The sequence below is a fragment of the Pectinophora gossypiella genome, chromosome 17 (genome assembly GCF_024362695.1).
Source record: "Pectinophora gossypiella chromosome 17, ilPecGoss1.1, whole genome shotgun sequence".
Lineage (NCBI taxonomy): Eukaryota > Metazoa > Arthropoda > Insecta > Lepidoptera > Gelechiidae > Pectinophora > Pectinophora gossypiella.
Genome location: NC_065420.1, coordinates 2,863,889 through 2,935,977, shown reverse-complemented (window position 1 = coordinate 2,935,977; position 72,089 = coordinate 2,863,889). Strand labels below are relative to the sequence as shown.

General features: G+C 37.4%; 5 protein-coding genes across 9 annotated transcripts; all 5 read right to left on the bottom strand.

The window, feature by feature from the left end:
- Positions 1-19,696: 19,696 nt before the first annotated feature.
- LOC126374296 (toll-like receptor 3) lies at positions 19,697-24,217 on the bottom strand. Of its 3 annotated transcripts, none has more exons than XM_050020830.1 (2): positions 23,975-24,217; positions 19,697-23,317 (listed from the first exon to the last, which is right to left on the bottom strand). In XM_050020830.1, the coding sequence occupies exons 1-2, from the start codon at positions 23,976-23,978 to the stop codon at positions 19,995-19,997; spliced, it is 3,327 nt and encodes a 1,108-aa protein (XP_049876787.1). In that variant the 5' UTR covers positions 23,979-24,217; the 3' UTR covers positions 19,697-19,994. The 3 variants fall into 3 exon arrangements, with proteins under 3 accessions (XP_049876787.1, XP_049876788.1, XP_049876789.1); XM_050020831.1 differs by having other exon boundaries at positions 23,987-24,217; XM_050020832.1 differs by lacking the exon at positions 23,975-24,217 and adding an exon at positions 23,531-23,941.
- Positions 24,218-27,203: 2,986 nt separating this feature from the next.
- LOC126374299 (toll-like receptor 3) lies at positions 27,204-34,396 on the bottom strand. Its single transcript, XM_050020836.1, has 3 exons — positions 34,249-34,396; positions 32,981-33,025; positions 27,204-31,674 (listed from the first exon to the last, which is right to left on the bottom strand). Exons 2-3 carry the CDS (start codon positions 32,994-32,996, stop codon positions 28,394-28,396), a joined length of 3,297 nt encoding a protein of 1,098 aa, XP_049876793.1. The 5' UTR covers positions 32,997-33,025; positions 34,249-34,396; the 3' UTR covers positions 27,204-28,393.
- Positions 34,397-36,633: 2,237 nt separating this feature from the next.
- Positions 36,634-44,047, bottom strand: LOC126374319 (insulin-like growth factor-binding protein complex acid labile subunit). Of its 3 annotated transcripts, XM_050020879.1 has the most exons (4): positions 43,831-44,047; positions 43,080-43,168; positions 40,579-40,638; positions 36,634-40,337 (listed from the first exon to the last, which is right to left on the bottom strand). In XM_050020879.1, the coding sequence occupies exons 3-4, from the start codon at positions 40,586-40,588 to the stop codon at positions 38,173-38,175; spliced, it is 2,175 nt and encodes a 724-aa protein (XP_049876836.1). In that variant the 5' UTR covers positions 40,589-40,638; positions 43,080-43,168; positions 43,831-44,047; the 3' UTR covers positions 36,634-38,172. The 3 variants fall into 3 exon arrangements, with proteins under 3 accessions (XP_049876836.1, XP_049876838.1, XP_049876837.1); XM_050020881.1 differs by lacking the exon at positions 43,080-43,168; XM_050020880.1 differs by lacking the exons at positions 43,080-43,168; positions 43,831-44,047 and adding an exon at positions 42,360-42,488.
- A 2,002-nt stretch (positions 44,048-46,049) lies between these two features.
- Positions 46,050-59,183, bottom strand: LOC126374608 (uncharacterized). The gene is made up of 12 exons (XM_050021297.1): positions 59,093-59,183; positions 57,983-58,086; positions 57,518-57,589; positions 56,295-56,447; positions 54,452-54,650; positions 52,346-52,510; positions 51,841-52,001; positions 51,135-51,266; positions 48,562-48,702; positions 47,752-47,877; positions 46,708-46,799; positions 46,050-46,242 (listed from the first exon to the last, which is right to left on the bottom strand). The coding sequence occupies exons 1-12, from the start codon at positions 59,181-59,183 to the stop codon at positions 46,050-46,052; spliced, it is 1,629 nt and encodes a 542-aa protein (XP_049877254.1).
- Positions 59,184-59,579: 396 nt separating this feature from the next.
- On the bottom strand, positions 59,580-62,264 carry LOC126374463 (linearmycin resistance ATP-binding protein LnrL-like). The gene is made up of 4 exons (XM_050021118.1): positions 62,090-62,264; positions 61,646-61,809; positions 60,649-60,770; positions 59,580-59,907 (listed from the first exon to the last, which is right to left on the bottom strand). Exons 2-4 carry the CDS (start codon positions 61,806-61,808, stop codon positions 59,641-59,643), a joined length of 552 nt encoding a protein of 183 aa, XP_049877075.1. The 5' UTR covers position 61,809; positions 62,090-62,264; the 3' UTR covers positions 59,580-59,640.
- Positions 62,265-72,089: the final 9,825 nt, after the last annotated feature.

Genomic DNA, 72,089 nt, shown 5'->3' with positions numbered 1-72,089 from the left:
GCTACGTTACGCGTGCGTGATACGATGTTGATATCTAGGTAGGAGTTTTCATTCTCTTGTATTTAGATGCTTAGTGGTTCAACGTTTAAAAATGTTGTTTGTTGAAGTAGAACACCTACTGCCACGATTTTTCACGCACGGTACCTACCTACCAGTTATTAAAACGTTCCTAACTTATTAACAATAAAAACCCTACTCTTGCCTTACCTTATTTGTTATTCCTTCGGATGAAGTACCTAGGTAGGTACCCTAGAACATGTCACGTCACGTAGGTATGCAACATCGCGTTTCCTCCGCGGTAGGTAGGTATCACACGCACTCACAAACACAACACCTTGCTCTTTAATAAACATCAACAATCTTCCATACTTTTGCGCAGTAAATGGTCTATGATCTATCATCATAGTCGACACTACTCATTTGCAGAATGAAACAAACACGAAAAAAATATCCTCGAAAAACATCACGCGATTCGGGTCAAGCTTAGTATTCGACTGAGCGGAAGCGCGCGGCGGCGGCGTTAGCGCAAAGCATCAAAGGCGCCGACTAAGGGCGCCGACGACGCACCGGCCGCGGCCGAGTCGAGCCGACGACTAGAGAGAGAGAGAGAAGTATGTTTATGGTGCAAGTGACAGAGAAAGAAATAGTATCTGTTCGTATGCCTACTTTATTGGCGAGCGTTGCCCTTGACCCGTGCGCCGGCTATTCACCTGCGCATAGCTGAAGTTGGTAGATACGTTATTATTATTATTGATGACATTGATAAAATTTAATAATTAATAATTTTTATTTGTTTATTTTAAATGTGCGTTCTATGCAGCTTAAAACACAATATGGGACTGAAAAAAATCTAATTTTTTTATGAATTTGGCGACAGGAAACTTCACTTGATACCTATCAACTCAAAGAAATACCTAGTATCTGTTCGTAATGCCTACTTTATTGGCGCGCGTTGCCCTTGATCCGTGAGGCTATTCACGTCCGAGTATCCATCAAGACAGATCAAACAAGCCCTAACTCGGAGGTCTTGCGTCCCAGGATCCTTTAATTATTATTATGTCTTAGAACCTTCTTGGCCTATGTGGTCCAGTGGTTGAGCGATGGGATGCGGAGGGTCCGGGTTCGTATTCCGGTGGGGACATATCACAAAAATCTGTTTATAAGGCCTTTGGTTGGGACGTTACAGGGTGATCACCTGATTGTCCGAAAGTAAAATGATCCGTGCTTCGGAAGGTACGTTAAGTCGTTGCTCCCGTCTACTAGGTACTTATGTAAGCACGTAGCCGTTACATGAATATTGTACACAGAACAGGATAGGTTTAATTAGTTCTTTACTGATGATTTAACAATGAGATTTAAAACCACGAATAACTTAGTACTTAGTACCTCGGTACGGTACCAACATGTAACAAGAAAAATAAGATCACTCCTCTCGGACAATTTTTTTCTTTGAACATGCCGACATTGCCTACGCGGCGGAGTTGCCGAACTATCGATAGGTAGATTATCAATTGTTGAACTTGAAAATTGTCTAAACTATCGAAAGTAGTGATAGTACATTTAGATCGATACTAGCGATAGTACCGATAGGTCTTGCTTTGTAACAATAATGGGTATTGATCTAAAAGATCTATCGATAGGTACCTACTATTGGTTTTTTTTTTAACTAGGTATCGATAGAATATCGATAGGCAACACTCTGGCGGAGTGTCCGCCCAATTCTAGACGCGATCTCGCTCGATTTTTGTGTAGCGAGGTTTTGCGTAGGTACTTACATACTAAGTTGGTGGATGGTTGACATAGTAGGTAACTAATTACCTAATCTGTGGTGGTTGTGTTAGTTGGTTGTTAGTTATTTTAATGACAACAAAGAATACAATTATTTACTGTTTCAACTGTTTTAGGTAGATAATGGCCCTGATTCCTAGGAGTAAATGAATGAATAACCCGGTCGAATCAAAAAGGTATCTCGCTGGTAACTTAATTCTGTCGGTTGTTTTAGATTTCTGCTTAAAATTGACGTGTATTCCATAAATTTTATGCCTGTTGATTATCCGTCTATTTAAGAATAAGAATAAAATAAATTTATAATTTACGATAGACAGAGAAAGAAATAGGATCGGTTCGTAGTGCCTACTTTGTAGGCCGCGCCGCCGCCGCGCCGCCGGCGTGCGGCGCGGGGCGCGCGGAGCGGGGCGTGCGGAGCGGGGCGCGCGGCGCGGTGCGTGTGGCCGTTGACCCGTTCGAGCAGCTGTTGTCTCCATTACATCGAAAATTTTCGATAATTTGTCATTATTGTTTTTTTTATTGAAATTTGGGTTCTATGCAGCTAAAAGCACAATATGGAATTGAAAATAATTAAAAACAAAACTCAAAATTTCATGAATTTTGCGACGGAAAATTCCACTAGATATTAACTCAGAATCATGGTCTGAATCATCCCTCTCAGTATTCGTTACGATGTCACTAACACCCAGTATATACGATATATTATTATAACACATTATTATTATAATATACCCGTAAATAACAAGCTAGTTACCCAAGTATCTCGCTTATACAAGTTCTGTTTGTAGAAATAACAAGTATTTCAGAACTTAGTTTAACTTGAACACACGGAACAATTTGCCTGGGGATCCCTAACACTTAACCATGAATTTAATTAAAAGAAAACAGTCAAGAGAATTTCGCTCAAGTTCTCAGTTGCTGGTTAGGAATTTTAATTTTTCGTAATTTGGTACAAGCATACAAGCTTGAAGTTAGGCAATGCTGAAATATCGGAACGGTTCGAACTCCCGATAAATATACTCACTGTGGTCTTGTATGTCACTGGCTTGCTTCTCAAATGAAGAACGCCGGTTCGAAACCCGGCCGCAGATGACTTTGACTTCTTGGGCGGACAAATGGGGAGCGCCGAAGGCTCTCACGCGGTACAAAAATTAAGACAGGCCTGAGGGTACCCATTTTTATATGTTTCATAAGTATACGCAAATGTATTTTTTTAATAACATACATAACATAACATAAACAGCCTATATACGTCCCACTGCTGGGCACAGGCCTCCCCTCAATCAACCGGAGGGGGTATGGAGCATACTCCACCACGCTGCTCCACTGCGGGTTGGTGGAGGTGTTTTTACGGCTAATAGCCGGGACCAACGGCTTAACGTGCCCTCCGAAGCACGGAATCATCTTACTTTTTGGGAAAATCAGGTGATTCAAGCCTGAAAAGTCCTTACCAAACAAAGGACAGTCTCACAAAGTGATTTCGACAATGTCCCCATCGGGAATCGAACCCGGACCTCCAGATCGTGAGCCTAACCGCTCTAACCACTAGACCACGGAGGCTGTTATAAAGGATTTTTTTAATATTGCTTTAAAATTGTTTCATTGAGGCCTTTTTATACGTGCGTATTTCACTAACAGAATTGGCTCTACCATTATACGTAGACGGCGATACGGCTCACCACCTATCAAGTTGGTGTAACAGAAAACTCGATGAGGTTACTCAAATCATCTTGCGATGGATGTACCTTTGACTACCCCAATTGGGATCTCTATGGCGAGTGTGCGCAGGAACTTCACGAGTTAATTCCACCCACTCCATTCCATCTACGGACAACATTGGCAGGCATTTCATCCTTATGTTGTGGATATACCACCAATCCGCACTAAACGTTTTGCCACTTTCTTTTTAATGCGAACAGCAAAGGACTGGAACTGTCTGCCGTCGTCTGTTTTTCCAACTCCTTATAATCTGGAAGTCTCAAGGATAGAATAGGCATTTGGTAGGTAAGCGTGATCCGCTCTAGACCACATCGTCACTAATCTTATTTATTAAAAAAAAATACTCGTGATATTATGTTAAAAGTATGTAAGTAGGTACAAAAAAGCTCTTCAAACTGTACAAAACAAGTTCTTCTTCTAATGTGTGGGTTATGAGATGAATTACCAACCTCATCAACCCTGGTGTCAGGGTTATTATTGAGCCAAAGGCCCCAGACATGGCTCATGTAACGACTACTTACTTACATCAGTAAGTAGTAACCGGGACCAACGGCTTAACGTGCCTTCCGAAGCAGGGATCATCTTACTTTCGGACAATCAGGTGATCAGCCTGTAATGTCCTAACCAAACTATCACAACCAAAGGATCACAAAATGATTTTTTATGATATGTCCCCACCGGGATTCGAACCCGGGACCACAATAAAACAAACAAGTTAATCCCTATAGTTTCTCCCCACAATGTTTTCCCACAATCTCGGAGCTTGGAATCTGGAAATCCCTGACTACCCGTATAGTTTCCCTTCCCCATGGACCGTAAATAGCTGTGGAAGCCTATTACAGGTGGCTCATTCTAGCGTGTATTATTTCGTCCTCTCGGCATACTAGCTTTATGGACACACTGCTATGTCGTTTAGGGAATAACAACTTTATTTATCTATTAGTTGGTTGAAATCACAGCGTTGCTAATGATTTGCCTATAATTATAATAAAAATAACGCAAGCATAATGGGTACGTTCGGGCGTGGCTCGCTTTCCGGAGGGCTTTTTGACGTTTGATATGGGTTTTATTTATATATATTAGTTATTTTTTTATATATAGTGTATTTTGATGTATTTTAGTGTAGGTTTTTAATTTGATTATATTTTATAAAAACATAAGTTTAAAAACTAAAACTCGACTTCGAAAAATCACGCTCTAAAAAGTATGAAACAAGAAAGTACGTATGTTTCTCTGAAATTCCTCCGAATAAGTAGTGATGTTTAGAAGATAGCCGTGGTAAGCAAACTCTTAGGACAAACTGGCATTAATTTTGTTTTTTGTCCTTGGAAAAGGTTTAGTACGATCTACTCTGAACCGGCGTGCGTGTATGAAACGATTGATGAATGTGGAGGAAGCAAATGAAGTGTGTCTGGATCGAAGCAAATGGAATTCTATAGTCTCTGATTACCCCGGTGGGAAATAGGCATAAGTTTATGTATGTTTCTTTTGTTTTCGAATGTTAGGTATCAAATAAAAGGGCTTCTTATTACGCACTTGGTAAAGCATTGTATACTTTAAAAAGTGTAAAAAACTGAACTCACAAATGTCGGACTTATTATTACGTTTTTCATGATTAAAATCATAAATAAATTAAACAGAATAAAGAAAATGTTTTTCGTTAGTTTTAGATCTGTCTTTATTCAATAATCAGAATTTATCTTAAACTAAGTACACGATCTAATTGGGTTTTTATGCGGGGCGCTTCCCCGGTGGAGTTAACCCTTTCTTTCAAGTAGGCTTAAGTCTGGCCATCGTGATCGAAGTAAGTATGTAGAAGAAGTATATCAGAATAGAAGCCAATATAATTCCACATTCTCCACATACCCTGGCGGAAAATGTATGTGAAGTCTATGCAATGTCTATGCCTTCAGGATGTTTACGTTAAAACAAAATGCAGTTCTAAAACGGGCTGGCAAGAAAATTCAAAGCAGAAAAAAAGAAATTAAAATTCTTTCTAAGCCAAATTTCGCGAGTGCCCGACGCGTCTATAGAATGCTTTCAAAATTTATTCTAATTTATATTTTTCTTTAATTAAATAAGACACGGGTGATGTAGCTTGAACGTGACTTAAAGAGGGGGGAGGAAGACCATTAGGATAGGGGGTCGGTTCCTACATTCGGCGATACAATGCGGCTATGGAAAAATAAAAATGTTATTTTTTTTTTTGTTTGAACAGTTTCCGTAGTCTCCGTGGTCTAGTTATAGCGCTGGGCTCACGGTCTGAAGGTCCGGGTTCGATTCCCGACAGGGACGTAATCGCAATCACTTTGTGAGACTGTTCTTTGTTTCGTGAGGATATTGCAGTCTTGAATCGCCTGATTGTCCGTAAAGTAAGACGATTCCGTGCTTCTGAGGACACGTTAAGCCGTCGGGCCAGGCTATTAGCCATAAAACACAATCACCAACAGTGGGGCAGCGTGGTGGAGTATTCTCCATACCGCGAAACAGCGGGCCGAATATATGTATTTTTCCATGATGATGGTTCGAACACGTAGAGCGAATGAATGAAAGTTATCATATACATAGCATTATCCGGTTTTCACAGGGTCCGCTTACCTTATCTGAAGATTTAACAGGTCCGGTTTTTACAGAAGCGACTGCCTGTCTGACTTTCTAACCCAAAGAGAAAACCAGCCCAATACAAAAAATGCATTTCTCGGGAATGTGAGTTTCCTCACGATATTTTCCTTCACCGCTGATAATCATTTATGATCCAAACATGAATCCGAAAACAAATTCGACAATCATTGGTTTAGGCCTGTTCTGGATTCGAACCTGCGACCTCAAAGTGAAAGGCAAGCGTTCTACCAACTGGGCTATCACGGCGGATGTATTTGAATATAATAGTTATTAGATAATTTGTAAATTTTTGTTTTGCCGATTAAATATTTTTATCTTTTTCTTCTTTTGGTATGTATGGTTTCGCTTCGTTTATTTGCCCACAGCAAGTGAAACCACACCCTGATCGTTGCCAACGTGAACGGGAGGAAGTAAAGTGCTTCAAAATAGCGTCTTAGATAAGTGTAAATATTAAGTGTCTAATTTAATTTTTCCTAGCGAGAGCACTTTTTTCTCCGGAGTGAAATCTAAGCTTTTATTTAATTATGTATTATTTTTCGTAAAGGAAAAATGGCGTAAGAGCGTAGGGCTTGAAATCTTTTAAATTTTTTCATTATTATTTTAAGCCTAAAGACCCAAACACTGAGTCGCAATAGTCTTTTTAGATAAATGCAAATCATAAAGTGTAAAGACATTGGCAGCCTGATTGTCTGTTTGGTGGTAACGTGCTTCGGAGGGCACATTAAGCTTTGGTCCCGGCTATTAGCCATAAACCTAACCTGGAAACTGTCAGAGGGCAGCAACTCCCATGTATAATTTCCCATGAGATTTCGCGATGAGTGAGTCAGTCAGTGAGTGAGTGAACTTTCGCTTTTATATATAGAAAGAAAAGAAAGAAAAAATATTTATTCGACATACTTACTGTTTTCACATTATTAAGACAAAATAATACAATTATGAATGTATGCCGAAACGGTTTCAACTCAGCATAATGCCATAGCCTAGACTATGACGCTGATTTTCAGTTGGAACCGGTAAGGTAATCAGGTAACACATTAAACAAAAAATGGACGCGAAGTCTAAGCACATTTTGAATTTTCTAATTAAGTACATATTTTAAATGATATATAGGTACACAGTAGCTCGCGAAAGGAACCTTACACCACACCTACCGCACACTTTGTTCATATTCTCAAAGGATTTGTTCCAAGGACCTTTCCTTTATACAAGCCTCTTTTGTTTACAGTGTCACTAATTTATAAGGGCTTCTTTAGAAAAGGAAGAAGACTTTTATTGGTCGCTATTTGAACAATCGTTTTAACAAGGCATTTTCTTTGACATCGTTTGAATTACTTAAAGTGTACAACTTGTAACATTAATTAACAAAAAAGTCAATGTGGACCTGTGGATGAGGAGTCGAAGTGGTCGCCATGGCCAAAATCGGTCGCAGATCATCATCATCATCTCAAACAAATGTAAATATACTTTATTGCACACAACATACAAAACAACGTAAATTCATAACGTACATTTTCCCATTTGTATTTTTAATTTTTAATTTTAATTCATTTGTTTCCAACAATACTTAATTTTGGTTGTATACCTATGTATATGTTATAGTTTTAACTCTTATATTTTCTAAGAAGATTTATGGCTGTTTTAATTTAGAAGTTAATTTCTGTTTAAGTTTTATACATATTTAATTATATATAAATATATATACACTTAGATATATAAGTTTGTTGTTGTAATTACGAATGTTGTGTGTACCTGTAATTGGAGCACATATACAAAAACTAATTTAAGACTTGTATTTTATAACTTTACAATATGTGTACTGTTGGTATACCTATCTAAATAAATAAATAAAAAAATAAAACAAGTTTTACACACACGGACGAAAGATACAGTACAATCTGACGGCCTTATTGCTAAGCAGCAATTACTTCCAGGCAACGAGTGACAAGAAAACATTTATCACAATTTGGTGCGGGACGGTGCAACATCTTGTATAAAATAAATACTAACAAAAAGCAAACAACTACCTACTAACATAAAATATACAATTAAAATAGATTCGAAATGTATAATCTATTTTAATATATCTATTTTATATATATATATATATATATATATATATATATATATATATATATATATATATATATATATACATTTCGATACCATCATCATCCCCCTAACATTATTCCGTTTTTCACAGGGTCCGCTTACTTAACCTGAAGACAGACTGCCTGTCTGACCATCCAACACGCGAAGGGAAAACCAGTCCAATGCAGATTAGGTCACATAGCTCTGAAAATGCATATCTCGGGAATGTGGGTTTCCTCACGATGCGCCTATATCGATGTGAACGGAGAAAATTAGTAATCGCGATCAGTTAACAATGTTACCTACTTACCTCTCTTGTGCGTACTCAACGTGACAAGAGCCTGCCAAAGGTTCGAAACCAATTTATTTGTAAGTCGTCACTTTTTGTATTTCGCCTGGCAATTGCCTACCCAAGGTTCGAAACCAATTTATTTGTAAGTCGTCACTTTTTGTATTTCGCCTGGCAAGTGCCTACCAAAGGTTCGAAACCAATTTATTTGTAAGTCGTCACTTTTTGTATTTCGCCTGGCAAGTGCCTACCAAAGGTTCGAAACCAATTTATTTGTAAGTCGTCACTTTTTGTATTTCGCCACGAAAGTATACAGGCTGTTAGTGACATCGTAACGAAAATTTTGAGTGATGATTCAGACCATGATCCTGAGTTAATACGAGTATCAAGTGGAAATTTTTCAATACAAAATTCGTGTATTTCTTTTATTGATTTTTTTTAATTATTTTCAATTCTATACTTTTGCGATGGGTAATTCCGATATTTACACGGAATAATGAACTGAATAATCTCTTTCAGTATCCATTACGATGTCACTTACACCCCGTACAAGTATGTACAGGTATGGCTACAGGTACGTACGGGTGTTAGTGATACCGTAGCGTATACTGAGGGGGATGACTCAGTTTCAGATTCTGAGTTGATATCAAGTGGAATTTCCTGTCAGGAAATTCATGAAAATTTTAGTGTTTTTTATTATTTTTTTCAGTTCTATACTTTTGCGACAGAAAATCTACTTGATACCAATTTAGAATCATTGTAAGAATCATCCCTCAAAGTTTTCATTACGATGTCACTAACACCCTGTATAGGGCACTCTCTCAAAATATTACGTCGTCAAAGTCAAAGATGAAAGGAATTTAAAAACGACTTTTTATAAACAACATCGTCAGCAAATACGGTGAAATATTCTCACAGAGGAAACAAGTCCCCATATATATTTTAGGGACCCGTATTGCACGTTTATGAAACACACTATGTGTAGGTATTTTGTTCATTGTTTTAAGTTTACGCGGTTATTATCATAATTAAAACACATAATAACGGGTTCTTACCGCGTTTAAATGGGGATATGAGACTCCCGATATTTCGACACTGTTGCAATAAGTGCCATGATCACGGGAAATGTTGTAAATGTCATAAACAAGCGGCAAAGAAAGAGGGTAGACAGATATGTCTGCCCGTAGAAAATTATGGATCTACCTACTCCACTCCAATCTCATCAGTCATCCCGTGATCATGGCACTTGCAACAGTGTCGAAATATCGGGAGTCTCATATCCCCATTTAAACGCGGTAAGAACCCGTTATTATGTGTTTTTATTAGGTATTTTATTTATTACATCCGTTTTTCCGCGAAGCCGTTGAAACTGAGAGAATTGTGACTGACATCGTTACTGCGGGTTCGAATACCGGGTTGACCAATAAATCCGAATCTATTTACGAATCCACAAATACAGAACAGTATACAAATTCTTAGAAATAGAAAAACTCCTCCAAAGCATCACACCGAGGCAAAGTGCCCAAAAGACTGGCAGCATTTCCCCTTTGAACAGCTAAACTAACCCACAAGTCGATTTTAATTTACGAATCCATTTCGATTATAAATAATTGATAACACGTGCTTTACAGTGAAACATAATGCCCAAAAAACATGTTATTCTGGGACGGATGTAATCCAACCTGCGTTGTGATTTTGATATCTTTCGTATTTAAGTACTTACCTGATTTTGTGTGCAGGCGAATACAGAAATCATTATATTATACAAATGTCTGAATAGATACCACTTTCTGGTGGTCTAAACAGGCAGCATTTTGAATGAATTCATCTAAAAAGCAATATTGCGATTTAACATTTGCGCTAATAAAAGTAAGTGAGCAATGTCAAATAGCAATATTGCTTTTTATATTAATTATTTCAATGTGGGGTTTAAACCGCAATGGTAAAATTTACTAAACAAAAGGCCGGACATATAGCAGAATTTAAAAACAACGTTCACAACTTCCACTCTCGAAAGCCGGTTAAAAATATGTACGGAACCTCAAATAGGCACTTAAATCGCAAAGCTCTCGCCTCCTTTCTTAAAATATGAATTTTACGTGGCACTCGGTTGAATAGGCAAATTTTCTTCTCACTTTAGCCCCTTTTGTTGCAGACTGGGAAAATATATTCCTTAAGTGGCAACACTGGAAGAAACTGGCAGCATTTAAGTCGCTCTCGCCGACATTTGTGTTTTGTGTAACGAAAGTCTTATGTCGATTTACAAAATAAATGAGGGTGAAATATTTGTATTTTTTCCGTGAACGTCGAAATCTGAGGAATTTGATTTATTTGTGTGTTCTGAGTTTTTGTCTTTTAATGTCTCTTCGGCTTGTATTTTTATGATTGTTGTTTTATTTATGACACTTCCTCGTGTTTCATGATCGGTGGCGGAAAAAAGCTGGTATTTGATATTTCTAAATGGTTTTTGTTTTTACAGCGCTTACCCTTGTAAGTAACTCGCAAAGAAAAATAACGGTAATTGAACCCGCAGCTCTCGTCAAATCGGGACGAGTGTGTTAACCATCATATCACCGGGTCCAGCTCCTATCCATGCGAAATTTTTCGATCTATAAATCGTCATTTGGTATTTCTCTCTCGAAACGACTGTTGGTGGACCGGTACGACTCGCCGCTGCTGAACCGCTGGGTGCGATTGCACGCTGTTACATAGCTGCCCGCGGCTTCGATGATTCGGGCCGGCCTCATGTAGTTTATTTTTATGTTGTCGTCTTCCGAATCTGTTACTAATACTAGGTTAAGACTAGGTAAATATGGACTAGTTTCCGAAATAAATATTTTGAATTTGAATTTGTTCTGGAAACACTTATTCTTTTATCAAAGGCATTGTTGTTATGTCCCAGCTGCATTAGCAGTCGTTAATAACCATCAATTCGCACTGGGCCCGCGTGATGGTTTAAGGCCCGATCTCCCTATCCATCCATAGGGAAGGCCCGTGCCCCAGCAGTAGGAACGTTAATGGGCTGATGATGATGATGATGAAATGATTATCACGTACTCAGCGGTGAAGAAAAACATAGTGAGGAAACCCACATTCCCGAGAACTGCTTTTTCGGAGGTATGTGACCTAATCTGTATTGGGCTGGTTTTTCCTTCGCGGGTTGGAAGGTTGGCAGTCGCTTCTATAAAAAACCGGACCTGCGACATCATCAGGTTAGGTAAGCGGACCCTGTGAAAAACGGGACAATGCTAGGGGGATGATGATGATGATTGTTGTTATGTCGTTTGGAATTTAACTAATGGTTAGTGGTTCCCTCTCACTACAATCTTTGAACCTTTAAAACTGGAGTGAATAGGCATGTACTAGGTAAGCATGTACCGCCCAAGACTTAGAAAGGTATCAATTTTATTAAATTTTTTGTGTCTTCTTTTAATTATTTTCTATACTTTTGTGATGGAAAATTCCAGTTGATATTAACTCAGAGTAATGAGCTGAATCATCCCCCTCAGTATTCGTTACGACGTCACTTACACCCGGCATAGTCCTAGTAACGGCTCGAAATAAGGTTTCGCGTTATATCCGTTGGCTTTCAAACCAACTACAGGTTGTGCAAGTTTGTAAGCTGTCTCAAAGCTTTTACGGTAACTTTATGTCGTGTTGTCAAACAATAATGCTTCCCACAAAGACCCCTTTAACACGTTCACCGTTCATGAACCACATATGAGGCATAAATTTTAAACTCATACGTGAATGGCCCATATGTGGGGCACATTTTTTCTTGCGTATAGTGTCTATGTACATACATTCCTATGTGTTTATCGAAAAATAATATTGACCGTGAGGGGTTGAAATCTCATTTTCAGTTACACAGTGAACGTGTTAAATATAAAGATTCTTTATAAGTATAATACAAAACTAGGAAGTTCCTTCTCTAACGGGTAGCGCCGGTTCGAACCTCGGTATCGGACTTGCCCCAATGACTTATTAATTTATCTAAAGCGCATTTTTCACCAACACACTTGGCTCGACTACTAATTATGTTAAGTACTAGTTTGGTTAGGACATTACAGGCTGATCGCCTGATTGTCCAAAAGTAAGATGATCCGTGCTTCGGAAGGCACGTTAAGCCGTTGGTCGTGGGTACTACTTGCTGATGTAGGACTTGAGTCACGTCAGGGGCCTTAGGCGGCTCAATCATTACCCTGACACCAGGGTTGATGAGGCTGGTATTCCACCTCACAACCCACACGATAAGAAGATAATAGTCCTGAGTTATGTGGACAAAAGAGGATAATCATGGAAACTTTATATTATAAATGGAATAAGAATTAAAAGACTAAGCGGAGAGCTTCATACAAGATTTAAAAAAGGAATAAAGGGGCGGCGTGCCCGAGTATTGTAGTTAATTGCTGCAAAAAAAAAATTGCAAAGAATCGGGTTAAGTGCGGGATATTGTTCTCCACCTAGCAAAGTCTACTAAGCATTTATTACTGGACAAAAGTATAGTATAGAAGGGAAACTTAAGCCGCCTTACCACGAAACAACTGGGCATCTACGACGCAAGAGTAAATAGGCACTTTGTAGGTAAGCATATCTCATGACTGGGGTAACCAGATGTACTTCGCATCAGACAAACTAGGTACCCCCCAGGGATGTCGTCGATATGAAATGTCGGATACGGTTTGGATACGGATTTAAGAATAATTGTTATACCGGATACGGTTCATCATCATCATCATCATCATCATCAGCCCATTAACGTCCCCACTGCTGGGGCACGGGCCTTCCCTATGGATGGATAGGGAGATCGGGCCTTAAACTATCACGAAGAGATTGCTACTTAGGAATAAGGCCGCCTATTGTACTAATTCTATTTCTCTTTTGTTTTGTATTTTGTTTTTTCCTGTTTGTGCAATAAAGTATTTGTTACGTTATCACACGGGCCCAGTGCGGATTGATGGTTATTAACGACTGCTAATGCAGCCGGGACCAACAGCTTAACGTGCCTTCCGAAGCACGGAGGAGCTCGAGATGAAAACCTTTCTTTTGTGGTCACCCATCCTATGACCGGCCTTTGCGAAAGTTGCTTTACTTCAACAATCGCAGACCGAGCGCGTTAACCGCTGCGCCACCGAGCTCCTCAACGGATACGGTTACGGCTAATAAATTATTTCGGATTATTTTTCTTTTTTCGGATAATTTCGGCTACGGATATTAATTTGTAAGGAATTTCAAAAGGAAAATACAAATAGTTAATAAAGTAGTATTATTTATAACGACATAAGTTATAACGATAAGTTATAACGACAAGTTATAACGATAAGTTATATACCTATGTTATGACGAAAAAAGAAAAAAACAATACGCGCGGCTTGTGTCTCAGTTAGGCGCCCCTATCCGATATTATCCGAAACTTTTATTTCGGGTTCGGTTACGGTTACGAATATTTTTTTACATCGGATATCCGGTTTCGGTTACGGTTACGGAGCTCCCTAACATTCCTGGAACCCACGCATCACCGAGTTTTCTGTTAGTTACGTGACAGGTACGGAATGCAATCCCGATCTTGCGGGATCCCGATCTCGCGAGGACTCGTCTATTTTTTTATATTTTTATAAAAAATAATAATTGAGTTATATTTTTTGTTATGATTATACTGATTTCCAAATAAAACATGTTAATTATTTAGTAATATTAAAGAATAAAGGTTTTTCAATCAATCACTAATAGTTTATTGCATAACGACATATACAAAGGACATAAACAGGTTACAGGGCAGGTAGGTTTTTGTTCTCTTTCAAAAAATATTTTGCTTTTATTAACCTGACTACCTATCACAAGCAAGTAGTTCATCGTTTTCAGCCATCCTAACTTTTCATTTTTGATGAACTTCAACACAGAATCATGTTCTTAATCATCCGTCAGTTTTCGTTACGATGTCACTAACACCCTGTATACACTCGAAAAACATTAACCTCCTCCTTTGGCAGTCGGGTAAAAACGTTGATCGAGTCGCGTTGATCTTACTATACTAGTCAAGACACGTTCAGCATGCACCGTAAGTTTACCCTCTGGGGTGCACGCCAGTTCATTGTAGCACGAATTTGAACTTTGTTCGGGTGTACTAAGTTGTAATGATGGGTCTGGCTAGCCCGTTAAGTGTATGGAAGTTTTAGGGTAACTTCACTGTAGTGTATGGAAGTTATAGGGTAACTTCACTGTAGTGTAGGGTAATAAGATTGAATAACTGTCTCTGTGGCCTAGTGGATGAGCGTTGGGCTCACGACCTGGAGGTCCTGAATTCACACACACACTGGATTCGTCTTAAAAATACTTTGAGAGACTGTTCCTGGTTTGGTTAGGCCCCGATATCGACCCCGCCGGCGTGGTCGACGATTTCCCTCAATCAGCGCTTATCGCTATCGACCCGCGAGGGTCGATTAATTCTTTCAAATATTTTTCCTCTCAAACTACGCCCTGAGCCGAGGTTCGCGCCCAACTGGGCACCCTCAGGCCTGTGTGTGGAATGTGTGAAATTATAAAACTAAAAAAAATATTTTATATACATTACCATGCAAACTTTCACCGAAAATTGGTTTGAACGCGATTTATTAAGTATTTTTTTTATAATGCGTCATAAATTGAAAACCGCAATTTACATTAAAGCATCGATCAAAGTTACAACGAACTACAAGAACTTTTATAATAATTGTTACTAAACTTGATGCTACGGAATCCTTCATGGGTGAGTCCACTCGCACTTAGCCGCTCTTTTTTATTCTGTGGTGTTGTTACTCGCGCGACTTTATGTAAGGATATATAGAAGCATTAATCTGGGGAATCTTCACAAATCTTAAAACGTCACAAATCATTTTGTTAAATTCTTTAAGATTCATGTCGCGACAAAAACATTATGAAAAATTACCTCAAGTCGGTCATTAATTCAAATTATATTTGAAAAATGATATTCATGATTCTATCCCCGACTTTACATAATGTGTCATGTTACATAAAGATGAGGCAATTCGTTCCATTGCGTTAAGAGAAAGAGGAAGACGGCCTGTTGAAGCGACGCATCGCTAAGTCAACGAAAGTGAGTGCCTCAACAAGTAGAGACAAGTAAAGATGGACTTTCTAGGCCACGTTCCCCACAAATAATACAGATGGCGCTGTACAATGCTGCCTTCGTTTCATAACAGACGTGAGTCATGTCAGGAGCCTTGGGCGGCTCAATAGTAACACTGACACCAGGGTTGACAAGGTTGGTAATCAAATCAAATCAAATCAAATATACTTTATTGCACACAACATACAAAACAAATTCACACAGATGAAGATAGATACAGTACAATCTGGCGGCCTTAATCCACCTCATAACCCACACGATAGGAGAAGAAGACACATGCATCTTTTATCTTAGTTATAGCTATAAATGATGACTCTTGTTATTACATCCAGATACTCCAGACATACTTAAAGTTTTATTTATAGTACCTAGATTAGGTTAAAGATAAATTACTTATTAGCTTGTAGGGTACATTGTAATTAGAGGATTCGATCCCGGGATCCCGAATCCCGGGATTCCGGGATCCCGGTCATATTTTAGTCCCGAAATTTTCGAGATTGAATTTAACGAATCCCGGGATTTTAGGGATTATTTATTTTTCAGATAAGTCCATAAAATGTGCGTGTAACGAATGTGTAAACATGTGTAAAATATCCACTTCTCGTCGTGTACGTATTGGTAGATTTTTTCTTAACAAAAATGAAGATGAAAACCAACGAGTGTTATTTCTGTAGCATAGTCATATTTGTTACATATATGTGCTTAAGAACTATATATATAAAAAATATATATATTTATTTATTTAATTATTTATAATATAAATAATATATAACCAAACCGAAAGATACAGAGAACAGTTTTCAACTCTGTCGCACGATCATATTTGACATTTAATGACACTTACGGTTTAATTTGTCAAAAAAGTTAATGTGACATGGTTTCAAAGTGTATAGTATATTAGTACTCGTGACCGAACATACACAGGAAAGTCCCTCATTGTGATCTATATGTGTAAAGCCGCGGCAGCCCAGTTGTTAGAACGCCTGCTTCTCACTTTGAGGTCGCAGGTTCGAATCCAGCACTGTCGAATTTGTTTTCGAATTCATGTTTGGATCATAAATGATTATCACGTGCTCAGCAGTGAAGTAAAACATCGTAAGGAAACTCACATGTATGTGACCTGAACTGTATTGGGCTGGTGTTCCCTTCGCGGGTTGGAAGGTCAGACAGGCAGTTGCTTCTGTGAAAAACCGGACCTGTCAAATCTTCAGGTTAGGTAAGCAGACCTTGTGAAAAACGGGATAATGGTAGGGAAAAGAAGAAAATGACACACAAACTGGTGGCAGAACAGGACTCTCTGTCACGCGGCGCCCAAGTCCCTCCCCCCCACTACCTTAACAACTGAATGCAGGCTAGAATTTGTTAAACTTTTACATCGAACTACAGAACTAAGCAGCGTGGAAAAGGAAAATTTTCAATAGAAAACTTTACCTTTACCACTTTGTATGAAAAATACTAAGTGTATGTGTGCGAAGCGACCATTTTTATTGGCGTGTAGTGAATTGAGGGGGGAAAGGGGGGTATGGGTCATCGGTCTTACCATTATCATCAACATTATACCTCGATTAACAGTAGTATGATTAGAATGTCAGCAGGACAGAAATACAGGGTGTAAGTGACATTGTAACGAAAACTTTGAAGGATTATTCAGACCATGACACCGTCATACATACGAGCGAACAAGAAATTTCTCACTCTATTGATGCTACGTTGAAAGAGTTTAGTCATTGATGTGTAAGATCGTTAAAAGACAAAATTACGTAAGTGCCAAAAGGCCATTTCTAGAAAAAGCCGTAAAGTTTTTTATCATTAGTTTTAGTAATTTATTACGGTGTGTATTGGACTGCTATGTTAGGACATTTTGTCGCTTTTTAATAAACAACATGTCGTATACCCTTTGTGCATAGAACACCGTTCTAAAATAATATATATTTCTCTAAAAATTAAAAATATATATTTAATAATAAAATATTTAATAATATTATTATTTATTATTATTTATTTATTTATTTTTTTTTTTTTTTATAATATTTTTAAATAATATATATTTAATATATTTCTCTTTTCAATCAATCAATCAAATATACTTTATTGCACACAACATAAAAAACAAATCTCTCAAATCTTTTGTTTCTTACGCTCTAATTTGAAATCTATATTTCTGTCCTTCAGCTACGCTGCAAGCTAAAACGAAAAATTACTTAATTAATTTATTTTTGATTCTGTCCTTTGTTTGGTAAGGACTTTTTAGGCTTGAATCATCTGATTGTCCGAAAAAGTAGATGATTCCGTGCTTCGGAGGGCACGTTAAGCCGTTGGTCCCGGCTATTAGCCGTAAAACACCTCCACCAACCCGCAGTGGAGCAGCGTGGTGGAGTATGCTCCATACCCCCTCCGGTTGATTGAGGGGAGGCCTGTGCCCAGCAGTGGGACGTATATAGGCTGTTTATGTCTATGTATGTTATTTTTTATTAAGTATTTTTTGCCTCTCTAACAGGATTCTAAAATGGTTATAATTTAGCGCCATCTATCTGATGATAGCGAAATTTGTTCCACTTACTTACTAATACAAACATAGTAACTTAAAAAGTTCGTCTTTAAATACATAGAGGGCACTGAAATTGAAAATTAATAACGTATTGGTGCTAATTCCTGTAAATACCATCTAATTTTATTTTAAGTTATATCTGTCATTTTCTTATCCGCCGAAAAAGAAAGGGACGGGTAATCGACAAGCATAAAATTTATGGAACACACGTCAATTTCAAGCACAAATCTAAACCAACCGTCTAAAAATTTTACATCAGTCAATAACCCGACACAGTTAATTAGACAGCACGTAAAACGGATTGCATACCAGCGACGTACCTTTTGATTCGCCCGGGTTATACATTCATTCACTCATTCTTCCTAAAATTAAGAGCTGTGAATCATCCGTCCCTTTCCTTTTCGACGGATATGAAAATGATGGATATAACTTAAAATAAAATTAGGCGGTGTCTGCAGGAATCGGGGCCATTGTGTGGTTTTACCTCGGATGGCGTCGTGGAGTCTTACTGAGGGACTTTTCAGTTACGTTCCTCAAAAACAATATAGATGGCGCTGTACAGATTTTCCTTCGTTTAACCTTCTAATTTCATGGATAACAGACATATCCATCTTTTATCTTTACAAATTACATCTTCCACCCATTATTATTCTGATCAAAATAAGGAGAAGCAATATAATAATAAGCCTTGCTTCCGAAATATTATCAGGTCGGTTACAGTTCACTTTATATTATATCTCTTATTTCGGAGTGCCTCCTGGCAAAGGCCTCCTCCAATCCTTTCCAATGATGGCGATCACGTATTCGTACATACATAAACAACCTATATACGTCCCACTGCTGGGCACAGGCCTCCCCTCAATCAACCGGAGGGGGTATGGAGCATACTCCACCACGCTGCTCCAATGCGGATTGGTGGAGGTGTTTTTACAGCTAATAGCCGGGACCAACGGCTTAACGTGCCCTCCGAAGCACGGATTCATCTTACTTTTTCGGACAATCAGGTGATTTAAGCCTGAAAAGTCCTTACCAAACAAAGGGTAGTCTCACAAAGTGATTTTGACAATGTCCCAGCATTAATATGTATACACTTTGGTACCATGTCACATTAACTTTTTTGACAAATTGAACTGTAAGTCTCATTAAATGTCAAATATTTTATTGCGATAGAGTCCTAAAGTGGGTACATTATATTGCTCATGACTGTACATATATTGCTATCAAATCCGGGATGAGACATCCGCAACTATGTCCTGTTTTAACTTACATTATAATTCTAGGTAATCCCCTCACACAATGTCGCCATTATAATTACTGTTATAATAATAACAGGGCCTATTAAGGGTGTAGCTCTGCACTTCGACATTTTTTAAACTTGAATATGTTTTGAGGACCATCCTTACAACTTTGACTTAATATGCCAACAAGGTTGTTATCTAACTAGTCACTCTGCTCACACTGTAACGACAGTGAGTGAATGCATTTTTTTAACCAGAAAATAGTAATAACCAAACACTTTGTAAAACACTTTTTTAATGTTCTTAATAAATAACAAATAAGTCACAATTGTACAGTATTAAACATGATTAAAAACAAACACATAATGCTTAGATAATATGAAAAGTGTTTTATACATTTACAATTTAAAAAAGATTATTTATTTTAACAGAATGAATCATATCAAATCTATTTAGCAGGTACCTAATACGTAGGTAACTAATTATAACAATAATTATAAAGTTCGCTGTCAGTCAGATTTTGGTCATAATTAAATCTTAAACGCTATTGTTCATATAATTCTATGATCTTAAACGCTATTGTTCATATAATTCTATGCCATTTACTATTGGCTGTGCGCTACTGCAATGCTTTTCAAAATTACTTCTGGATTTCTTATAACTTGAGTAAAAGAAGAGGCCAGACATAACGAGCATTGCACACAGACATACTGCTATGAAATATATTAAAGGTTTTATACCACTAGAGTCATTTGTATCATTTATCAAAGCGTCCTTTCTAGTATTGGATGAGTTTTTAAAATTTTGGAATATTGTTTTCATTTCATTAATCATTTTCTCTTTTTCGTAATTCAGCATTCTTATTTTTTCTTGCAAATTATCATCCAGCACATTTTTGTCATTCATGTTCCCGTCCCTTAAGATAATGTGTTCATTTTCAGATCCTGTTATTTTTTTCAAATATTCCTCAATGAACATAGTGTGATTATTTGTTACAGACAGTTCATTCAAATACTTATACAATGCAGTTTGCGTCTTATTATAATTATTATTCATGGCATACATTTGTTCCAAAATATTAGTCATTGTATTACTTTCTGTTTTTTGTTGCAAAGTTGATGCTAAGTTATTATTATTTATTTTATCCATCGATAAACTGAAATTTTTTACAACTTCTGTAAGCGAAGATCTAAAATTTTCTAGAGCATGTGAAAACGCAAAAAGAGCGACAGTTGAATTCACGTCAGTGACGTTATTAACAGGAAATGTAAAATTTGTGCTAGCACGAGATGATTTACATTTAACCCCATCAACATTTTCATTGTGGTAGTCAATATTTTCTGCTGTAACTACGAAAGTGAGTTTAATTTGTTTCAAATTCACAAATGCATTACAAGAAATAGGATTGTTCCCTAAACTAATTGTCTTTAGACTTGTTCCTATAAAATCTTCAAACTTAAACACTTCTATATCATTTTCATCAAGAGATAATAATGTAACTGCTGGAGTATTATGTAATATATTCTTTTCAAATGTAACAAGGAGATTACTTGACAAATTAAGCCTATCCAATTCATTTAATCCATCTAAAACTCCAAATTGTAATGAGCGTAACCTGTTATCATGCATATTTAAGTATTTTATGTGGTTTGTGTTCAGAAAAGTGCCAGGTTGTATAAAAGAAATCAAATTGAAACTCAAATCGAGGTAAGTAAGGCATGGCATACTTTTAAAAGAAAACTTGTCTATGCTCATTATTTTGTTTGCTTTCAATGTTAAGGATTGCACATTTTTATTTTTATATACATGTATTGAGTTAATACTAACAATACCGCTTGATGACAAGTCTAAAGTTTCTATTAATGATGTAACAATATGTTCAAAAGAAATTTGTGTTTCAACGTTTGTAAGTGATAATTTCGTCAATGACATTAAATTATGAAAATCATCGCCTAGCTCCATGGCCTTGTTATAGGAAAGATCTAACACATTCAAATTATTTAAAAATACTAATGATTCAGCGTTTAGTTTCATAATATTGTTATTATTCAAATACAATGTGTGTAAATTGATCAGCCCAAAAAACGTTTCATTTGTAATATTAAAAATCTTATTATTATCTAAATGTAACACCTGTATCGAAATAATATTAGAAGTGTTTATCAAAAACTGTTGAAGTAAATTATGAGATAAATCTAGCACTTCTATAGAACCGGTATTTTTAAAGACTTCGTAATTTAAATTATCAATTTCGTTGTTTGATACATTCAACGTTTTCAGAGCATTTAAACCAGAAAATGTTTCATTTTCTATTGATGCGATTTGCAAATTATCTATATGCATTTCTTTGATATTCGATAGACCTTGAAAAATATGAGATTTTAAGGTATTAGAAATATTATTGTTACTTATGTATAGAAATTCAAGTTTTTGTAAACTCAAGAAAACTTGATATTTTATTGTTACAATTTTATTTAACGACAGATCCAGTTTTTTTAGAGATATTAAATCTTTGAACATAATTCTTGCAATATGCTCAATGCTATTGTTTCGGAGATTCAATAGTATCAACTCGTTTAAATCGGATGTGTCGAAATCAATGGAGCTCAAACAGTTGTTAGACAAATCCAATTCATGCAGAAATATCACAGATTTAAATGATGTACTTGATATAGTGTTTATAGCATTTGAGCTCAAGTTTAGAACTCGAACATGTAATCCAGTGAAAGCCTCTGGATCTAAGGAAATTATTTTATAACCACTTAAATCCAACACATCTGTATAGATTCCATCAAAAGTATTCCTTTCCATCACACCAATCAGGTTATTATTATTCATAACAAATTGTGTAATATTTTTCCCTTTAAACACTTTTGAGGCAATATGCTCGATTCTGTTATTGGAAATATCTAGATTTTTTAGTGCAGTGTTCTGTAAATTTATGCTCATATCAGACAACAGGTTTAAGTTCAAAGATAAAGATTCAAGACTTACAAGATTTTTAAATGATTCCTTGTTAATGTTGTTCAACTGGTTTGAATCCAAATCTAACTTTTCCAACATTTCCATTGTACTGAAATTGTTTTCTTCTATCGATGTGAGGTTGTTATGATCTAGTAAAAGCTCTTTTAATTTTACAAATCGTACTAAAGTTTGACCTATTTCCAATATGTGATTATTTGAGAGAGTTAAAACCTCCAGCTGTGAAATTCCTTCAAATGTGAGTATTTGGAAGTTTTTTATCAAATTGTTAGCCAAATTCAGACTTTTAAGTTGCGAGTAATATTTAAAGTAGTTGTTTGGAATAGATTCTATGAGATTGTAGCTTAAGTCTATATAATTAACAGAATTTGACTTTGTCGTTATTTCTTTACTTTCTAAAACTTTAATAGAATTGTGTGGAAGGGTTATGTTTGTTAAGTGAGCTAATTCAAGAAAATCGTTAAATTGAACACTTTCGATGATGTTGGAAATCATTGTAATCTTATTTACGTTGCTAAAAATGTATACTCTTCGTGGAATATTCGAAATAACATTGTTTGTTATAACAAGTTCTATTATATGAGTTTCAATGCTTTTCTCACTTTTAGTCCAAGGAACTGTATCTAAATTAATAGCGTGTATGTTTAAAATTAGTTTAAAATCATAAACAAATCTTGTTTGGCATATTGTTTCATACCTCTGGTAATCATAATCAAAGTGATTTTCACAATTATACTGCTCAGTTCTTCCACATCCCCAATTAGTAATGGTTGTTACCAAATCTGAAGTGCTATTTCTGCATATGACTCCAGCTTGGCACTTCTCTATGTTCGCATTGTATAAAGAACAATCTCCTTCACCTCCACTGATTGTAGTTGTGCAAACCAAAAATACCAATAGAAGCCACGTCATTTTATCTGAAAATGAATTATTATTGAAAATATCAACGAATTAACAGTTAATATGGCCGCCTTACTTATAAAAAATCAACAAGAGGCGAATAAAATAAAGTATATTTCATTATTTGACAGCCAAGCCAAATTGAATCAAATGATCAAATAATTCGATTGTTCTTTGCTTGGTTGCGTAATAAGTTTATTTTTTATTGGGCGGTCCTCATATATATTTACCTTTGTATTAGATTTTTATAATTTGTTAGCGCGTTCTTTTACATGATTCCTCTCAACCACTAATTAATTATTACGGCCTCCGTGATCCAGTGGTTGAGCGTTGGGCTCACGATCCGAAGGACCTGGGTTCGAATCCCGGCGGGGACATATCACAAAATTCACTTTGTGATCCCTAGTTTGGTTAGGAAATTACAGATTTATCACCTGATTGTCCGAAAGTAAGACGATCCGTGCCTTGGAAGGCACGTTAAGTCGTGGTTACTACTTACTGATTACTTATGTATGTACGTAGTCGTTACATGAATCATGTCAGGGTCCATTGGCGGCTCAACAGTAACCCTGACACCAGGATTGATGAGGTTGGTATTCCACCTCACAACCCATACGATAGAAGATGAAGAGGCAGACTAATTGCGAACTAGGGTGAGATTAAACTAAACTTACCCATTTCGTAACGTATTTATAATTAATATAATTTACACCACTCTAAAACCACTACTTTTACATTGTTAGGTACTTATTGTAAAAAATTTTAAAGTATTTATCTTCTTAATGTATCTTTTTTTAGGAAACTATGCACTGCATTTTTATGTAACCATAAATAATATTATTATTTTTAATTAAGTGCACGTTTACTGGAGACACATTACTTTCCGACAAGCAGCAAATGGACAATGATAATATAATGCTTTGTAAATAAGTGTTATCGATTTTTATCGAAGCAGCGTCATTTGTCAAAGTTTAATTATCATTAGACGTGATGAGCAGTGGTAGAAAGGGACCCTTGTTTTACTAATAATCGTCATCTTCCTAGCATTATCCCGTTTTTCACAAGGTCACTTATTTTTTTTTTTATTATTGAAATGAAATGAAATGAAATGAAATGAAATGAAATGAAATGAAATGAAATGAAATGAAATGAAATGAAATGAAATGAAATGAAATGAAATGAAATGAAATGAAATGAAATGAAATGAAATGAAATGAAATGAAATGAAATGAAATGAAATGAAATGAAATGAAATGAAATGAAATGAAATGAAATGAAATGAAATGAAATGAAATGAAATGAAATGAAATGAAATGAAATGAAATGAAATGAAATGAAATGAAATGAAATGAAATGAAATGAAATGAAATATTTTAAACTTATACAAACTTATAAAGTAAAAACAATAAATCACCCCGTTAAACCCCAAAGGGGTTTGTCCTGATGATCATTCCGCTTTAAAATTACTACAGGCCCCGATTCCTGCAGACATCTCTTAATTTTACTTTAAGTTATACCTGTCATTTTCTTATCCGCCGAAAAGGAAAGGGACGGATGATTGACAGCTCTTAATTTTAGGAAGAATGAGTAAATAAATGAATAACCCGGGCGAATTTTTAGACGGTTGTTTTAGATTTGTGCTTAAAATTGACGTGTGTTCCATAAATTTTATGCTTGTCGATTACCCGTCCCTTTCCTTTTCGGCGGATAAGAAAACCTAAAATAAAATTAGACGGTATTTACAGGAATTAGCACCACAGTTTACTTAAACTAAAATTATAATAATGTAAGTATTTAAGTACTTAACTAATGGAACATTAACAATATTGATACCCACTAACCTGAAGATTTGACAGGTCCGGTTTTTTAGAGAAGCGACTGCCTGTCTGACCTTCCAACCCGCGAAGGAAAAGCCAGCCCAATACAGTTTAGGTCACATACCTCCGAAAATGCATTTCTCGGGAATGTGGGTTTCCTCACGATGTTTTCATTCACCGTTGAGCACGTGATAATCGTTTATGATCCAAACATAAATTCGAAAACAATTTCGCAATCATTGCTTTAGGCTTGTTTTAATAATAATAATTCTTTATTGAGCACACAAAACACTAGTACAGAAACATTGATGATTTTGTTGTTATGCTACTTATTTGTATTTATTTAAATCTTTTATAAAACAAAACTGTTGGTTTCCCAAATAAACTAACATAAAATAAAAATAAAGATAATTATTTTAAAAATCTTCTTCTTATCGTGTGGGTTGTTAGGTGGAATACCATCCTCATCAACCCTGGTGTCAGGGTTATGATTGAACCGCCAAAGGCCCCTGACATGGCTCACGTAACGATTACTCACTTACATCAGTAAATAGTAACCGGGACCAACGGCTTAACGTGCCTTTCGAAGCAGGGATCACAGAGTATTTTTTGTGATATTTCCCCACCGGGATTCGAACCCGGGACCTCCGGATCGTAAGCATAACGTTCTACCACTGGACCGCGAAGGCCGTTATTGTACCTATAAGTTTATAAAACATCAAGAACCTATATACGTCCCATTGCTGGATACAGGCCTCCCCTCAGTGGGGTTCTCAGTTCGTCTTGCGATAGGTGTACCGGTGACTGGCCAAATTGGGATTATTAATGGTCGTGAGCTTATTTATTTATACACACACACACCATTTAAACACACAGACACAACCACATTGTTTCTGACAGATCATCATTTAAAATCCATCATCATCAGCTGATAACGTCCCCACTGCTGGAGAGTGAAAGAAACGAAAACGACGTATCAGGATCGTAGTCTAAGTGGAATTTCGTGGTTCCTGTCTACTTCAATAGGAATAGGAATGAATCATCATCATCAGCCCATTAACGTCCCCACTGCAGGGGCACAGGCCTTCCCTATGGATGGATAGGGAGATCGGGCCTTAAACCATCACGCGGGCCCAGTGCGGATTGATGGTTATTAACGACTGCTAATGCAGCCGGGACCAACGGCTTAACGTGCCTTCCGAAGCACGGAGAAGCTCGAGATGAAAACTTTTTTTTTGTGGTCACCCATCCTATGACCGGCCTTTGCGAAAGTTGCTTAACTTCAACAATCGCAGACCGAGCGCGTTTACCGCTGCGCCACCGAGCTCCTCGATTTAAAATCCATAAAATACAATTAAAATAAAATAAACAATAAAACACAATTTTATTTTTATTAAAACCAACTTGTAAAACGATTTAACTATTGCAAAATGACCTGATAATAATAATAGGTCGAGCAGGCGCCATAGTCCCCCATAGACCCAGTATGCGGTCCACTAACCCAAAAAGGTCCCAACCCAATAGCCCTGTTCCCTTTGTTACCATAAATTATGCAGTAGTCCTACATGAACTGGTGCACTCTCATAGTGCGTACACGAATAATCGCCGGTTGGTGTCACACTAGATACATTCTCTATATTAAATTGTCTTAAGGGGCTTCCGCGCCACACACGCCTTCTTAACACGTTGACAGTCCAGTGATCCATATACGGGTCATGGCGGACTAGCTCCATACGTCCGTGACCCATACATGGGTCACTAAGAAACGACCAGGGATGCCCTAAGGGCGGATGCTCCATTTGGATCCCGGGTAAATTAGCAAAGGTTTGTATTACAGTATGTTTGATGAATGCTACTGCCCACCTGTTTGAAGGCTGAAGTGACTGAAGGTTTAGTTAAAATATTCAAATATTATTAAAAAATATATGTTCAGCTTTACATTTTAATAAACTAAAATGACATATAAAAATTGAAGTAATACCTATGCGGGACTTACAAGGAAGTCAAAACATTTTGTATGGGGACTGTCAACGTGTTAAAGTACGGGACTCGTTATCCCCGAGATATGGAAATGACAAACATAGGAAATAATTCTTTTTTTTATTTCAGATAACAGTCCATATTACGTTAGTAGTACACAAAAACTTAAGTGTAGTGTTAGTAACATTAACATTATACGATTTTTATTAGGAGCGAGGAGCCCGAACCATTGCGCAATGCACGCATTATATAATCGTCACTAATCGCGCTAACTGATGTATCTGAAATTTTTGGCAAAACCTTTTACAATTGGGTACGACCTCCGTGGTCCAGTGGTTGAATGCTGGGCTCACGATCCGGAGGTCCCGGGTTCGATTCCCGATGGGGACATATCACAAAAATTACTTTGTGGTCCCTAGTTTGGTTAGGACATTACTGGCTGATCATCAGATTGTCTGAAAGTAAAATGATCCATGCTTCGGAAGGCACGTTAAGCCGTTGGTCCCGGTTACTATTTACTGATGTAAGTAAGTAGTCGTTATATGAGCCTATTGTGCTTATGTTTTATTCGTTTGTTTATGTCCTTTGTATATGTTGTTGTGCAATAAAGTATTATTGATTGATTGATTGATTGAGCCATTTTAGGGGCATATGCCGGCTCAATAGTGACCCCGACACCAGGGTTGATGACGTTGGTACTCAACCTCACAACCCACACAATAGAAGAAAGAAGATTGGGTAGTTTCCTAGGTCAAAGATAAGTAATGATATTAGGCAGCTAAATTACTCAATTGTATACCAATATTTTATGTTTATTTTTATTTTTTTAAAGAACGTCTAGGGCCCGACGTTCAACCCCCCCCCCTCCCCCCGTGGCAAGGGGAAGGGGGGGGGTTGAAAATGCCAAAAAAAACATCACATGACTAATGGGCGGCCCCTAATGTAGATGATGTCAAATCATTTAAACTAAGTACCTACTGGTAACATAGAGTACACATAATAAATAAGTAATTATTGCACCTTCTATTACCAATTTTCAATAATAATGATTTTGTAGATCAGTAACTTTACTCATTTATGTCAGTACTAAGATTTCGTTTGGTATTACTATTATTAGTTTTAGCTTTTGCGCTTCCACTTGGAAATGACCTCCTTATATATTTTCATCTCTAGCAGTCTTAAATGCATGTTCTCTCCAATCGCTTCTGTGTGTCCAAAAATCAATATCGTCTTCTAAGACCGATTTTGAACGTTTCATTTTCTACATTAGACTTATACTTATTGTGTTTCTTTCATCTACAATGCTGAATTCTCCATAGCATCCGGTAAGTGCCTTGTGCTGTTTGAGAATCTACTCGGTACAAACATTCCGGAGTTGTAGAATTTATATAAAATAAACAATATTAGAATGACAAGAATCAAACCTACACATATTTCAATAAATATAAATGATTTAGAGTCTGAATGATCTGTGCTGGAAAACGCTTGTTGGGATGGAATGGTCACTGTCTCTTTAGCAGAATTTATAATTGATAATTTACTGTCCACTTCGTTAAGAATATTTTGTTTTTCAACTAAAATTGTATCTTCCAATTCCTGTTTGACTTTATTTATGTAGGGTAATAGATTTTCAACAGTAGCATTTTCTTTAGGCACGGGTATAATTTGAGGTCGAATAACGGCATTACGCGTATTCAAAGTTTTGAATATTTTATCTAACAACACATTTGCATTCTTGGTTTCATTAACAAGCGCTGCAGATATGTTTTGTAGGAACAAATTAGTATTACTACTAGTGAAATTCAAATGAGTATCCAATTTTTCAATTTGGGTATTTATGTTTGAAAGGTATTTAGAATCATTGTTTGACGCAAACACAATCGACTCTTTAGATTTGAAAGATGTGATATTGTATAAGATGTTCCGAATGTCAAGAAGGATTCCCTCGTTACCTATTTTTTCACTCGCTGATTTCTCATAAGGAATAAAGTGATTCATATTACACGTTACGCCGTCTATGTTTTCATCGCTGTGTTCATCCAAGCGAATAGCTGTTATAGCAAAGGGAAGGCTAGTTTTCTTTAAATTGACAAGCATTTCGCAGGGTAAAGGATTATCACCTATGCTAAGTTTTGATAAATTTATTCCGGCAAATTCGTCCAGATTCACAGTTTCTATTCTATTATAGTCTACAATCAACACGCTAAGACTCCGTATTTCATAAAACCTTTCACTTTTTAAGTCACCTATTTGATTATAGGACATATCTAATGTTTCCAAATATAATAAACCTCTAAAAATTCCATATCCTATAGAAGTTAATAAGTTGTGAGATATATTGAGGGTTTGCAATAGTGAATTGTATTTGAACGCACCGGGCTGAATAAATGTAAGCTTATTGAAACTTAAATCGAGTTGTCTCAAATCATTATTTCCATTATATGCCCCAACTTCCACTTTAGTTATATTGTTGTGGCTTAAAACTAAAGTATTTAGGTTTTGTAATTTTCCAAGTTCCAAATAAGTTATGTTAGAAATTCCCGAATAGGACATCTCCAAAATAGATAATCTAATGCCTTTTACTTGTGCAAATGTTATATTTGTTTGGATCGCAGACAGTGATAGAGAACGTAGATTTTGCAGTTTTTCAAACTGTGAGACGTCTAATTTTAAGTTCAAATTATAGGATAAATCTAGAAATCTAATGTCTTTCTGCTCTACTAATGCATCTTTGTCAATATTATTAATATAGTTATGAGACAGAACCATTTTTGTAAGTCGTGGTAAACCTTTAAAAGTATTAGGCGATATATTAGTTAACAGATTATTGTTTAATATTAAACGACCTACGTTAATTAAATCTGTGGTATTGACGAAAAATTCTGCAAGTTTATTGAAAGAAAGATCCAGAATTTCAATTAGTCCGGTTCCAGAAAACGAATTAAATTGTATTTTTGAAATATTACTGTGAGATATGTTAAGTTCTTTTAGTTGCGTCATGCCGTTAAATGAACCATTTTTAATAGCTGTCAATAAAGTATTAGAAATATCTAGTACTGGTAAAGAACTAAGCCCTTCAAATGTACCCTCTTCGATTGTCCCACTGATTGGATTACTAGATATTTGTAAATTTATTAGATCATGTAGAGCTGTAAATGAATTGCTTTCCAATTTCGATACATTATTATTGGACATGTCCAAAAATTGCAGGGCATGTAAACCATTGAAGTATTTATGTTTCACTTCAAAGAGCTGATTATTACTCAGAAGCAAAGATCTAAGACTTATAAGATCCACTGTATCAAATTCTATGCTCATCAACAGGTTTTGTGACAGATCTAACATTTCCAATGATCGTAAAGTATTGAATGATTGCTTAGACAAAGTTTGTAAGCTATTATTGTTCAATGAGAGCGTGTTTAAGTTTTCAAGGCCGTAAAATGCAAAATCTTCTATAGATGTCAATCTTTGATGACTTAAATCTAGTTCTTTTACCTGGCTTAAACCTTCAAACATTCCTTTTGTAATAGATCCTTCTAATTTGTTGTCATTTATAAAAAAATCGCATACTTGTTTATCTTTAAATAAGTCTTTGGGTAGATATTTGAAATTATTCTTGGTTAAGTCTATCTTCGTCAAGGAGGTAAGATTTGTAAATGTTTCCTTTTCAACATATGCCAGAAGATTATCTCTCAAATTCAAATATTTTAAATGGATCATTCTGTTAAAGGCATTTTTTTCAATATTGATTATATTATTTGAACTTAAATCTAAAATTTTTAATTCACTCAATTTTTCGAAATCATTTAATTTTACAGTGTTAATTTTGTTTTCACTGAGGTATAATTCCGTTAACTTTCTGAACCTTAATAACGATGAATCTAATTCAGACAATCTGTTATGTCTCATATTCAGGACCTTCAAATTTTTTAATCCTTCGAACGTTAATATATTTAATGAATCGATGAAGTTGAAAGACAAATCCAAATGTTCTAATTCAGTAAGTGAGTCAAATGCTAGATCTTGAAACGCAACCAAATAGTTGTTAGAGAGATTTAAATTTCTCAAATTGTTATACGGATGCTGGTTATTGTCAACGACGATTGAACTTACAGCATTGTTAGAATAATCTAGAACTTCCAGAGACTCGAGTTCATAACCATTGGATAGCTTTGCTTCTGTGATCGAATTATAAGAAAAATTTAAGATGTGAAGACTGGCCATAGAATATAAAGGAGGTACTGAATAATAATCATTACCACTGAAATCAAGAGAGTATACTATGTTGGCAGAACCCTCCTTGTCTGACATAAGTAAATTGACAGTTCCATCTGGGTGTGTTTCAGTGATGTAATTCTTCATCACGAGGTATATGGGGTCGAAACTGTTGCCTCTATAAGATAAGGTTGTAGAACAAGGATTGTAATGTCTAAACGTTTGATAGAAACTGATGTCAACAAATTTGTTGCAGTAGACTTCATATTTGCACGGTTTCTCTTCATATTGACACCCATCATTAAAATGGATGGGCCAGGAGTATACGCCAACGATAAGAAGACAATTTAATAACAGCTTATCTGAAACACACAAATATTAGTCTCAAGGATGCAGTCTCAGTAACAATATCTCTAGTGATATAAGTATTTGACGGCTATAATTATCTTACTGAGACAGTTATTATATGCGTACGTATGAATACATATACATTCTATGACATAGGAGATGGTGAAGATGAAACAGGGTACGGGCCGTACCTACACCAGGTGGGTTAAAACGGCCACATTAAAGATATTCATTTATAAAAGCAATTTTGCTATTTGCCATTGTTGATATTGCGCATTTACTTTTATTCGGGGTGTTAGTGACATTGTAACGAAAACTTTGAGGGATGATTCAGGTTAGCATTCTGAGTTGATATCAAGTGGAATTATCCATCGCAAAAATATAGAGCAGACAATAATTAAAAAAAAAACACTAACATTTTCATGAACTTTCCAACAGGAAAATCTACTTGATATCAACACAGAATCATGGTCAGAATCATCCCCCTCACTAACACCCTATCTACTTCTATGACTACCTGTATGTACGTACTTGTACGGGGTGTAAGTGACATCGTAACAAATACTGAGGGGTTTTATTCAGCTCAATATTCTAAGTTAATATAAAGTGGAATTTTCCATCGCAAAAGTATAGAAGTAAAGATATTAAAAAAAATACATGAATTTTACGACGGAAAATTCTACTTAATATTAACTCAGAATCATGGTCTGCATCATCCCCCTCAGTATTCGTTACGATATCACTAGCACCCTGTAGATATTTGTACTCATCAATAAGCAAGAAACGTTTTGGAAACCATGCTGTATAGGAATATTCCGTTCCATACTTTTGCGACGGAAAATTCCACTTTATATCAACTCTGAACTATGTGGCCTGAAACATCCCTCAAAGTTTTCGTTACGACGTCACTAGCACCTTGTATAGACGTTATCCCAAATGATTTTTTTTTAGCACTCACCCGTGCAAAGTCACAAAGAGAAAATTAAATCGCAAAATTTCTGACTCGGACGGGAGTTTCTCGCAATTTTCTATTTATCATCATCCCCTGAGCTGAAGATTTGACAAGTCTTAATTGTTTTTTACATAAGCGACTGTCTGTCTGACATTCCAACCCGCAATGGAAAAACCGGCCCAATACAGGTTAGGTCACATACCTCCGAAAATTTATTTCTCGGAAATGTGGGTTTCCTCACGATGTTTTCCTTCACCGCTGAGCACGTGATAATCATTTACGATCCAAAAATGACAATTCTCAATCAATTGCAATTTTCTATTTATGATTATCACATAATTATTTCTTATTATTTACAGTATACTTACAAAATTTAGGTTCCATTTTAGATCATTCTCGCAACTAGATGGAATCTGAAATAAATAAATTAGGATAATGTAATACCTAATCATTTATTGTCATAAATAAATAAGTGTTACAAAAACACATGTCATTGCTTAAAAACTAGATATTAATTACACTTAAAGTTAGTCAAATAGCCCGCCCCGGAGCATACCCGGCCCAAATGTACCCATCAAGTTGGCCGCGTTGCCGCGTTGGATGGCCAGCGAGATGTGCTGAACCAGGTATGATCCGGAGCGGGGGTCGCGACCAAGAAGAAACAGTTAGGATAAGAAGGATAAGAAACCATTAGGATAATTGTTTTATCAACATAACATTGTCATAAGCTCACGACTATCCCAATTGAGGTTGTCAGATTCCATCGCATGATGAACTTAGTACCCACGCCTCACTAAGCTTTCTGTTAGACTGATTGTTTTATGTAAGATAGGTAAATAGGTGAATGATTTTATTCATCACCAAAAACGCCATGTCCAGAGAACTCTGTCTCTTTATAACGCGGCGAGTTTGCTTGAAGATTTGAATGAGAGTGAAAGAAACGAAAACGACGTATCAGGATCGTAGTCTAAGTGGAATTTCGTGGTTCCTATCTACTTCAGCAGGAATAGGAATAAATATGAATGGTTTTTGTTTAATTATTTTTAGTTCCATGCTTTTGCGACGGAAAATTCCACTTGATATTAACTCAGAATCATCCCCCTCAGTATTCGTTACGATGTCATTAACACCCCGTATAAGCATACATGACGTAATCACCGACATACCTCCGAAATTTAGAGATTGCGAGATTTAGAAACCCACATAGACATAATACGAATATTGTACAGTTCCAACAATATTACATACATATGGGTCAAGTAAAACTAAAGTTGTTGAATGTTGTATGAGACCCCCCATCCGGTAACCGGTTCCAACAGGTAATTTATTGTATTACATTATTATCTTTAAAAATATTACCAATTAGTTCTAACTTAAAATTCCACGGGGTTTTGAAATAAAATTAAAAAAAATCTTTGTCAAAAATCGAAATTGATTGAATCACTGTTGTACAAGGCGGTACCCAAATTCGTACTTAAAAACCTGAATTCCGGCTTAACCCCGCGTATTTCGAGAAAGTCTCCATAGAACAAAAATATTAACTCACTAAGACGCTTCGAATGAGGGAGACGTTATGACACGTCGTCCTTTTATTAATAGAAAAGTTATTAAGGTATTTAGTGCTACTTTCTCTTACCCGCTTGAGGTAAAGTTAGTGCAGCTGTTGTTCTGAAGAATTAAGAATTATTTTCAATGTATTATTCTTATTATTGTCCAACACAACACGCTTACAGTACTCGCAACTCGATACGAAGCAAAAAGTTCATACTTGGCATCTTTTAGGGATCAACACCAAACCATGAGTAAATAAATAATATTTTATGTATACGTAGTTGGTTAGTGGGTGGTTGAGGAGCTCGGTGGCGCAACGGTAAAAGCGCTCGGTCTGCGACTGCTAAAGTTAAGCAACATTCGCAAATGCCGGTCATAGGATGGGTGACCACAAAAAAAAGTTTTCATCTCGAGCTCCTCCGTGCTTCGGAAGGCACGTTAAGCCGTTGGTCCCGGCTGCATTAGCAGTGGTTAATAACCATCAATCCGCACTAGGCCCGCGTGATGGTTTAAGGCCCGATCTCCCTATCCATACATAGGGAAGGCCCGTGCCCCAGCAGTGGGGACGTTAATAGGCTGATGATGATGATGATGACGTAGTTGATTTAATTGACGAGTCATAATAATTTGCGACAGTAGCGCCGCAGCAGCGGGACTTTTTTCGTGACACAGACTATATTTTAAAGTTTATAGTTTAGCCTTTCCACTCTCTCTCTTTAAGAGCTGCGCTCTTGTCGGTGGAGTAATCGCCATTCCTCTCTTTTTCCCGCCAAAACCTTCACCTCCCGATACGACACGACCTGCACCTTCGCTTTTATTTGTTTCATAAATGTTATCCTAGGTCTACCCCTTCCTCTCCTTCCTTTCCACTGTTAAAGTGGAATTCAGTTGTTTAGAGTCCGAATCGAGATTCGAACCCGTGATAAAGTAATTTTAAGACACGCACCCTTCGAACACAGCCATCACGAATTTCTCTCTTCTTTCTCTAATGTGCCTTCTTCAGGTTACTCGTGGCTCTGCGCATACCGTTGGGAATCACAATGCGTGAACTTATGTATGTATTTGAATGCAACAACCTAATTGCATGTAATTGATACTCCCTCAATCAGCGATTATCGCTATCGACCCACTAGGGTCGAATAATTCTTCCAAATATTTTTCCTCACAGACGACGCCCTGAGCCAAGGCTCGCGCCCAACTAGGCACCCTCAGACCTGTTGTCTTAAACGTTGTACCGGGTGAGAGCCTTCAGCGCTCTCCCTTTGTCCGGCCAAGTAGTTAATGCCATCTGCGGCAAATAAACAATTAGTCACTTCAAAAAAAATTAAATGATAATGGCCCCGATTCCTGCAGACACCGCCTAATTTTATTTTAAGTTATATCCGTCATTTTCATATCCGTCGAAAAGGAAAGGGACGGATAATTCACAGCTCTTAATTTTAGGAAGAATGAGTAAATGAATGAATAACCCGGGCGAATCGAAAAGGTACGTCACTGGTATGCAATCCGTTTGACGTGCTGTCTACTTAACTGTGTCGGGTTATTGACTGATGTAAAATTTTTAGACGGTTGGTTTAGATTTGTGCTTAAAATTGACGTGTGTTCCATAAATTTTATGCTTGTCGATTACCCGTCCCTTTCCTTTTCGGCGGATAAGAAAATGACAGATATAGCTTAAAATAAAATTACATGGTAATTAGAGGAATTAGCACCACTTATCAAATATAATCTTATTTACACATACGGAACCCTTTTGTAGAACAATCAACACGGTGTTGGCCTATTTTATCGCTGACAGGATGTGCTATTGTTTATCGGCATTCGCACACAGAGTCCTCTGTGTAGAGTTACAATGAATTATTTCATCTATGTTTTACTAACTAACAAATTAAGACTTTATTGACAACCTAATTAGTAGCATATTTACTTACAATATTATCGCCATGTCAATACGATATGGATCATCGTTTATAGGTACCTAAGTGTTTATGTTTTTGTAAGCAATGTAGGTAGTAGATCTCTCTCTCTCTATTCAAGAGCTGCGCTCTTGTCGGTGGAGTAATCGCCATTCCTCTCTTCTTCTCGCCAAAACCTTCACCTCCCGATACGACACGACCTGCACCTTCTCTTTTATTTGTTTCATAAATGTTATCCTAGGTCTACCATTTCCTCTCTTCCCTTCAATTTTTCCTTCTATGATGTTTGTTATAAATGAATCGTGTCGTGAATCGTGTCGTCCCAGCAGTGGGGACGTTAATGGGTTGATGATTATGATGATGAACGTGAGCCATGTCAGGGGCCTTTGGCGGCTCAATAATAACCCTGACACCAGGGTTGATGAGGTTGGTCATCCACCTCACAACCCACACGATAGAAGATTTGCCACCAAAATGTCAAATAGCAATTATTTATTTTTTAACCCCTTGGTTACGGAAATTAAATTCTTATAGGTAAAAAAAAAACACAGGTAAAACTTTCATCTTTTATTTTTCATAAGTAGGTTGTTAATAACATTTTTTATTAAAGATAAACTTCATAATATTGTATTAAAATATTACTTGGATAGTACGGTCACGAGCATTAATATGTATACACTTTGGTACCATGTCACATTAACTTTTTTAACAAATTGAACTGTAAGTCTCACTAAATGTCAAATATGTTAGTGCGACAGAGTCCTAAAGTGGGTACATTATATTGCTCATGACTGTACAACAACGATTACAAAATGTGAGCGACATTCCTCCCAAGGCATCGCAATTCGTGCGATATCGAAACAATAAAAAAATTATGATATTTAGTGTGACAGAAAGAAAGAAAGAAAGAAAGTATTTATTATCTATCTCTTTCTTTTACTAAATATTTACTTGAACGCACTATTTTCAGAGCGAACTAAAACATTATATAAATGGTGTTTTGTTTAATGGTATACAGGATGTTAGTGACGTCGTAACGAAAACTTTAAGGGATGATTCAGACCATGATTCTGAGCAGTTATCAAGTGGAATTTTCCGTCGCAAAAGTATGGAACTGGAAATAATTGAAAAATACACTAAAATTTTCATGAATATTCCGACAGCAAATTCCGCTTGATATCAATTCAGAATCATGGTATGAATCATCCCTCTCAGTATTTGTTATCACTAACACGCATACGCACTGGTGTGGCTACCTGTATGTACTTGTACGGGGTGTAAGTGATATCGTAAGGTATTCCTTACCTCACTCACTCACTCAGAATAATGAGCTCAATCACCCCCCTCGGAATACCGCAATATCGCAATTGCAAAAGTATACAATTGAAAATAATTTATAAAAAGACACAGAAAATCATGAATTTTGCGACGAAAAATTCCACTTGATATTAACTCACCATCGTGGTCTGAATCATCCCCCTCAGTATTCGTTACGATGTCACTAACACCTTGTATACATAAGGACACGCATGTACAACACGCAATAATTATATGAATACCAATATGACTCAAAAATTATAAAATGGTTATTACATTTGCCAATCCATCCTGCCCGAGCGTCAAGGTTACGCGTGCGTTGATCAGGATCGTGTAGTCTAATAGCAAATTGGTGGGGCGTAACCATGGTAATAACGATCTAGAGCTAGTCCAATAGCGTCGATTTTCCCGATCTTGATGTGACCTTGACGCATCGGTATGAGAGGGTTGGATAGTGTAATTACCGCTTAAGCTAAGTCACACCTTTTTGAGACTTCATAAAAAAACCTCATTCTGCCGTAAACCGCTAAGGAATAAGGGAGTGAGCACATGGACTGGGTCTCGCTTGCACTACGCGTTAAGGGACACTAGATAAAAATGAGATTTTTGCATAGTGTCCGTGGTGTGACTTAGTGTACTCATAAACTAAAATATTTAATGATTATGTACTCACACAAACACTTTTACTTTGACACTTAGTCTGACACAAATAAACTTTAAACCAAACCTAAAAATAAAACAAATACTTATATAGGTACACAAGTTTCAAATAAAGCTTAAATATTACTTCGTTTCATTAACTTACGTAACGTTACAAAACGGTTGCCGTTAACGTTAAATTGATTCATAAAAGACCTTAGGAAGTAAGTCTGTTCCTTAACTGCTTCTAGTATCTTTTGATTCGTAACTAGAAGTCTTTCGTCAGCCAATACATAGCTGGAGCTTAAGTCGACTTGATTTTCACTTTCTTGGACACACGGTATGCCTTCAAGAGAATGATTGGACGAAGCCGGTCGAAACTGACGAACTGTAGGCCGCATTTTCGAGTAGCCATTGTTAAAATCTCTCAACGCTTCGCTTAACCAATTGCAACTGAAACTATTGTCTTCCAGATATACCTTCAAATCGTATTTGTGTCCTAACCACCCCTTATAATCCAACAAATAAAGCCCATTTGATCTTAAAGACAAAACTGAGAGCGACTTCAAGTCCATTAGAATTTTAGAGTCTAGATATTTTATGTTGTTAAACGAAAGATCCAAGTTGTTTAGCGATGTCAGACCATAGAATACTCCATATTGTATGTTAGTCAGTTTGTTGTGCCCCAAATAAAGAGAGGTGAGATGAGCAACGCGGTGAAATGTTGACGGGCCAATTACCTCAATCTCGTTGTAGCTTAAGTCCAAAGACGTGAGACTCAAAGGCAAACGGAGAGACGTCTCGTTTAGCTTCTGAATATAGTTCTTTCTCATTTCCAATGTCTTAAGGTCATTTTGGTACACAAGGTTGATAAATTCTGCGTCAACTATGCTGTTGGAGTTCAAAACTAGTATTGTCAAACGTAAGCCTTCCCCAATAGGTATGCCGAGTCTTGAGAGACCATTGTTGGACAGGTCCAAAACTCCACCATCAGAATGGAACATGGATATTCCCAATCTCTTCAACACCGCTATTCCATTATGTGTCATATTTACATACTTCAGATTGTAATTTTTTGTAAATGTCTCATCGGCAATATAGTCTAACCTGTTATGAGATAAATCCAAATTTTGCAAATTCGCCATTAACGAGAAGCTTTCAAAGTACAAATAGGTTAAGTGATTGAAGCTCAAATTAAGATACTTCACATCCCTTAAATCCCCGGCGTGGATAATGAAATCGGTAAGTTTATTTTGGGATAAGTCTAAATTGATTAGGCGGACTATAGATTGAAAGGCATGGTATTCAATGTTACTAATTAGATTCTTAGAAAGGTCCAGTTCTGTAGATACTTCGGTTTCTACTGTGTGTTTCGACAGTTCTCTTGTAAATCGAGCTGAGACCTCACTTGAGGTGCCGTTGGGGACTGAAGTAATGTGATTCTCTGAAAGTATTATTCTGACGACGCCTCCAAAATGTTGCCAATGCCTTGAAAACATAATCGGTCTTAACTTTTCCAGTTGATTCCCAGAAACATCAAAAGTTCTCAAGTGGTATATAATTTTAAGGGACGGGTCATCGATATTTTGTATTTGATTTCCCTTCAAATACAAGTGTTTCAAGTTAACAAGCTTATTGACCGCTCCATTTAAATCTTTGATTCTGTTGTTGTTCAATCGTAAAATTTCAAGACTGGTCAGATTAAAGAAAGGTTCTTCATCGAAATTCGATATAAGGTTGTGTGAGAGATCGAGTTCTTTTAACGAGGTGAGTTCGGAAAAGGCATCACCAGGTATCTCTTCAATAGAATTATTAGACAGGAAAAGCTTTTCCAAACGATTTGGTTGCGTTTCAAATTGGAACAGGTCTTCAATGTCAGTTAAGGAATTGCGAGATAGATCCAGGTATTGTAAGTACTTAAGGTTGAAGAAAGGGGTCCCTTCGATTCTTTGAATCTGATTTTCGGTTAATACCAAAGTTTTCAATCTGGTCATGTACGTTAGGAAGGATAAGGCGGTTCGCTGCCAGACAGCTGACGCTCGGAAGGTGGTGACTACGTTGAGGAACTCGGTGTCTGATATGTGGTTGTCAAATCTCTCGATACCTTCAGTGAGGGTCAAGTCGACGGTGACGGGATGGTTGATGGACCCTCTGCATTCGTCGGGGAGACTGACGCCGCGGATGGTACCAGTGCAGTGGATTCGGAAGGCGCACAAACCGATGCCGTGTATCCTGTCCGGTGGGCAGTAGCTGTCAGCAAGCGTCACTGCCGATAACACAGCGAGGGCCAGTCTTGAGTAAACTGAAAATTAAAAAAAATATATATTAAGCATAATATCTACAAGAAAACCATGACGGAACAAATTAAAGAACAGGCGGACGTTGTGTTTAATCAAGAAGTCAAAGAATTGGCTATGAAAACTTACAATTTAACTTTGGAATTGAGTTTGTTTTTTTTTTTAATACTGCTGGAAGACAATGTATGTGTAGAATGACATAGAAAGAACGAATCCAATAATCACAAATAAAAAAGTGTTTCATACCTCCAATCATATTGACGATCTAAATTATCGTTGAGATGAATTGTGCAACGATGTGTATAGCTGTAATATAAAAAAAAACATTATAATTATGCACAAAATAATACCAATAAGAAATACTTTAACGCCAAAATCCACCGAGGCGCCATTTATTTTGATAACAATTATTTATTTATTTATTGCCATCATAATATACAATACTTTATAATGTACATATAAAAATACTTTATAATGTATGGAAGATGCAATGAATTATTATTATTATTTATTTATTCCAAAAAAGGTACAATTTTTCTTAAAAAAATAATTTCGCGGGCGCTCTTATAACTAAATGAGTATGCACCTTTTGTTGCTTAAAAGAAATTGCAAAATACTTAACAACTATTACAATGGTTTGATAATCGACCTTACTACCCACACGATAAGAAAAAGATTACGATGCTTATAGCGTTTATACATCGATAATGAAAAGAAATAATAGGTAAAAGATTAAAGCAAAGATCCCTGTCTCCTGTCTAGCCCTACGGCGCAAGGGTCTTGGGATCAAGTTTAATTACATATTCTTAATTATGAAGGATTGTTGCTTGATATTTGGATCACATTATGTACCTATAGAATGTTGTTGCTACCTATATTGCTTCTCTTTATTTTGATCAGAATAATAATGGGAGGAAGTTGTAGTTGTACCTTGGTGTAATAAAAAGGGTCATCATTTATACCTAAAAACAAAGATAAAAGATGCATATGTCAGTTATCCATGAAATTAGAAGGTTGAACGACGGAAAATCTGTACAGCGCCATCTATATTGTTTTTGATGAACGTAGTCTGGAAAGTTCCTCGATTTCACGTAGAATGAAATTAATTATATGAAATGAAGGTTCTGTTGAAGAAAATCGTATCAAAATATGATTTATTAAAAATTACTTCAGCAATGCAGTGCAACAGCCTCCGTGGTCTAGTGGTTAGAGCGTTCTCACGATCTGGAGGTCCGGGTTCGATTCCCGATGGAGACATTGTCGAAATCACATTGATACTGTCCTTTTTTAAGGGCATTAAGGATTGGTAAGGACATTACAGGCTTGAATCACCTGATTGTCTGAAAAAATAAGTTGATTCCGTGCTTCGGAGGGCACGTTAAGCCGTTGGTCCCGGCTATTAGCCGTAAACGTACCTCCGCCAACCCACAGTGAAGCAGCGTGGTGGTTTATGCTCCATACCCCCTCCGGTTGATTAAGGGGAGGCCTGTGCCCAGCAGTGGGACATATATAGGCTATTTATGTTTCTCTCTCTATTTAAGAGCCGCGCTCTTGTCGGTGGAATAACCGCCATTCCTCTCTTCTTCCCGCCAAAACCTTCACCTCCCGATACGACACGACCTGCACCTTCTCTTTTATTTGTTTCATAAATGTTATCCTAGGTCTACCCCTTCCTCTCTTCCCTTCAATTTTTCCTTCTATAATGTTTGTTATAAATGAATCGTGTCGTATCAGGTGGCCAATCATATTTCCTCTCCGGTTCTCTATAGTCTTCAATAATGTCTTCAATATTTATGTTTATTATGTAAAAAAGTTTTTACGAGATTTTCACCATACGATAAGTTTCTTTGTAAAGGGGAAACCCCTGACATTCTAGTCAGTCAGCTATTTACCCTACTGCGCAATTCGCTGCCACGCTTATCTAACATTGTTTTATTTATACAAAATACGATGACAAAGTATGATCTATTCGACACTTGCCTACGCAGTGACTAAACAAACACACAATATTCACGCCTATTCCTCACCGGGTTAAGCAGAGACGTGGAATTTAATTAAATTTTGCTTCGATCCTGAAACACTTCTCTTGCTTCCTCCACATTCATCAATTGTTTCGTACGCACGCCGGTTCAAAGTAGATCGTACTAAAATTTTTAATGACATAACTAAACATGACTAACGAAATGTTATTCTTACATACTTACAAGACACGCTATTAATCCCTAATGGAGTGGGCAGAGCCTCAACATCAGAATTCGATCAGCCCATCGCTGATAATAATACCCATCATGAGTCATGATGGGTCATGTCAGGGGCCATTGGCAGCGCAATAGTAACCCTGACATCAGAGTTGATGAAGTTGGTAATCCACCTCACAGCCCACACGATAGAAGAAGAAGATACCCACGATAAGCAAGTTTAACGCATATTATTCTCTTCTTTTCGTCTGATCTGAATGAAACCCGGTGGGGAAATGTCGCAAAAATCACTTTGTGGTCCCTAGTTTGGTTAGGACGGGTAGATCACCTAATTGTCCGAAAGTAAAATGAGCCGTGCTCCGGAAGGCACGTAAAACCCTTGGTCCCGGTCACTACTTACTGATGTAAGTATTCGTTTCATGAGTCATGTCAGAGGCCTTTAGGCGGCTCAATAATAGCCCTGACACCAGGGTTGATGAGGTTGGTATTCCACCTCACAACCAACACTATAAGAAGAATATTACAAAATAATAGTTAAAATTCACTTACCTGTAGCCATAACACTCGCGTGCAACGTATAGAAACTCAAAGTCCAAATGAGCCAGTAGAATTCGACCCTTGGAATTTTTGCTGATCCTCTGAAATAGGAACACCAAAGATTGTCAAAGAAAAATAAATAAACGCGTCAAGTGTCAACTTATTGACTGATGTTGCCTACAACATTTTGCATCTGAGAGACTATTTGATTAATCTTCTTCTATCGTGTGGGTTGTGAGGTGAATTTCCAACTTCATCAACCCTGGTGTCAGGATTATTATTGAGCCGCCAAAGGCCCCCGACATGGCTCATGTTACGACTACTTACTTACATCAGTAAGTAGTAACCGGGACCAACGGCTTAACGTGCCTTCCGAAGCACGGATCATCTTACTTTTTGGACAATCGGGTGATCAGCCTGTATTGTCCTTACCAAACTAGGGATCACAAAGTCATTTTTATGATATGTCCCCACCGGGATTCGAACCCGGGACATCCGGATCGTGAGCCCAACGCTCAACCACTGGACCACGGAGGCCGTTATTGATTAATATACTCCAGGGTGAAATTTGTAGCTATAATAAACCTACACCAAATACATAAACTTCAAATGTAGACTACTTCAGTCCCACCAAAACGTTGATCATTCTTTGACTTGCCTTATCTGCTGTCCATAGCTCTCGACTTGCCGATTTATCTGCTTACTCACTCTAAAATGTAGTCTTACCTAAGCGTTTTCCAGCGTAGGTGTCATCGTCACTTACCATAGGTCAAAGAGAACTGTTATGTAGTTCCTCGACGTACCACACCCGTCACATAGAACCCGCGCGATATCGGTCTGACCACTAATATTAAAAATGAGGAATATGACGTATCATTCGGTCACCGTCTAAAAAACTCTATGTTGGATATGGAGCTATATTCTGTTGACGACTATTATGAAACATAGACATTGAACTATTGTAATTTCATTATACAAAGTGTTAGTAACATCGTAACGAATACTGAGGGGGATGATTCAGACCATGATTCTGAGTTAATATCAAGTGGAATTTTCCGTCGCAAACTTAATTATATTTTTATTAAGTATTTTTTTTAAATTATTTTCAATTCTACACTTTTGCGATAGAAAATTTCAGTCGATATTAACTCAGAATAATGAAATTAATCATTCCTCTCAGTATTTGTTACGATATCACTTACATCCCTTACAAATATGTACAGGTAGCCATACAAGTAGGTATGGGGGTTAGTGACATCGTAACGAAAACTTTGAGGGATGATTCAGACCATGATTCTGAGTTGATATCAGGGGGATTTTCCTGTCGGAAAATTCATGAGAATTTTAGTGTTTATTTTAATTATTTTCAGTTACATACTATTGCGACGGAAAAATATACTAATCTAATCTTATCTAGCCTACAAGATCCCACTGCTGGGCAAAGGCCTTCCCTTCCTCCTTCCATAAAATATACTACGACGGAATAGTATACGTATACTTACTCGAATGTAGGTACTATCCATCCATCGTTTCTAAGTCGTAAACATTGTCACTAATATTTATTCTAAGTATCATAATTATTTGTTAAGACAGTAGTAATTGGTACAGTCATGAGCAATTTAATGTACCCACTTTAGGACTCTGTCTCTCTAACATAAGTATTTGACTTTTAGTGAGACTTAAGGTGGTATTAATAAATTAATCTCAGCTTCGAGACTGCCCTCAAGATCATGTCCATGTGACAGTTGTCATATAAAAACAGAGACTTGAGCATGATCTTGAGAGCAGTCTCAGCTGAGATTTGTTTATTAATACCAACCTTACAGTGCAATTTTTCAAAAAAATCACATGGTACCAAAATATATGCGTATTGATGCTCGTGACCGTACTTTGCCATAGATTAAATAATAATACTACGTATAGAACGGTACGCTCGCCGTAAATCGCTAAGGAGTGAAAGGGAGAGGTGGACTATCTGTCTTGCTCCCACTAACTCGTAGACGTCACACGGTTTTAACGAAATTTTTGTATAGAGTGTCCAGCGGGCTTAGCACCGTAAGCGCGCGACTCTTTCTCGGCTCGACATATCACCCGTCACTCTCTCACAGTACTGCACTGAAAGAGACAGACGATCTTTGTCGCGGCGAGAAAGAGTCGCGTGCTAGGCCCGCAGGATGTGACACTAATGTAAACTTAGTCATGACTTGAATTTGGACCTATTTGCTGGCAGCATTGAAGGTGCTAAAAAGCACTTGTTAGAGACTTCGTTTCCTCTATTGTTTAGATATTCTTATTTATAAGGATTTTTTTTCCATTTGCATAAAGTTTTAGAACCATATTGTAAAATTTTGTGTGTTTTTTTTACAATCTGTGGAAGCTTGTTAATGGCTTTTAGATATTAAGTTAGTATGTAACATTGTAAATTTAGCTGTAAGCTTCCCAAGTAAAATAAAATAAAATTTACTCCACTAAATTACTATAAATAGAGCTTCAAAACAAACATCGAATTGCAATAATTGAATAATATATTGGAAAGGAATTTGTTTTTATTGCACTCATCCGAGCTTAGGGAAAATCACAAAGGGAAAATTTAATCCAAATGTTTACTTAAATGGGACTTAAATCCGCAACATTGCGACTGCCTGTCGCATAGACAGGATGCGGATACAATACGCCTACTTCCCACCGGGGTAAACAGAGACTATGGAATACGTTTGCTTCGAACCTGACAGACTTAAACAAGTATATTCCTGAAGTATATTTGATTTGACTTCTCTTGGTTCCATCACGTTAGAATGAGGTTCCGGTGGAGTAATCGCCATTCCTCTCTTCTTCCCGCCAAAACCTTCAGCCCCTGATACGACACGACCTGCATCTATTCTTTTATTTGTTTCATAAATGTTATGTTATGTTGTATGTTGTTGTTGCCAGGATCGTAGTGAGTGTAATTCCATGGTCTCCGCCAACGATATAGGCGTGATCTCATTTCTTTTTTGGCACGACAAAATCTTCCAGTTCATTGTACTCGTCACCGTAATCCACAGGGAACATGGCAGCGCATTCTTCTTCTCCAATCACTGTGTCGCGACTCACGTGAATTGGACTGAAGTCCATTAACTCCAGTAAAGGCATGTCTACCTTAGTCGTCACCATAAAACACAGTTTTAAATCGTCTCTGGAAATAGATAAATAAAATAATTTTAACCACCGTCCCACTGCTGGGCACAGGCTTCCCCTCAATCAACCGGAGGGGGTATGGAGCATACTCCACCACGCTGCTCCACTGCGGGTTGGTCGAGGTGTTTTTACGGCTAATAGCCGGGACCAACGGCTTAACGTGCCCTCCGAAGCACGGAATCATCTTACTTTTTCGGAAAATCAGGTGATTCAAGCCTGAAAAGTCCTTACCAAACAAAGGACAGTCTCACAAAGTGATTTCGACAATGTCCCCATCGCGAATCGAAGCCGGACCTCCCCACTAGACTACGGAGGCTGTTGTGTGAAAAAAAAGTATCTAATTTTATTATTCTATTTTTTAAAGCTTATACAGATAATATGAACTGCAGCATAAGGTTGGGGGCGGAAGGCAAGAAGAAAACCACTGCCCTATTTTCCCCTGTCAAAAAAGATTTCCACTTACAAACTAATATTAACTTCCATAGCGTCAAACTGTTTTACAGAGTAAGCAATATGCTTAGCATCATATGGAGTGGATGCCTTGAAGATACCCATCTGGAACAAACTATATCTAAGTATATATTGACTCCTGCTCCTTACCAGCTAGATAGCTGACAAATGACCAAACAGATTAAGTAGGTACTGTAGAATCTGTGAAATGTAGACTATGATATTAAAACTATAGGTAATCTGTCAAAAGTCGACTAAACGACCAATAACACTAGATACTATAGTGATTCAGTAAAAGTTTGATGCCAAGCGCTAGTAATTGAAAGCCCGTCCACCTGCAGCGATCAATTATACAGGGTGTTACTGAAGGGGATGATTCAGACCATGATTCTGAGTTAATATCAAGTGGAATTTTCCGTCGCAATATTCAAGTTATTTTAAATTATTTTAAATTCTTTACTTTTGCGATGGAAAATTCCACTTGATATTAACTCAGAATAATGAGCTGAATCATCCCTCATAGTTTTCGTTACGATGTCACTAACACCCTGTATACATATTTAAATGGGTGTGCTCACATGCCCGCTATGTGCGAGGATCTTTCCCAACAAGATTGGTTATATAAACCGTATGCGAGCACATGAACGTCGGAGTTGAAGCAGCCGAAATCGGCTGGATCACATCACTCTTTCATGTATAGAAAGGCAACTCCCCGCTCCCCGCCAGCGGCTGAGCTAGGTTTCCCGCACCCCCTCGATCTTACTTTAATCTACAATCGAATGGGCGTCAGACGTCACACACACAGATGCGCGTCCACGATAACGTCAAAGTGTAATGTCTGTGTAAAACGAGGTGTGCAGACGGTACATATAAGTTAATAACTACCTTCTTCGACTGCTTCATAGCCAACCGCAACATAATAACGGGATCTTACCGCGTGTAAATCAGGGATATGAGACTCCCGATATTCCTATCATTCATTAATTCATTCTTTCCTATTTCGATTATTCTTTTATTTAGTTAACCGCGTAAACTTAAAACAATTTATAATACTAACGTGTATAATGCCACTTGTAAAAGGTGCAATATGTTCGATGACCTTGTGTCGTCTGTACATATGCACCATGACGAGGACGTGGGGTGGAAGAAACTCAGAAGTAGGCACCACACGATCTTCTACCAACTGGTAATTATATTACAAGTTAAACTAATTTAAGCTTAAACATAGATAAGTACAAATTAAAAAATAATGCCATGCCAGGGGCCTTTGGCGGCTCAATCATAACCGTGACACCAAGGTTGATGAGGCTGGTATGCCGCCTCACAACCCACACGATAAGAAGAAGAATAAAAAAATAAACAAGCGGTGAACGTGAAAGTGTTTGACAGCCAAGGGAAGTTCAATCGAATTGTTCAATAATGAGGATAAAAACTAGAAGCCCAAATCTAGGCGACAGTATTGTTGAGATCCTTGACATTTCTCCATACTCTCCAGGTAAAATTCGTGATAAATTGCAAAAGAAAGTGCTACATCTATGAACTCAAGACTAAGTGCATTCGTAATCGAGAAGCAGCCTTAGAATTGGTATAAAATTAAAAAGAATACATACATAAACTCACGCCTATTTCCCACCAGAGTTGGCAGCGAGCATGGAATTCCATTTGCTTCGATCCTCACACACTTCTCTTGCTTCCTCCACATTCATCAATCGTTTCATACACGCACGCCGGTTCAGAGTAAATCGTACCAAAGCTTTTCTGAGGACATGATATTTTTTACCCCTTTATTAAGAAGCGTTTACTATTTACGAAAGGAAAATGATGACGTATCGATGAAATAAATGAGCATTAGAACAAATTGATATACCTTTGGGAAGAGCAAAGCCAATCCGTTAGCTTTGGCAATATCGTTTGGTGGAGAGTAGAACCCAGGGATGGGGAGACCAGCTGGAGGGAAGTACTCGTCAGGATCCTCTACCACTTCTTCCTGCTCTGGTAGTTCTTCAAACTATTGGTAAGAAATAGAGGGAAATAGAGTCGTCTTACCCGTGCACTAAGATATTAACCAACTTTCTCCGTCCCCAGTTGGGGCATAGAATAAGGAATAATAAACTACGTACAGAACGAAAGAGACAAGAAAGAAATAAGAATGTTCAAAATACGAGAAATTCAAAAAAAAATTTAAGTTATTATTATTGGATAAATGTATTATGATGTAAGAGAATTCACGAATACCTAATTATTACTGAAGTTTGCTATGTAAGTAAGTATCTAATTTAATCTCAAACGGCAAATTTTTGTGTAATTTTCATATTATGTGCTTTTACATTTAATTCTAAACATTATTTAAATATTTGTATATCTATTTGTAGGTGGAACGTAGAGAACTAACTACTTATAACCTAAACCTGTAACACCAATTAATGCAAATAAATAATCTGAATCTAAATCTGAACGGCAACTCTCCGCTCCCCACCAGCGTCTGAGCTAGGTTACCTCACCCCCCTCGGACACAGTTTAGTCTGCAATCGTATGGGCGCCAGACGTCACACACACAGATGCGCGTGTATGATAACGTCAATGTGTGGTTTGTGTAAAACGAGGTTGTTTGTATGTATGAGTGTCCGGGGTGTAGTTGAGGCGACTTCAAGGCCTTCCTCGAAGATAGCTCAAAATCGATATTCTTAGACGATGCCTCAACCTTAACTCGAGTTTACTCTAGTATGGCATGGCGTCATTATTTTCGTATTATTATGTGGCAGTATGATATGTTCGAGTCCAGTGAGTAACGTCCTCAAGTACGTAAATGTCATCTTAAAATACCAAAATGCTGACGCCGAGTCGAGTGGAGAAAGAATCGAGTGAACATCTTAGAAAACGGGTGTTAGCACCTACTTATATTATACTAGGTATATTTATAAGTGTAAAAATCCAAAATACGGTAAATCTGAAGATTTACCAAATAGTCTACTTGACAACCTAGTCAAATGAGATACTTTTTACGAACTGTCAAAACGAAAGTTTTCTTTGGACTTTGTATGGATACTGGCCTGTGACGTCATCAATAAAATCGGTCAAACGTCGTACTCATTGTTACTTAATTCATAAATAAAATTCGAAAATAATTCGAAAAGTAAAATGAGATTGATTTTTGTTCATCTTAGACTGGCTTCTGTTTCTATGTTAGCATTTTATAATTTATCTTTGACCCAGGCTTTTTGGCGGGAACGGGACAGTTGCTTTCTTCATTGAATAATCTAAATAATTAATACGAAGTGGTGTTTTGTGGTTAATGGTCGCATTAAGTTAGTCGGAATACATTCGCAAGTATTATTATATCGGAGTATTCAATAAACAAAGTGTATCTAGTTATCTACCTATTTTCGCTTCGTGCCAAAAAGCCGCTTCATAACTCGAAAGTTTATGCGGACTTTTGAGTTAATTCGTTTGGGGTTCGGAGTAGGACTCTACTCCGAGGGTGGGGGCTTAGGTTTCATCATCATCATTCATCACCTTTCATCAGTTCATTAATCATCGAGAAAAAAAATACGTTAGACCCTTCGGGGAAAACCAAAACAAAAAAAAAATATGTTTGACCCAGTCAAATACCCAATTGTTGTGGCAAAAGTGCGAATTGCTTGTGAAATGTTAGGAGTAGGTAATCATTACATTTTATTTAAGTACTTATATTATTTTTTTAAGATGTGTACCTCAGGCATTGGAACATCCACATCTTCAAAATTGTCAGGTTCCGCTTTTAGTTTATTTAATTCCTCAATTTTCTGAAATAAAAAGCAATTTGAAGTACAAGTTACTTAAAGAAATTTCAAATTCCAAATCAGTGGACACAAAATTCAATATATCTCGGTGACGCTTTATTGTATGTATTTATTTTTAAAATGTGACTACACAAATGAGGGTCAAATAGACAACATAATAAAATAGTGCTCAATTTCTGTTAGTGCTAAATTTCTGTCGTTTTACCGCTCATATTTATCGCATGCCTTGGGAGTGAATTGGTTGTCGCACCCAGAGTGCTCGCGCCCATAGTACTTCGATTCATTTTGAATCAACAAAGAGCACTTACATCACCTCCCTAGCGGTATCCCGTTTCTCACAGGGTCCGCTTACCTAACTTGAAGATCGACAAGTCCGGTTTTTCACAGAAACGACTGCCTATCTGACCTTCCAACCCGGGAAGGGTAAACCAGCCCAAAACAGGTTAAGTCACACAGGTACTCCGAAACGCATTTTTCGGGAATGTGAGTTTCCTCACGATGTTTTCCTTCACCGATGAGCACGTGATAATCATTTTATGATCGAAATATGAATTCAAAAATCATTGGTTTAGGCCGGGGCTGGAATTCAAACCTGCGACCTCACAGTGAAAGTCAAGCGTTTTTCCAACTGAGCTGTCATAGCTACACAAAGAGTACTTACACCAGCCTTTAATAATTCCAGCTTTTTTTCTTCTTTGGCCACTTTTTTTGCTTCAATAGCTTCTTCTCTAGCCTGGCGCGCCAAGCGAAGCATCTCAGAATAACGCCTCGCATGGCGAATTTTTTCATCTTCCTATTAAAAAAATTCGTAATATCACACCAAACCCTAAACTGGGGCTTAGCGATATCGTCTTTAATGTAGTTGCTATCTAGACAACCTCAGACCAACACAAAAATACAACATCAAAGCAATACGCTAGTTTCCAACTAGTCAAATCAGTTACTTTTTACTAAACGTCAAAACACGAAATTACTTACCTACTGGAAAGATGTATGAAAAATCACACTGTGACATCATACAAAAATGACGGGCTTATTATTACGTTTATTTTTAGTTTAAAATTCATAAATAATTTAAATAGAAAAAATAATTTAATAAATAATTTAAATTAAAATTCATAAATAATTTAAATAGAAAAAAAGAAAATGTTTTCGTTAGTTTTAGATCTGTCTTTATTTAGTAATCAGAATTTCATAATTTATCTTGTACACGACCCAATTCATCTAAAAAAAATATTTATGGCTATTTGATTACATTTATATGTGTGTGTAACTTTATAAATATAGCTGGCGAGGAGTGGTTTTGAGTACTATAATCACCTGCTTAACTCTTCAGGAATACAGGCGTGAATCTATGGTATACAAACCCATTGTAGTTTTCTTTCTTCCTTCCTTTTCTTCCAAATTTCTTCCCTGGTTGGGCTGTACGTTTTATAGTAGTCAAACGCCGAGATAGACTGTATGGATGCCCTATGATTTTCATCCAGATTTTTTATGTTGTCTTCGTACAGAATTCTTCGAACTAAAGCTGAAATAATATGTTATTTATATTTACATACATAAACTCACGCCCGTAATCCCAAATGGGGTGGGCAGAGCCACAAGTAATCAAAGACAACTTGCAGCCACTGTTGATACGAAGTCCTAAGATGGATAGATGGATGGATGGATGGATGGATGGATAAGATGAATTTATATTTCGTTGCTTTATTTTTCATAAACTATATTTACTTATTAAGTAAAAAAAATGTCTGCATACCGGGAATGAACAAGAGCGTGGCCCTTAAATTGATGATGATGACCGGGAATGATGTTCCAGTTGAATGATGATGATAGGTTTTAATATATGATGTGTATTGTTTCTTTACTAACCAACCATGTTTACTGGGTCCAGGGTCTGGAGACATATAGCAAGAGCCTTCCCTGATAACAGAGTGTGCATGGACGCTTCATTAATTGGCGCATCACCAGAATAAAGGATATCTAACGCTTCTTCTTCGGTCAGTTGCAACTCTTCTCTAGCAATCATGATGATGTCTAAAGAACAAAGGGAAGATAATTACATTATATAACATATCCAATAGAAGTAGACCGAACGGTACCGGACATGCACCAATGAGTTATTAACTTATCTTAAGAGCAGTTTTCACTTACCCTGGTAGTTGCGGGTTCCGAATACATCCCGCTTAGGGACGGTACTGAAAAGTATCGGCGTCCGAACGACGTAATATACAATCCCGACGATCCGATTACTCTAGCCATATAGGCGGCCAATCAGCTCGCGACACCAAACACTTCAAGAACCCGATACCGACCCCGCCGGCGTGGTCGACGATTTTCCTCAATCAGCGCTTATCGCTATCGACCCGCTAGGGTCGATTAATTATTTCAAATATGATTCCTCTCAGACGACGCCCTGAGCCGAGGTTCGCGCCCAACTGGGCACCCTCAGGCCTGTTATCTTAAACGTTGTACCGGATGAGAGCCTTCAGGGCTCTAAGTAGTTAATGCCATCTGCGGCAAATCTACAATAAGTAACGTTAAAAAAAAGCAATTTTCACTAACACAGTTAGCTCGACAATTAAAGACATGATTAAATAAGTACCCATGCTTCACGGAGCTTTCAGTTAGACCAACGTGCCAGGAGGTGAGCTGTATCGCCTTCTTTTATGGTCGAGTCAATTTTGGTAGTGAAAATTGCACGCGCAATAAAATCTCGTCAACACATTTTCTTGCACACCACAACCACAGAATAAGGAATAATACTTTTATTACGTTGCCAATTTTAAAGCTCTTATGTGTGGCCATCACCAAATTTTTTTTTGTCAGGATCTAGTATTTTGCTCCTAAAATATTCAGTACTTACAAACTCTAATGTACGTAAGTATCAATTATCTTTTAATATTTATTACAGATTTTTTTTTATTTCTGTAATATTGACCCGATTGCACATAGGTAATAGATTTTAAATTGGCAACGACGATATAGAACGGCAACTCTCCGCTCCCCACCAGCGGCTGAGCTAGGTTTACCTCACCCCCCTCGGTCTTACTTTAGTCTTCAATCGTATGGGCGTCAGACGTCACGCACACAGATGCGCGTGTACAGTCATGAGCAATATAATGTACCTACTTTAGGACTCTGTCGCACTAACATTATTGTGACATTTAGTGAGATTTACAGTTCAATTTGTCAAAAAAGTTAATGTGACGTGGTACCAAAGTGTATACATATAAACGCTCGTGACCGTACAATAATGTCAATGTGTAGGTACGGCCTCCGTGGTCCAGTAGTTGAGCCTTGGGCTTACGATCCGGTGCCCCAGGTGCGAATCCCCGTAGGGACATATCACAAAAATCACTTCGTGATCCCTAGTTTGGTTAGGACATTACAGGCTGATCACCTGATTGTCCAAAAAGTAAGATGATCCGTGCTTCGGAAGGCACGTTAAGCCGTTGGTCCCGGTTACTACTTACTGATGTAAGTAAGTAGTCGTTTCATGAGCCATGTCACGGGCCTTTGGCGGCTCAATAATAACCCTGGCACCAGGGTTGATGGGATTGGTAATCCACCTCATAATCCACACGATTGACGAATATTAATTATTTCGTTTAACAGGTACCAAACTACGCTGCTACGGTGTACAGAACGAGAGTGACGTGGACAATATCCTCGGACACAACACATCCCATAATACCGCCATCATTGACTGTGAGGTAAGTGGCAACCCTTCCCTATAACTACTTAGGTAGCTAGTAGGGTAACTAGGTATAAGTCGGTATAACTACCACGAGTAATTTCTGACTGATAACGACTCGGTCCATTCTAATTGAATGCCTTCCGAATTGAAAGTTTTCTCCCGCCGTGAGGTTAGTAATTCACCTCACAACCCACACGCTAGAAGAAGAATGTGTAGTGTCTGTGTAAAACGAAAATATTGAAGTGTCCACACAACACTCCCGTATGCAGTTTACGAACTGTTCTCGTTCCATTGTTCGTAGAGCTCTGGGTGTGCGTGGATGGCGTGTGGCCAGTACAGCACGAAGTCAAGCACTTCCAAATGCGGCGCCATAAGTGTCGCGCGGTGCTTCTTGCGTGCAGCTTGTCGCGCTTCCTGTCGCGCGCGTGTCGATAAAATCTCCTGCTCCCTTTCGACCGCCCGAGCGTTTATCCAATCCTGGTATTTAGGCAACAAAAATATGGTAAAGTAGATGAGTAAATCAGCAAATAAAAAGAGGGATACATGTTAATGAATCCCATTAAAGGCATCACGCAAATACAAATATAATTATGACTCATTTACGTAGCTGTTTATGTTAGTGAATGTATATTATTTAATGCCATTTTCGCAAAAACTAAGTCACGTTCAAAAATAGTGGTAATAGTTCGTGTAATAGGCTAGTTTCCAACTAGTCAAATCAGTTACTTCTTTCTAAACGTCAAAACACAAAATTACTATGGAATTTGTAAAACGCACACTTTGACGTCATAGAAAACGTGATAAAATAAAATTCGTTTAAAATTCATAAATAAGTTAAATAGAAAAAAAAAATGTTTTTCTTTAGTTTTAGATGTGTATTTATTTAGTAGGAGCTCGGTGGCGCAGCGGTAAACGCGCTCGGTCTGCGATTGTTGAAGTTAAGCAACTTTCACAAAGGCCGGTCATAGGATGGGTGACCACAAAAAAAGTTTTCATCTCGAGCTCCTCCGTGCTTCGGAAGGCACGTTAAGCCATTGGTCCCGGCTGCATTAGCAGTCGTTAATAACTATCAATCCGCACTGGGCCCGCGTGATGGTTTAATGCCCGATCTCCCTATCCATCCATAGGGAAGGCCCGTGCCCCAGCAGTGGGGACGTTAATAGGCTGATGATGATGATTTATTTAGTAATCAGAATTTAATAATTTATCTAGAACCTAGTACACGACCCAATTCGTGTCCTATTAATCAAACATCACTTAACAGGTAAGTACCTAAGTTCATTTGAGTCCTAATTATATCGACTTAGCTAGGTCAGGTTACACAAAGAAATCAGATACTTACTGTGACAAGCAATTTATTCACTACATATGCTTTAGTAATGTGTTAATGTAAGTCTATGAGCAGTATGATGCGCATCATAGAACCATAGAATAAAGAATAATACTAGGTACTTACTTAAAGAACCAATAGTAATGTCGAGGCACATCCCGGACAGTAGATATTTGTTTATATTCCAAGTTCGAATCCTAACTCAGGCTCTAAACCATATAGAAATACATAAACAGCCTATATACGTCCCACTGCTAGGCACAGGCCTCCCCTCAATCAACCGGAAGGGGTATGGAGCATACTCCACCACGCTGCTCCACTGCGGGTTGGTGGAGGTGTTTTTACGGCTAATAGCCGGGACCAACGGCTTAACGTGCCCTCCAAAGCACGGAACCATAAAACCCAACCAAACCATAGAACCCAACTTAAATGAGTTTGAATACATGTTTGGATCATACATAGCGTCGCTGATGTCGCGAACTGACGTATCTCCATTTTTTGACGAAACTGATTTGCATCTTTTACAATTGTCAATAAGACACAAACTACTTTAGCTAAAAATACAGATACGTCGGTGAGCAAAATCATATCACCTGATTTCCAAGATTTTTGCCATGCTTCCTTCTTACTTATTAATATACATAAACAGCCTATATACGTCCCACTGCTGGGCACAGACCTCCCCTCAATCAACCGTAGGGGGTATGAGATCATACCACGCTGCTCCAATGCGGATTGGTAGAGACTTCTTAATATTGCGACTTAAATGATTATACCCTAGAAATATTTACCATTTCGTCAGGAGTAGGTTCGTCCAGCTGATAGGTTTGTCTGTCAAATTCGAGGTCGTCTTTCCACTGACGATAGTACATAAGTTCTTGCTTTACGACATCTTCAAATTTTGGAGGGTCCAGACCTCTAAAAACTTGAGTTACTCTTTGATTCTGAAATTAACACACATTTTCAATACCTACATAAACTTACGTCTTAACTCATAATGGAGTGGTCAGAGCCACAAAACACCCCGGACACTTCATACAAAACACCCCGTATTACGCAGACGCTACGACACCCATACGGTTGAAGACTAAAGTAAGACCGAGAGGGTGAAGTAAAACCTAGCTCAGCCGCTGGTGGGGAGCGGAAAGTCGTCATACTCGTAGTATTATTCTTTATTCTTTGGCCATAAGTAAACAGATGACAATTTTGTAGCCACTTTTGATACGAAGTGAGTTGACAAGTATTATTTGTGCTCACCTCGGCAGATCCATCGCTAATATACAAGAATGATCATCATCATCATCAACTCATCATCATCATCAAAAAAGGATACTCCCTGTTGGTTTTTACGACATGGTTTAGAACGATAAACAGCCTGATATGTTCTTTATTTTATTTTTTATATCGATATTAGTATGCTGCTGTTATTTTGAACCGTTCAAACACGTTGTAAGTATATCTATATAAATAAGCTTAAGAATTATTTCAATAAAATTATTTCATATTGCGCCGTAACTGTTTTTGTTATTTATTTTTAAATACATAAACTCACGCCTATATCCCATCGGGATAAGCAGAGAGCATCGGGATAATTCCATTTCTTTTGATCCTGACACACTTCTTCTTTTTTGGGAATAGTGTTTCCTATACGCACGCCGGTTTAGACTCGATCGTTCTAAATAAAACCTTTTGTAAGGACATCCTCAATTTTTAGGACATTTTTTTTGGTTTGAGAACGTCTAGGGCCCTGTGCCGAGGTTTTTCTTGCAGCTTCTTTTCCCCGGCTATACATTGTTGTTAAAAGCTGCAGTAGTTTTAGGCGAATAAGACGTTCGTTATATGTAAAAAAATGCGATTCAAAGTGTAACCATGTTATTGTTACCTGCTGAATAAATATATTTTGAATTTGTTTTAGAATGTGGTCCTTCGGGGCCCCGTATGGAGGGTGGCTCTGAGGATAGGTCCCGTATGCCTCTGTACTAAAAACGGTATTCTATAGATCGTCTAAACTTACAACAATGAACATATAGAATGGTTCACTTTGGTTGCGTAGACGCGACAACGCTTGAATCTCATCAGCTGGTACCTGAAACATTTTTAAATGCACTAACAAGTATGTAAGACTTTATATACATACATAGTGCATAATATGCTCAAGGCCATCATAACCCTTAATGGGGTGGGCAGAGGCACATTTAGAAAACCCCTTGAATGAATAAGTATTCATTCCACAAACGTCGTACTCATTGTTAATGAATTCATAAATAACATTCGAAATAAGTCGAAAAGTAAAATGAGATTCAGTTTTGATCATCTTAGATGGGCTTCTATTTCTAGATTAGCATTTTATTATTTATCTTTCAGCCAATCAAATACCCTATTGTACCCTTTTAGCTTCTCTTTTGTTTTGTAATTCTGTATTTCCTGTGTCTAAAATGAAGTACCTATTTACTATGTTATGCTAACGTTATGTACTCACTCTGAGAAACACAACTTCGTTATTACTCCATTCAAATTTGACCTTAGAAAATATTCTGTCCAACGCCGTACAATATCCAGAGAAGTGACAATATATTTCTGCACCTATTTCCAATAATATAATTACAACGTTTTCCACAGGGTCCGCTTACCTAACCTGAAGATTTGACAGGTTCGGTTTTTTACAGAAGCGACTGCCTGTCTGACCATCCAACCCGTGAAGGGAAAACCAGCCTAATACAGGTTAGGTCACATACCTCCGAAACGCATAATTCTCGTGTGTGGGTTTCCTCATGATGTTTTCATTCACCGCTGAACACATAAGAATCATTCCAAGTACGAATTCGATAAACGATTTCGAAAATCATAGGTTTAGGCCCGTGCTCAATTCGAACCTGCGCCCTTGAAAAGATAAGCAGCCGAAGGCATTTTAAGTGCTATATTCACGTCCAGTCAATTGTTTTTTTTAAAACACTCATTAGTTGTTTCAATCGAATTCGCTTCTTCAACGGCCCTTCATGCCTGACGGTAAAGTAATACATACATATTGCGAGACACGTTACAACACGTAAGATCACAAGATGAACTAAGTATCCACACCTCACCGAGCTTTCTGTTAGACCAACGTGAGTGGTGAGCCGTATTGCCGTCTATAATGGTCGAGCTAAGAGAAGGTAAATTAATAACTCATTGATGCAAATCGGGTACTAAGCTTCGAACCGGGGCTCCCCGTTTGAGAGGCAAGCCGATGTACCACAAGACCATAGCGACTCAGTGAGTGAGTGTAAGTCATCATCAGCCCATTAACGTCCCCACTGCTGGGGCACGGGCCTTCCCCATGGATGGGTAGGGAGATCGGGCCTTAAACCATCACGCGGGCCCAGTGCGGATTGATGGTTATTAACGACTGCTAATGCAGCCGGGACCAACGGCTTAACGTGCCTTCCGAAGCACGGAGGAGCTCGAGATGAAAACTTTTTTTTTCTCTTTTGTGGTCACCCATCCAATGACCGGCCTTTGCGAAAGTTGCTTTACTTCAACAATCGCAGACCGAGCGCGTTAACCGCTGCGCCACCGAGCTCCTCATTTAAGTGAGAGTGTAAGTACTTACAAATAAATTTATTTTCGAATTCTTGTAAAGTATGGTGGAAATCCTTTTCATTTGATATATCGATAAACAATTCTATTTTCTTTTTAGCCATTTTAGACGACTACTTCTTGTTTTCTGAAGTAAGTATACGCAATCTAATAGGCCATGATCCAAAATATAATTTACTTACTTATTGTGTCTAAGTGTAACAAAATAAAAAGGCCGCTTTAGCTTACGAATAAAATGTTTAATTCTAAAACAATTACATCGACTAAAATAAATAAAAAGAAAATATTATTTATAAAAATAAATATCAATTAAACATTATTTCAGATGTAAAAAATAATTTACGCACGCATTAAAACTTATGATTTGTAAAAAGAACGTTTAAAAATCTATTAAAATAAAAATTGTTTCAGCTAAGTTTAACATCTTTAACAAACTCGCTCGCACGCATTGTTTTGTTTTTTATATAAAACGGGTGAGCCCTGTCGTACATTATCTGGAAACTACCCTAATACAAATGTAAAAGAAGTTTTTGAAAAAGTATCACCACACACTAAAAAAAATCAGTCTTGTTTCGTTTGATTTGAAGTTAGAGTAGATGTGCAGTTCGGTTTCGTGTCCAATGACAAAATCTTCTTCGATATTTCGTGTTTCGAGCCACTACCATGTAATATGTGGTCGATTGTACTTAATACTTCATCTACAGTTGTTTCGCTCAGAGTGTAGTCTTCAACTACGTCGTGTTTTTGTCTCAAATTCTCCAGTTTCCTGAACATTTCACTGTAGAGAAGTTCACGGTTTGGATCTCCAATGTGAAAATAGAGCATTCTCTGAAATTAATTCGTATCAAATCTACAATAAATCACGTCAAAAAAGAAAAGTAAAATAAAAAGGTAAAATTTAGAAACAATCTGATAGTCTAAACATTTTTTTTTTTATAATATAGGCTCGCGTTTTACCACAATCTCACCTGATGGTAAGTGACAATGTGTTCTAGGGTGGATCACGCTTACCTAGCAAATGCCTATTCACTCTAGCCTTGAAGAATCCCAGATTATAACGAGTTGGAAAACAGAAGAGTTGTTCAGAGAGAGACATCAGCATCATCATGTTTTCCTCTCATTCTATCTTAGGATCTTTGTTCGTCTTTAATTATGTAGTGAAAGTTAACAACAGTTGTTTTTGGCTTTTAAAAGACACCATCACAGCTAACTAACACAATCTACTAGCATAGCGTAATATATTATGCAAAACAGAATGATCCTCGCCATATTAGAAAATTTCCCGCCTTAAAAGGGCGCAAATGGAGCGCCACGCCAGCCGGTAGCAAGCATTTGTAGTTTGTACTAACTAAGAAAGTGTTCTCAATTAGACGAGAAACCGTCACTTGATGTCACTGATGTCCATATGTAAGCAAATACGGTTAGCGACATCTAGTTACTGAATGGTGAAATAGAGCAATAATACTAGAAAAAGCGTCGGTAGCGATCATTGGTGCATGGAAGGAACCAAACGTACAGCTCTGTATGTAGGTAAACATATAAAATATAACTAAGTATACAAGTACTTACTATATGCTCGTCCATCAGTATACTAGTTTCGAAACTTTCTAAGAATTCTCTTTTTAACAAGACGACTTTATCATTAGGTAACATAACATTACTACCCATCGAACATGTTCTTTCTAAGCTACCTGTAATTATAAATAAAATATAATTAAAGAGTGAAGAGGCATTCTCTTTGGACCCTGTACAACAGGTAGATCTACTCGAAGGTTATGGGATTACCAATTAATAATAATATAATACCGCTTTATAGATGAGAAACATGGATAATGACACTGGGGGACAGAGAGAGACGGCCAGCATTCGAAATGCGGTGCTGGAGGATAATGAAAAATATAAGGTACTGGAAATGATTACTAACGAGGAAGTGAGAGAAAGAGTGTAGGGAACGTAAAAGCTATTGAAAACAGAAAAGGCAAAGTAATATTAGTCACGTAATAAGTCACGAGGAATTTATCAAAACATCATGGAAGGAAAGATAGAAGGCAAGAGAGGAAAAGAATGGTCGAAAAGACCTTAAATGGAACCAATTACATAGAAAGCGAACGACAAATCGTGTTTTTAAATAAGTCAAATAAATAGATCAAAAAAAAATGGAAAATGCTACACTAACAATAGCAATGAAGAATAAAAGAGAATAATTTATTGTGAGTTTGTCGTTTAATATTTTTTTATTCTTGTTAATGAGTCCACATATTTGATGAAAGTTTTTAAATTAATGTATATGTCTCTTCTATCGTGTGGGTTGTGAGGTGGAGAACCAACCTCATCACCCGTGGTGTCATGGTTACTACTGAGCCGCCAAAGGCCCCTGACATAGCTCATATAACGAATAATAATGCATTTAATGCTCATAATATATAATGTATCAATCCGCATTGGAGCAGCGTGGTGAAATATGTTCCATACCTCTTCTGGTTGATTGATGGGAGGCGTGGTTCTAGCAGTGGGACGTATATTGGCTGTTTATGTAAGTACTTATATAATTATCTCAATAGCATACCAGTAAATACGCTATACGCCTCGTCGACTTTTAGCTTGAGAGTGGCAGTGTACCCAGAAGTTAGCTCCCGTCTGATTTCCTCCACCGACCCTATTGCGACTATTTCGCCTTTATCAATAATCGCCAATCTGTCACATATGTATTCTATCTGCGTCCAATCCATGCTATAATTCATAAAAAACCTAACTGTGAAAATGAATGTGAACCTACGAATAAATATTATTTATTCGTAGATGTGAACGTACCGTCTAAACAGAGGGGCTAAAAAGGACACAGCAATTCATTTAAAAAGCAATTTTGCGACTGGACATTTGCGCATAAGTGCGCAATGCCAACAAAATGTCTTAAAGCAATATCAAAACAAATCATTTATTGTATGAATTTGGGTACATACTAATCACCAGATACACTTTCCCGGATCTTTAAGTACCAAGGATGCTTTACCTTTCTTCAGCAATGAGGCAGGCGGCACCTTGGTCACGCAGCAGTCGTATAGCTCTCACTATCAGGGGCCTCGTATGTGGGTCCACACTCCCACAGGGTTCGTCTAGCAGTACTGCGCTCGCTTCGCTTATCAGAGATTTAGCTACAGCCAGACGATGTGAACAACCTGAACTGTAAGAGCCAAATAGCTGATGCGCATGCGTGGATAGACCTGAGAAAAGATAGTTTGTTACTATTCGGCGCGTCCATTTACGCAGAATCAAAGAGAAGAGAGAGTCATAATGTATTTGTGGCATATCTTTTAACAATTTCAAGGACAGAGAGATATTTAAATCGAAAAAATCTGACTCGGCTGGGACTTGAATCCGCAGCTCATGTCACGACGACGAGTGTGCTTACCATAACACCACCTCGTCCTCATCCTGTTAAAGACGATATAGATCGAAAATTTCGCATGATCAGGATGGTGACCCGGTAATATAAATGGTTAACACGCTTATCCCGGGTTGACAAGAGCTGCGGGTTCCAAGTCCCGTAAGATTCGGATTTCTTCAGTTTAATTATCTCGTTGTAAGTTTCCCTAAGCACAGGTAAATGCTACAAAAACTAAAAAAAAAATACTTTCAAGAAAGTATCCTTGAACTTGGCCAGTAGGCCATCAGCTATAAACGTGCTGAGGATAATGAAAATTAAAGGATAAAAGTATTAAACTATACACGACAGATGAACAGACGCTACTTGCGCCAGTAACCTTTATCATCATGTCAAACTTCAAGTGCTCAGACAACAGAGAGACAATAAGAACTTACCCAAGTAGGTAAGGTTACTCATAGCCATTTTGCACGACATTTTACGACTGTATCCATGTAAAGCTGCTAATATTGTCAGGTTCTTATACCCAGATAGAAACTCGTCCATCCCATCTGCTGCAGCCCACGACACCCTTTGAAGATACTGAAAAATGAAGGTATAAAGCAGAAATGTTCTACGAGCCAGGGATCCCCAGACGTTCCTTATTATATAAAAACTAAAAAAAAGATCTTGAAAAAATACCTAAAAAAGACTAATCTTAAAAAATCTTAAAGCTAAAATCTTGTCTACACATTCTCAAAAAGTCTCCAACCCACATAGTAACGATCAGCATAGGATATTGCTCAATTTTGGCCGAAATGCTGCCCAAGATCGGGATTATCATCGTTGGGATCCTGTCACTAATGTATGTCATCACACGACCCCCAGACGTTCGTTATTTTATAAAAGCTAAAATCTTGTCTGCACATCCCCAACAAGTCTCCGTCTCCAAATCACATAGTAACGATCAGCATAAAGAACATTTCTCAATTTTTGTCCAAATATTGCCCAGCATGCAGCAACAGCTACTGCAGTAGCATGGAGAATGCTACACCGACAAGAGCGTGGCTCTTAAATTGTAGCCCAAGATTGCGAGTACCTGCGTCAGGATCCTGTCACTAATGTATGTCATCATACGATCAGTATTTAAGTATTACCTGCCGCCTTTGCCTCCTTAGCGAGAATCCGTTGACACAACTGCGTCCGCGAGTCTTAACGAGGAACCCTGACATCATGCCTAGTGTAGTGCTCTTACCAGCTCCGTTTCTACCAAATATACCTAGGCATTTCCCTGAAATCAATATTGCACGAAATTTAGATACAGCCTTCAGTTCATGAACTGGCTCGAGTTATTAAAACCGTTCATGTGTAAATCAATCCTATTACCAGATTGATGAGGTGCGGATGTAAGGTGGTAGAATACATGGTATAACAAAACCAGGTATGCCCAATCCTATGGCAAGCCGCCATTACTAGCCATAACTATCCACGTAACCGTAAAGCGTAAGGTGTAAGGAGCACGCGTGACTATCTATCTAGCTCTCACGCATAGCTAAGGCACACACTGCATCTGTGTAAAACGAGATTTTTGTACGGAGTGTGCTTTTTCTTTATTTATTTTCTAACTGATACCTTGTAGTTGGTAAATCAAGTTTTTTTATTATTATTTGCAAGTCTCTAACTCTGGCCGGTTCGAGACAGTTTCTGAGAGGTAGGTCATTGAAGATTTGCTGATGATGGCAATTAACTGAGTACTTAACCCGAGCCGAGTAAGGTTGAATACCTTTTTGGACTGCAAGGCTTATGCCTCGCACAGCATATGTTGGTTTCCCGAATCCCAAACGAAAAACTCTATGCATTCTGTCACCCAATATCACTGTAGGCTCTCTCTCTCGCTCTGAAATAATAAATAATCACCTGTAATTTTAAGGCTCAATTTTTAAAATATACGTACACAAGAGAGATCCTTCAACCAAGTTGATTTTGATCTGTTTTCTAAAGAAGGAAAGATAGATAATGCATTGGAAACCGCTGGTGCAAGCGTGTTCTTCAATGGAGACCGCGTCTAAAGAAACGCAGTGTGGTTGGCCGCTGGCAAGATGACGAGACGACTTTCAGAAGGTGTCTGGTACCACCTGGATACGTAAGGCTGAGGATAGGGCTTTGTGGCGCGCCTTGGGAGAGGCCTATGTCCAGCAATGGACTGCAGTGGGCTGATGATGATGATGATGCCACAGACAGTACAATACAAAAAAAAATTCTTGACCTTATATTAATACCTACCTTCTGGTTGTGGAATATCATCTGGAGGACGGCCGACCCCAAATAAATGAGACCAAGGCCAAGGACGATAATTAATATCACCTGCAACAAAAAAAGTATTAATCTTTTTCTGTCGTATGACTTGTAAGATCAATGACCGACTACATCAACCCTGGTATAATGAGCCGACTTTGCCTCCTAAACTGGCTCATGTAACGACTACAAACATACTTAGGTAAACCGATATTTGTCCAGAAATCAAACTTAAATTTAAATTTGGCGGCGAAGGTGTGCTGCCGCCACAGGATGTTTTCGGGGTACCGAACAGAGCATAGTACCCCGCTAGCCAAATGTTGGTAGTGTGATTAGGGATCGACGATCCAACGGTGCGCGGTGTTATGTTGGAAGTTGCATATATTATGCGTCTTGCTGTGTAAACTTCGATACCGCGGTTCACGACTGCTTTAAGACTGCATTGTTGAATGTGGCGCCATCTGTTGCATGTGGGCGGAACTAGCTGGCCAATTTGTTCGGTCCGCCACAGAATGAATTAACCATGAGCCAACTTGCAGCCAAGCCACTATTTATACAAGGGCCTAAGATGAAGCATATGGTGACCGATCGGGCGGAAAGCCCATGAATAATAATAAAGAAAGGTCAAAAAGCCCAACGCGTTCTATGTTCGTCTTCTCTCCCAGTTCAGCAAAGAAGTTTGAAAAATAGAAATACTAACACTCTTCAAATTGTTCCCTCACGAACTCCTCTTCTGCCTTCACTCTCGCATTAGTGCATCTCTTCTCTGGAGCTTTGTACATGTAATTTACAATACGAGACCATACATTCTGTATTATTCGTCGTTGTAATAATATTAGAATTATCTGCAATAAAGAATACTAGTCGTAATACAGTGTAGTGTATGCATAATTGTGTTGACAATAAATGTATGCAGAATAAAGTGGGGCAGCGCTGTCAACTCAGTATTAGCATATAATAAGGAATAATAAATACTACATTAGAACGGCAATCTCCGCTCCCCACCAGCAGCGGCTGAGCTAGGTTTACCTCACCCCCTTCTCGGTCTTACTTTAGTCTTCAATCGTATGGGCGTCAGACGTCACACACAGATGTGCGTGTACTATAACGTCAATGTGTAGTGTCTGTGTAAAACGAGGCGTTAGTTTGTTCGTTTTCATTTACGGTAAATGCTGTGTACGCATGTAATTGGCAAGCATACAATACCAAATTACCGATTAAGTGTCAAAAGTACTGAAATCATTCGTTCAATCGGCTTGCAGAACTTCATGTGACGTCATGAACCGTGGACCGCCATCTTGGCAGCTTACGCGGTACGACAGAATCAAATCGATGTTCGATTTGCTTCAATCTGAATCGGCTTCGTCTTAGCCGGTAGGGCCCCTGGCTTGATGACCTCTACCTACTCCGGCTACGAACATAAACAAATGAAAAACGACACTCACCCAATAAAACACACCTGACGCTAGGATTAGTACATATTTATAAAACGTATCCCTATTATAATGAGAAAACGGAGTACCGTCTTTTGAACCTGAAATAGAATAAAATTGACACCACATTGGAAAAAAGAAATCGAGGTTGTGTTAGGTATTTAACAAATTTGACCAAATTCAATACAATACAATAACTCTGTATTTCACAAATACACAAGGAAAAGAACAATCACAAATAGGACAAAAGAAGTACTGTAGGCGGCTTATTGCTACAAAGCAATTTCGTGTGCTCTATTCGCTATCATTTTACTTTCTGAGTGATCAGCCTGTAACGTCCTAACCAAACTAGAGATCACAAAGATGATGAATTCTATAATTAAGTTATTCTTTTAATAAAAGAAATACTCACCACAACACATAGCCTTAGTAACAAAGGGGTTGTAAGGGAAATACCACAACACACCCTTATTAACAAAAGGGTCGTAAGGGATATACTTACCACAACACATACTCTCCACAGCATATAGCCTAAGTAACAAAGGGGTTGTAAGGGAAATATTCACCACAACACATAGCCTTAGTAACAAAGGGATCGTAAGGGAAATACTCACCACAACACATAGCCTTAGTAACAAAGGGGTCGTAAGGGAAATACTCACCACAACACATAGCCTTAGTAACAAAGGGGTCGTATGGGAAATTAGGGCATAAATACAATTTCGCCTTACAAAAAGCGTTGTTCCTTGCCTCAAAAACCGCGAAATATATGCCTTCGCTGAACACGAAAATTGGATTGAAGGACAACATCCATATAATTACATAAATTGCTTTGTAATGTGACACATTTTCGTGTAATATATAGTAATTGTATAACATATAAGCAATAAGCGGTAAAACAAAGCCTGAAAATACAACAAGAACTATAAGAATTATTAGATCGCTAAGTTATTATAATAATTTTAATCATTATCACTATTAATATTAATTATTATAGTTTGAAAGTGTTATAAGGTAAAAAAGTTAAATTTTAAAATCGTCGATATAGTCATATTCATTATTATTGTTTTACTTTTCATTAGGTAGAAAAGTAACATTAAAATTGTTTTGTGCAACAATTTAACGGTTCATTAGTATATAAACACGGCTTTAAAATTTATAGAGCACTTTTGCAACTTACTGTATGTCTATTTTCAAAGCTTCAGCAATAAGCATAATATGCTAGATTAGCTTATCCATCACGTAAGATTAGTCAATTTCAATTTAGATTCATAAACTCAAATTCAGTGATACAATAAAAACAGATAAAAATATTACCAAAAGCTAATGAACTTGTGTATATTTTCGTAATGACCAGATCTTCATTCATTGAAAAACTCATAACGTACCAAAATATAAGGTACGCTGGTCCGAATATCATTAAATATCCGAAAATGCATACTGTAACAAAATAATATAAATTAAGTAATTTGAAACACAAAATCAATAAAAAATATATTTTTCTCCATTACTTTTAAATCGAGATCGATAGACCGAAAACGGTTGGTCACGTGATATTTTTCCCAGTGACGTCATATTTCAATAAACAAAGAAACTGTAAAACAGCGTGACATCAAACCTGACAGATAGTTTTTATTTTGTCACACAAAGCTCAATCATGACCGCCCGTGTTTCGGGTCTTCTAATGCACAGATAAAATTTCACATTATTATTATGTAAAAATAAAATATTTAAAAATGACCTTTATAAAAATATCTATTGGATAATTATCGTTGAATGATAAACTACCATATCCGACATATTTCATATTTTGTTACAACTGTCAAGCAGCCAATGATACACAATTACAGCATACTTACACAGAAAATCTGCGTGGGTGAAAGTATTATCAGTATCCAAAAGACCAGCAATAATGGTAACCGAAGTGGGAACTATAGCTGTGTATATACACATGTGAGGTATTAGTTTACCCAGCCAGATTATGTAGGGAGGCACACTTAAATGTAAGTGTGTGAATCTAACGCCTTTGTAATACTCTTCTACGCATAGCAGGATTAATGGCGCGATAGGCACAACAGATACTGTAAAAAAAATAAACATTGTTAGTACCTGTACATTACATGTAGTGATGAGTGTTGATGGATTATGTGAAAAAGGATAACCTACTGAGAAGATGACTGACAGAAATGAATGGAAGAAGCATGTTGTGCCGACGCTATTAGGAGTTGGATAAGGGCAAGATGATGATGACGCTTACCGGGAGGACTGGCCGGAGTACGCACAAAACCGCGAAAAATGTAAAGAGGAAAGGGAGGCATTTGCGTAGCAGTGGGATCTTAAAGGTATACTAGATATAAGTAAACTACCCTCGCTAACAGAACCAATGTCGATAGTCATGCAGCGTTAAGTGGTTTAGTCGCATCTGGGTGACACATAATGAACTGCCCCAATGTCTGACGCCATCAAACTTCATAAGTTTGGCGGGGATGATCTGTATATCTACCGTTTAAGCTTTTCATTTAAATAAATTAAAAAAAAAAAAACTTTTTTTTCAATTCTCTTAGGTCTTAGACAGTATCATCATCATCAATTTAAGAGCCACGCTCTTGTCGGTGCAGCATTTTCCATGCTACTTTAGGCAGTATAAAGAAAAAAATATGAATATTTCTCTTGTATATGTATATAGATCTCCAGCATAATTTATTTTTTTAAACTATCTGTATATTTTAGTTATCTACCTAAACGATTACGTTACCTTACACTGCAAATGTCGTGTGCACCTACAATTGGCTTATGCACCAGTCTAATTCCTGATGTAACTTTTATTTTATTTAATATTTTATTATATAAACTGTTGGTGTATATTTTATATATAAATTACAATTCAATACTTACGGAACACAACCCACATGGCCCAACCAAAGCAAAGGTATAAGTTTTTGAACCCTTGACTCGACTTCAATTGCAAGGGTTCGATAGACGTCGTAATATGATGGTCCTTACTCGCGTACGGCATATGCAAGGACATAAATATGTTGCTAAATATATTAACAGCGGTTGATGCTGTGTTTTTCTTATACAACGGATCGGATGTGTAATAAATATCCGTGCGATCGCCAGCCATCTTGTAGCCAATCTTAATTGTGTAGGTAATTTTCTCAAAATCTGAACACAAAATTCACCAATGAGCACGTGAAAATCAGTTGTTTCAAACATGAATTTGAAACAAATTCAAAAATGTTTTTTTTTTGACGTGACTTATTGTAGATTTACCGCAGGTGGCATTAACTACTTAGCCGGACAAATGGGGAGCGCTGAAGGCTCTCACCCGGTACGTTTTAAGACTACAGGCCTGAGGGTGCCCAGTTGGACGCGAACCTCGGCTCAGAGCGTCGTCTGAGAGGAAAAATATTTGAAAGAATTAATCGACTCTAGTGGGCCGATAGCGATAAGCGCTGATTGAGTAAAGTCGTCGACCACGCCGGCGGGGTCGACGACTCGGGGTCCTGAAGTGTTTGGTGTCGCCAGCTGATTGGCTGCCTCTATGGCTAGAGTAATCGGGTCGTCGGGATCAAAAATGATTGATTTAGGCGCGTTGCTGGATTCTAACCAGCGACCTTATCACCATAAGGTGATGGTGGATTTCCTGAGATAAAAGGTCTTAAACTAATAAAACTCAGCACAAGTCGCGGCGTGAACTACGACCCTGGTATTATGTGGACCCTGCTGGGTGAGACACGATCTTCGTGTTGGTCTTGTTTCATAAATATGCGTTAATAGTGTACTCGTATGTAGATCAGATATTACCAAATTACTTATTTTCGGGAATATTCGCAAACGTGGCCGAGCAAATCGACAATCTATTCGTTATGCTTTAGACGATATGGCGGGTATTAAACGGGCATATTACGAATTGCAGGCACATCATGGTCTGCTCTGATCATTAATATGTGTACACTTTAGTACCCTGTCACTCGTTTTTGATAAAATGAACAGTTTATCTGACTAAATATCAAATATATTAATGTGCCAGGATTCTAAAGTGGAGTACGTACATGATATTGCTCAACAAAATTACCTTTCTTTAGATTGTTAGAAGTAACAAATTTGACATGCGGGTAATGTGTTATTAAAGGATTGAAAACGTCTAGTCGTCTGTATCCAATTGGATGGTATAATACCGTCGCGTTGGGAATTTCATCAGATGTAAGCGGTGACTTTGTAGCAGACGTATTTGACGATATTGTTATAACTATGAATGCTATAATAGGAATAATGACTTGCTGAAAGAGAAAATAATCTGAACAGGGGATCTAAAAAAGCCACATCGAAGCACCAAAAAAACAAATTGTTGCTAAAGGCTTTATCGAAGCAATTCATATAATAAAACAATATTGCTATTCGACATTTTGATAGCGTTGCGCACTTAGTGTTCAATAAGTAAATGTCAAATAGCAATATTGCTTTTTAGATGAATTGTTTCATTATGGCCTTTTTAGAGCCCCATTTATTATCATACAGAAGTATTATTTATATAAATACAAAAACACACATATAAATTCAGTTATATCGCACAATATGTTTTTATATTCACTTCAGCCGCGTTCATAACCAAGATTACACAACTGGTTACAAAAAGATATTTAAAAAATCGATTAAAAGTAATGAAAGCGAAAAAAGGCTTAAGTTTTTCCATTTTCGTAACGTCATCAATTATGTTCCTTGAAGTCTGGCAGAGAACTTTTGTTTTCTTTTCTCACCAATTCAGGCACGGGACTGATACCTTAAAAAATTCCACTCACCAACAATATGAACTGGTATTTATGAAACCATACGAACGTAAAAGCTCTTTCCATTAGCACATAAAGTTGGTACATGTGCAATTTAAAACCCTTTTTGCGTTTTTCCATATTATCTGTAAATATTTTAATAAAGTAATAAATATTACGACTCAAACAAAAATACAGAACCATGGAGCCTGCGGTCCATTCCACCATCATCCGTGGTCGATCATCCACCGTCATCCATCTTCCATTAACATCCTTCATCAATTTACAGACCCTAAATAGTATATTATGTAGCACCAGAATGCGCCAAGACAAATAAAACGACCCAAAAATCGTTAAGGTTGCGTGGTTTTATAACAAAGTTCCCTTGACCACCTTCTGGCTTCATCTTCAGATCCTGGATATCATTTACGTAGATACAATGTGAAATATATGGAGACGTAGCTTTATAACCATTTCACTAAACTTAATCTAGTTTTATGATCATATTACTAAACTGGAGCCGTGTTATACTTAATCATATTCTGGTACCTAGGTATATAATACAATACAAATATACTTTATAGCACCAAAATAAAAAGGAATCATTACAAAATTACGGCCTTATTGCTTAATCATATTACGTATAATTAATCACCATTTTCATAACAAAAACTTACACAGTGATTCGCGATCGTAATGAAACGCATCGTCATCTTGCTGAATAAAACTGTAAAAAAATAAAAAATAAATTGTAAATAATAATTTGATGTTATTTGACCAGTTTATCATCTTCACTATTGTTTACATAATATGTAAATGCACCATATTGTAAATTACTTGATTCTTATATTCAATGCACCATGTGAATTAATTTGTTATAGTGTAGTATTCACTAACACAGTTGGCACAACAGCGATAGGTATACGGCTCACCACCAGCCACGTTGGTCTAACAGAAAGCTCGGTGAGGTGTAGGTACTTAGTTCATCTTGCGATAGATGTACCTCTGACTACCCCATTGGGATATAATCGGGAGCTTATGATATGAATCTGTTATCTCGTGCTGTTGTACTCTTTTTCTATCGTTTAAGTTGTGAGGTGAATTACCTACCTCATCAACGCTGCTGTCAGGGTTATTACTAAACCGCCAAAG

What these genes read in the sequence shown, in the direction of transcription:
- LOC126374463 (XM_050021118.1), bottom strand. Translation starts at nt 61,808, where the DNA reads ATGGATTGGACGCAGATAGAATACATATGTGACAGATTGGCGATTATT. An exon ending in GGCGTATAGCGTATTTACTG is followed by an intron (nt 60,771 to 61,645) that starts GTATGCTATTGA and finishes TTATAATTACAG; the next exon opens with GTAGCTTAGAAAGAACATGT. An exon ending in TACTGATGGACGAGCATATA is followed by an intron (nt 59,908 to 60,648) that starts GTAAGTACTTGT and finishes AATTAATTTCAG; the next exon opens with AGAATGCTCTATTTTCACAT.
- LOC126374608 (XM_050021297.1), bottom strand. Translation starts at nt 59,183, where the DNA reads ATGGCTAAAAAGAAAATAGAATTGTTTATCGATATATCAAATGAAAAG. An exon ending in ACGAAGTTGTGTTTCTCAGA is followed by an intron (nt 57,590 to 57,982) that starts GTGAGTACATAA and finishes AAAATGTTTCAG; the next exon opens with GTACCAGCTGATGAGATTCA. An exon ending in CGAACAATGGAACGAGAACA is followed by an intron (nt 52,511 to 54,451) that starts GTTCGTAAACTG and finishes TTTGTTCTTTAG; the next exon opens with ACATCATCATGATTGCTAGA.